General features: G+C 35.3%; 2 protein-coding genes across 6 annotated transcripts; one reads left to right on the top strand and one right to left on the bottom strand.

Annotated features, from left to right (window-relative positions):
- The first annotated feature begins 350 nt into the window (after positions 1-350).
- On the top strand, positions 351-15532 carry LOC123533926 (zinc finger protein 91-like). Of its 5 annotated transcripts, none has more exons than XM_045315907.2 (4): positions 351-485; positions 6933-7000; positions 7713-8218; positions 8579-15532. In XM_045315907.2, exons 3-4 carry the CDS (start codon positions 7867-7869, stop codon positions 11041-11043), a joined length of 2817 nt encoding a protein of 938 aa, XP_045171842.2. In that variant the 5' UTR covers positions 351-485; positions 6933-7000; positions 7713-7866; the 3' UTR covers positions 11044-15532. The 5 variants fall into 5 exon arrangements, with proteins under 5 accessions (XP_045171842.2, XP_045171841.2, XP_045171846.2 ...); XM_045315906.2 differs by having other exon boundaries at positions 351-545; XM_045315911.2 differs by lacking the exon at positions 6933-7000.
- Positions 15533-48289: 32757 nt separating this feature from the next.
- Positions 48290-59100, bottom strand: LOC123535140 (uncharacterized). Its single transcript, XM_045317687.2, has 3 exons — positions 58539-59100; positions 50062-50280; positions 48290-49376 (listed from the first exon to the last, which is right to left on the bottom strand). The coding sequence occupies exons 1-3, from the start codon at positions 58861-58863 to the stop codon at positions 49150-49152; spliced, it is 771 nt and encodes a 256-aa protein (XP_045173622.2). The 5' UTR covers positions 58864-59100; the 3' UTR covers positions 48290-49149.
- Positions 59101-72089: the final 12989 nt, after the last annotated feature.

Genomic DNA, 72089 nt, shown 5'->3' with positions numbered 1-72089 from the left:
TTTGTTAACATTCCAGAACACTACTCTTTCCATTTACTTAGGGTATGCACAGAATCTTCCGATTCGTCGAAGGAATATGCCAGTGTGTTCCTAACATGAAGGCATAAGAATTTTATGTCGAAAAATAGACACTGAAAATTGTGAAAAGGGGTAATTTAAATTATTGTAATGAAACATAGATTCTACCTTTCATTTCACACTTAAAAAATAACAACGCTTGTTACTTTTGTTTTTCTATAGAAGAGATATGCGTAGTTGTTTGGGGTTGACATATTAGGATTGGTGAACCCGGAAGGAGAGCAGATTTAGTGGTTTTCAACCTGGATGATAAGGTACGGTATACCATACGGCCGTTAGATGAAACCATTTTTCACAAATTCAATTTTAATTGGCACTAATGGACAGAGAAATCAGTTGTGTTTTAACCAGATGTCTTTATCTATTTCTATGATATGTTTAAATGATATGTTTTTATTCCATTTAAGGTACAATTGCTATCTACGAACGTATTTATCTTCAATGCAGTTGTGTATTCGGACAAACAGGTTCGGATATTAGCCTTGTTCTGGGCTTTCTCTGGGGGGGGGGGGGGGGGGGGGTTTGGGGAAAGGAAGTGTCTAGGGGTACGGATCCGTACCTCTAGAATCTGATTCTAGAGGTACGGATCCGTACCTCTAGACAAGCCTGTTAGGGGTTTTCTAGGGGTACGGACTTCCGTTTTTCTAGAGATTAAGGGTCATTTACATTTCAAATTTTGTTTAAAATGGAAGAACAAATAACATTTCATCAGAAATCACCTTAAACTTGGATCTAAATGGTTTACAGATAACAACGCTTATCCGATTTGTTACATTTTCTTTCGGAACGTAAATAACCGAGGAACACCAAATAAATCACGAGGATTCGAACTGGCAGAAAAAATATAAAGATTAAACAAAATAATGTTAAATAAATTATGTTGGGAAAAATATTTTAAATTGATAATTAACCATTAGTGTATTTATGTTTTCCACACATTTGGTAGCTATGACGAGATACATGGGACATTTTCACAAACAGTTTCTTTTCGCTTAATTGATTACTAAGCAATCAGTTCCGTGCCGATTGTCATTATACCTTGTTAAATAACAACATAAATTGGTGCATATTATCATGCCAAATTTATTTATTTATTTTTGCTGAATTTCAAATAGAATTCATTTAAGGAATAGATTCATTCATTAATCTAGCTTTTATCAACAGTTTATTTGACAACAATCTAATCGATAGGAACTGTGTGTATTCATTTGGAGTTCCTCGGTTATTTAGGTTTTGAAAGAGAAGGTAAACAATCAGGTGAACGCTGGTATCTGTAAACCAATTAGATCCAAGTTTTAAGTGAAGACTGGTAAAGACTTATTTGTTATTTTATTTTCAACAAAATTTAAGATGTAAATAACTATAAATCTCTAGAAAAGGGAGGTCCGTACCCCTAGAAAACCCCTAACAGGCTTGTCTAGAGGTACGGATCCGTACCTCTAGAATCAGATTCCTTGGGGAAAAGGCCCCTGATTAAATTGAAATTTGGTACATGCAGAGAGCATTAAAAATAAATAGATTGGCATCTTGAAAGGCATATTGTCGTTTGAAAAATAGACTCCAAGATTCCGCCAGTTTTATACTTTAGTAAGCGTCACAATTGATCAAGTCGGCAAACGCTTTGAAATAAGATAACAGGAGATGACGCGAGATTATCTCCAGTTTCCATTCTGTGTATTTTATAGTTCTTTGGTACATGGTAAATTGTGAAAATTGGGAAAAAAGTATTGACAAGTCAAATAAATTGTGAATTTTTAACATTTAAAATAGATAGATCTGCATGTACGGTGTAGCGCCCCCCCGGTATTTAAGGTATCAAGGCAAAACGTCCCCTAGTCAAAACACCCCCCATTTTGGTCAAAACGTCCCCCATTCAGTTTAGAATTTGGTCAAAACACCCTCCTAATATTTTTTTCTATTATTCTTAATTCTTTTTAATTAATTCATATATTTTATTATCTTTTCAGTTTGAAACTTATGGATTATGTACTGATAATACACAAAATTGATTTATTAGCACCTAAAATAATGCAATCAACACCAATCAACTATATATGGTTGCGCTTTAATTGAGCTGTGGGTGTGGGCTTAATATTAGTAGGTGTCATAAACCCATTAATCACCAGTAATAAGGTGTGAACATTTGTGAAGGGAAAATCTTTTCTTCTATACAATCAAAATTTGTACAGAATGAACAAAACACTGATCAGAGTTATAACTTTATTTATAAAACATTAATAAAACTAGTGTTATTTCTAGAGTTCTAAAAGGGCAGGGTGCTGACTAAAAGGGGCAGGGTGCTTTCCGAAAGGGGCAGGGTTCTCTTTTAGACGTGAAAGTTACCATAGCAGTAGTTGAATTTCTAGATGCCTATAGTTAATATGTATTCCATTTATGTTTATTGCACGCTTAAAAGAAATGTCACAGAATAAAGTGGTAAATCTTCCCAAAACCAGTAACACAGTTTACAAGATATTTTACTTACTTTATAGTTTAGTTTAAACCATTCAAGCCTTTCTCTTAAAAACTGTCATCAAGAATGTCAACTTGTTCATATGAAATAGTGGAGGGACGTACAGTATAAGCTTAATCTCGAAACAAAGATCATGTTGTAAACAACATAGTAAAAGGCCTGTTTCAGGTCACATTGTAAACTAATAATTATCAAAAGTCGTGTTGTATTGATCAGGTCTTTCATCAATATTTCATTAACAGAAAAGCGCTATTACAGTCAGGTTAAATTTTACTAAAACGCATATCCAAAATATACTATCCGGATACTGGTACACTTTTGGAATGTTGTCTGAAAGTAGCTTTACATGACCCACTAGGGTAAACCAAAGATAGTTCCTCAATTTTTGATGTTTTTCATCATAAGAAATACACCGACTGTCAGCTTTTTTGAAGGAAATATGGAAAAATTGCATACGACATCGGGAGTAATAAGACTCGTGAACGGACATTGTAAACTTTCTTTTACTTTCGATATTCATTAAAATTTGTGCATTTTCTAGTTGAAATTACAGTAGAATCAAACTGCATTGATATATACTTGTTATTATACTAAACAACGGTCCAGGCTAGTTTAAATTTTGCGCACAAAAATCTAGGGCACTTTTCACGTGCTCGGTAATCAGCTGACCACTTACGAACGCCTTTTTGACATTACACAGGATCCATACTCTTAATCAATTAATTTTAACGCTTCATTGATTCTCATTACCTGTGTACACTCGCCGTGACGTAATTTGCTGATCAAAAAATCGTCGAGGCATGTCAACAGGGAAATTGGCGGGATTTAACAAAAGATCAAAGGCAAGAGGGCACATTTTAAGGGCAGCATGGCGGCAGTAAAAAAGGGCCGGGCGAGGCGCCCCGCTGCGTCGCTCTAGAAATAACACTATAAAACATCAGAACAGTCACAACTGCATATTTACTAAGTAAAAATAACATCACACTATTCATTCACTGTTCTTCACCAAGAAGTCAAATTCACAATATCATATATTATTATTATTATACCAGATTTGTTGAGCGCCTTTTTCATATGAAATATACGGTCAAGGGCGCTTTACAATTAAACATGTGACATATCGCAGATATGTAGGAAAATCACAAAACATGGCATATGCAATCATAAAACTGAAACTGAATAATTTGCTGTACCAGTGTTCGTAGGTAACTGTAGTCTTAGTGAACCATTCTGGGATCATAAGTCTCGTTTTGGTTGGTATACATTCAATAAATGTTCATGTATTTATGTGTTTTTAATATTCATGGAATTTGATCAGAATGTTTGTCTTGATGAAATCTAGGCCAAGTTCAAATATGGGTCATCTGTGGTCAAAAACTAGGTCACTTGGTCAAATCAAAGAAAAACTTTGTGTGCAATCAGGGCTGCATTTTTAACTGGATATTCGTAAAGTTTGATCAGAATGTCTTGATGAAATCTTGATAAGTTTGAATATGGTTCATCTGGGGTCACAAACTAGGACACATGGTCAAAGAAAAACTTTGTGTATGCAATAGGAGCTGGAATTTTCCCTGAATATTCGTGGAATTTGATCAGAATGTTTGTCTTGATGAAATCTAGCTCAAGTTCGAATATGTACATTGTATCATCTGTTGTCAAAAACTAGATCACTCGGTCAAATCAAAGAAAAACTGTATGTGTGCAATCAGGGCTGCATTTTTCACTGGATCTTCGTGAAATTTGATTGGAATGTTTGTCTCGGTGAAATCTATGTCATTTCTGAATATAGGTCATCTGGGGTCAAAAACTAGGTCACTCGGTCAAATCGAATAAAAACTGTGTTGCAATAGAGGCTGCAATTTTCATTGGATATTCGTGAAAATTGGTTAGAATGATCTTCTTGATGAAATCTAATGGGTCATCTTGTGTCAAAAACTAGGTCACCTTGTCAAATCAAAGAAAAACCTTGTATATGCAACAGGAGCTGCATTTTTCACTGGATATTCGTTGAATTTGATCAGATTGTTTGTCTTGATCAAATCTAGGTCAAGTTTGAATATTATCAGTCATCTGGGGTCAAAATCTAGGTTACTCGGTCAAATCAAAGAAAAACTTTGTGTGTGCGCAATAGGTGCTGCAGTTTTCACTGGATATTCATGAAATCCAGCGCTTTTGAACGTTTATTTTATAGATGAAAAGAGCGCTATAAAAATCTGATAAATAATAATAATAATAATAATAAATTTAATCAGGATAATTGCCACAATGAAATGTAGGTGAAGTTCGATTATGGGTCAACTTGGGTCAAAAACTAGGTCACTAGGTCAAATCAAAGAAAAACCTTGTGTATGCAATAGGGGCTGCATTTTACACCAGATATTCATGAAATTTGATCAGATTGTTTGTCTTGATGAAATCTAGGTCAAGTTTGAACATTGGTAATCTGGGTTTAAAAACTAAATTACCCAGTCAAATCAAACCTCAGGTGAGTGACCTAGGACCATTTGGTCCTTTTTGAGAATTTTACTAAAAAGATATTCTGGCAGAATCACAAACCAGGTCAAACCATAACGCTAAAATGGTACAATTTCTTCTTTATCAGGGATATAAATTAGCAGGGGCCCAGTAGCCCGTGGTCCCTAGATTTTGGGCTGGGCCCCTAAATTATTGGAGAAAATGCCCATATCCCTTATGTTTTAAACATTTATTTTTGACAGTCTGGGCTCCTAAATAAAAATAGCTAGTTTATATCCCTGTTTATCTGTATGAATCATGAAGAGAAAATTTTTCAATATTTGAAATCTGATTCAGGTATGAATGTTGATCACCAAGGTGTAATAACTAGATCACTTTATCTACTCATAGAATAAATACTATCTAGAAATCACATTTTTCACTTGTCTTCAATGAAACTTGGGTCTTATTGCTTATCTTTATATAAAATTCAGATTACATGTAAGTTTAAAACTATAACTGAACTAGAACCTTCAAACTTCATAGGATGGTAGGGCTTATGGAGTGGACGGCTGCTATTGTTTTTGGGGTCACTCCATTAAAGGTCAAGGTCACAGGGGCCTGAACATGGAAACCATTTCCGATCAATAACTTGAGAACCACTTGACCCAGAATGTTGAAACTTCATAGGATGATTGGTCATGCAGAGTAGATGACCCCTATTGTTTTTGGGGTCACTTTGTTAAAGGTCAATGTCACAGGGGCCGGAAGATGGAAAACCATTTCCGATCAATAACATGAGAACCACTTGACCCAGAATGTTGAAACTTCATAAGATGATTGGACATGCAGAGTAGATGACCCCTATTGATTTTGGGGTCACTCTATTAAAGGTCAAGGTCACAGCGGACAGAATATGGAAATCCATTTTCGGTCAATAATTTGAGAACTCTTTGACCTAGAACCTTCAAACTTCATGGGGTGATAGGACTTACAGAGTAGATGACCCTTATTGATTTTGGGATCACTCTGTCAAAGGTCAAGGTCACTGGGACTTGAACATGGAAAGTCATTTCTCATCAATAACTTGAGAATCACTTGACCAAGAATGTTGAAACTTCATAGGATGATTGGACATGCAGAGTAGTTGATACCCATTGTTTTTGGGGTCACTCTGTCAAAGGTCAAGGTCACAGGAGCTTGAACATGGAAAACCATTTCCCATCAATAACTTGAGAACCACTTGAACCAGAATGTTGAAACTTCATAGAATGCTTGGACATGCAGAGTAGATGACCCCTATTGATTTTGGGGTCACTCTATTAAAGGTCAAGGTCACAGCAGACAGAACATGGAAATCCAATTCCGGTCAATAGCTTGAGAACTATTTGACCTAGAACCTTCAAACTTCATAGGGTGATAGGACTTACAGAGTAGATTACCCTTTATGTCTTTGGGGTCACTTCGTGGAAGGTCAAGGCCACAGAGGGCTGAATGTAGAAAACTCCTTCCAATCAATAACTTGAGAACAACTTGACCCAGAATGTTGAAACTTACAAGGATGATTAGACATGCATGGTAGATGAACACTACTGATTTTGGGGTCACTTGATCAAAGGTCAAGGTCACAGGGGCCTGAACATTGAAAACTGTTTCCAGTTCATAACTTGAGAACCACCAGACCCAAAATGTTGAAACTTAGTGGTATGATTGGACATGCCAAGGAGATGATCCCTATTGCAGCCAACCATCAGTGTCTCTTTGACTTTCGCTCTTGTCACCTATTGACTTCTTGCCTATACGACTATGCACTGGGGGAGACAATGCGCGTTTTTACAAAAGCATCTTCTAGTTGATTTAGTTTCCCATTTGACATTTTGGTCTAAAATTTTTCAGTCAATATCTCTGCATATACATTATTTTGCAGAATGATACCACATGGATACAATGAATCATTATAGAAAATGTAGGACAGTCATTTTTGAGTTGTCAAAGGTAAGGATAAAAACAACCATAGTAAAAGATGATGCAAATATTTTGTGTGCTTATATTCCATGTAGTTGTAATTTGCACACTCCAGAGTCCCATGAATGCATTAATGTTAGAAGTCCATGAGTAACAGAACTCGTACAGTGCATCAACAAATCAAAAATTGTAACAAACAGACCTTTACATTTTGTTTGAGCATATGATGGAAAATTGGCAAATCTACAACCATGAAATTTTTTATTAAAATCTACTTGGAACTTTTTCTATACCCGAAAATGACATACAAAGTGCAGTTTTCCTATAGAAGGCCAGTGTTAAAATTGACTGGAGAACCAATATTTTCCAGTCAGAATAACAAAAAATATCAGTCAAGAACACAACCCTATCTTTTGTTATTGGCTGCATGAATTTTCTTTTGATAACAATGATGCTTTGAAAAAATGTGGTTTAATAAAATTCTGCGTTGTATGTTTCAAACTAGTAGAACCACCTTATACTGAAATAAATTGAAATATTTCTGATTTTAAACTAAAGGACAAAAAATTGTTACATTGGAAGCAATGACTTGTTAGCAGTTGGAGAGCTTGACCATGCATCTGTGATGCTTACTGTAAGACAAGTGTGTACTATTGTGACAACTTGGTCCTCTTGTTAATACTGCTTATTTATAAGAGTTTGTTATTGAAATGTTAGTTGTGTTGTTTTTTTAATATTGCAGGAACAGTGTCAAGAAGTTGAGCCAAAGGACTGCCATCATGGATGCTTTTAACTATTTCTGAAGCTAAGAAGCATGTCCTGAATAGAACAACAACTGTGATGGTGGTGGTAACATTTAAGACAGCCCCCAAAGTAAGATAGATATTGATGTAACAATGGCTTGTCTTAATACTGAACCTATCTTTGATCAGCAGGAAGAAAGCAAGGATGCAGAAGATGAACATGATGAAACGATAGGAGAAAAGCCATGTGTTATTGGGGACAATAGACATAACAAAAAAGGCAGTGACGATGGTATTAAAGAAAACCCAGTTCATATGGACTCTGTATATGCATCTGATGATGAAGTATTTACATGCAAAGAATGTGGGGAAGAGTTTGAGGTCGAGTCGAAACTGCAGGCCCATGTGATGCTTCATAGCGAGGATAAGGTTTATAAATGCCAATTTTGTAACAAATTGTTCAGCAAGAGTTCAAACTTGACGTCACATCTTAGGATACATACAGGTAGGTTTTATATACATGTATGTTTGTCATGTAGACCTCTTTTGTCAAATGATTTGGTAATGTTTGCAACTATTTATTTAGGACAAAACTTATAACGAAAAACCAACCAATTCATCCAATATTTGATAACATATTTATGTAGCAAAATGTATTTGTTTAAATTAATCAGTTGCATTGAACAACAGTTTTTAATATAAAAATCTTGCCAACTGCAGGTCTTCAGACTAACCATAAAAGATTGGTCAGTGACACAGATGTTTTGTATAGTCTGTAAAAGTTACTTATGGAAAGTTGTCCTTTACAAAGCTGTAATAGTCTGTAGTAGTAATAACTCAAAATGTTTTACATTTACCCTTGCAGGAGAGAGGCCATTCCATTGTAAGATATGTTCAAAAACTTTTGCATGGATGCATAGTGTTCGTATCCATGTTCCAAGAGTACACAAAGTTGAAAAAGAATTAATAGAAAGCTTCATTGGAAATGATTATGTTTCAGAAGATTGTTGTGGAGATAGCAGCCAAACTGAATTTAATGAAGTAAATAATGGAGAGAATATTGATGTAGCTGTAAGTGTAGGAGATGAAAAGAAAAGAATTGAAGGAGATGCTCTGCTAGATGCAGAAAACAGCAATGAAAAACAGGATCATGTTGAATACAAAGATATGGAAAATTATCTCATTAAAACACAAATTTCCAAATCCAAATCTGAGTCGAATGGTTCAGATGATAACCTCAGATTCCTTGAAAAAAGAAAGGTAACATATATTTGTAAACATTGCTCTAAGGAAGTGAGTCAAAAATCAAACATGATTGATCATGTGAGATCACATTTAGGTGTGAAACGTTTTAAATGTAGGCTGTGTGGAAAAGATCTTTCAAGAAAACAAAACATTGTACATCATTTGAAATATGTCCATTTTGTTGATAATTCCTCAGTTAATGATATGATCATTTTGAATGATGAAGCCATTACACCAAAATCAAAAGTTACTGAAAAGGGTTTGGATATCGCTAAAGCAGAAAACATGGATATAGGTGTTGTTAGAATTGAAAAAGATGATGAATTGGATGAAAAGAAAAATGACAGCCAACAAAATTCTGACAAATATTTAAGTAATGAAGATGAAAATGGCCTAAAGGCTGTATCGGTTAAAAATGAGGAATGTGCTGAAGGTAAACTTTGTGATAGTACTGTTGAGGATGATGTTGATAATGATGTTGAAGAACTTACATATGAAGTTCTTGAAGGTGACACCCCTGCTGAGAAAAGGTATTTATGCAAAATATGTGGATTCACTTGTGATAGACGGTATTATATGACAAATCAACACGTTATGAAACATACGGGTGCAAAACGGTACAGATGTGTTATATGTTGCAAAGCATACACTAGGAAATATGTATTCAGAAGGCATGTATTGAAAGAACATAACATTAGAGATGAAGAACTGGATTCAATTTTTGATGCATCAGAAATTGATAAAAAGAAAAGGCAGCCTACTGGGACCAGTTCTGTATCAGACCCAAAAGGCGAGAGTCCGCCAGATCTAGCAGAAACAAACTGTGAAACTGAAAATGGTGTAAATTTTGACAAAATATCTTTAGATGTCATAAAAAAGAACTTTGATAAACACCAAGACTTTGAAAATGATGATAAAGCTTTTAATGGTGATCCTGATGAAAGGGAAGAAATAAATGGAGAGTATCCAAAGACAGAACTGAAATTTTCATTTAGTACAATTCGAGTAGATAACCCTAATAAATTTATGTATAAATGTAACATATGTGGCTTTGTTTGTACAAGAAAATACTACATGGTAAATATGCACTATTTGAAACATACTGGTGGTAAACCTTATATGTGTATTGTTTGTTGTAAGTTATACAGTAGAAGATATGTTTTGAGAAAACATCTTGTCAAAGAACATGGCATTAAAGGTGAAGAGCTAGAGGAATTGTTGAAAACAACTGGAAAGAGGCTTAACCCTGAAGATGGCCTTCAAGAAGCTATTCCACATTCAAATATTGAAGCAGACATCTCCCCTGGTAGCGACTCGTACTTCAAATTGAAGAAGGGAGAATCAAGCGGTATAGGTTCTGATGTAGCATTACAAGGCTCAGGTGTAGATGGGGGAAAGTCATCAAAAGAAATTCCAGAAGCATTCTTGGAATCTAGGGAAAAGCGTTTACCTAGACATGTAGATAAAGAGGAAAACAGCAGTGAAATAGAAAATATAAATCTCAATCCTGATCGTGAAGATGCAGTAATGACAGATCCTAATAGGACTAGTCATACAACTAGTAGCGAAACAGATTTTACAGAAAACAGAAAAGAGTCGGACAATGAGTTTGAAATGTTTATGCAAGATGGCGATAATGGTAAGTGCATTTCCCAAAGAAATACCAAAACAAGTAAACGACAACTTATTGATAAAGCTGAAGAGGAATTAATTGATACAGCAAATAGAAGTCAAAGCAAAAGGGCAAGAAAGTATGAGCATCCATTCGACCATGTTATGAGATCTTTAATGGACTCGAAAACATTGACATGTTTGAAGTGTAATAAACAGTGTTCAAAGAAGAGCAATCTGAAACAACATATTAGAATTCTTCACTTTAATCTGAAGGAATATATATGTCAAGAGTGTAATAAAACCTTTAATACAAAATACAACTTGAAAGTGCACATGAAGCAGCATTTACAGCCAGAGGATCGAGACTCAATGAGTCATGAATGCTACATTTGCAAGAAAGCATTTACAACCAGATCATATTTAAAAGTACATTTGACGAGGTACCATAGTGACAAATTTGAAAATATTTAGCAGATTATACCGCAAGATGAAGACTTGATGAAAATGCTGTGGAAATTCCTTTTTGATCATGAAAACCATAAAACAGAGGCAAACAATTTGACTAGTTTCATGGAAGTAGATAAAGATACTGTCAGAGTTAATATTTTCAGAAGTAGGGATGTAAAGTTACGTTTTCGAGTAAATAATACGTTGTGGTTTATTTGAAAAAAAAAGTTATTTTGATTGGTTCAGGTTTGCTTGCAAATATTTAGGCCACTGTAATTTTTTTGTAAGTTCTAGAAAACCATTTTATACATGTATTTTTATGATATGAATTTTTTTTTACATTTTTTAGAGAGAGAGTTTTAATCTTTTATATTTAATGTTACAAGTTAGAACACAATAGCAGACATGAAATTTAAGCTTATGATTCAAGCATTGTGATTTGTGCTCAGTTTATATAAACATTGAGCTTTTAGTTTTACCAAAGTCTCCCTAAATTTTGTGGCCAGGTGAATTTTAACCTAGATACAATCAGGATCATTATGTCTCCCCCAGGAGACATATTGTTTTTGCCCTGTCCGTACGTCCGTACGTCACACCTCATTTCCGAGCAATAACTAGAGAACCATTTGACCTAGAACCTTCAAACTTCATAGGGTTGTAGGGCTGCTGGAGTAGACGACCCCTATTGTTATTGGGGTCACTCAGTCCAAGGTCAAGGTCACAGGGGCCTGAACATTGAAAACCATTTCCGATCAATAACTAGAGAACCACTTGACCCAGAATGTTGAAACTTCATAGATGATTGGCTTTGAAAAGTAGATGACCCCTATTGATTTTGGGGTCACTCCGTCAAAGGTCAAGGTCACAGGGGCCTGAACATTGAAAACCATTTCCGATCAATAACTAGAGAACCACTTGACCCAGAATGTTGAAACTTCATAGGATGATTGGCCGTGAAGAGTAGATGACCCCTATTGATTTTGGGGTCACTCCGTCAAAGGTCAAGGTCACAGGGGCCTGAACATTGAAAACCATTTCCGATCAATAACTAGAGAACCACTTGACCCAGAATGTTGAAACTTCATAGGATGATTGGCCGTGAAGAGTAGATGACCCCTATTGATTTTGGGGTCACTCCGTCAAAGGTCAAGGTCACAGGGGCCTGAACATTGAAAACCATTTCCGATCAATAACTAGAGAACCACTTGACCCAGAATGTTGAAACTTCATAGGATGATTGGCCATGAAGAGTAGATGACCCCTATTGATTTTGGGGTCACTCCGTCAAAGGTCAAGGTCACAGGGGCCTGAACATTGAAAACCATTTCCGATCAATAACTAGAGAACCACTTGACCCAGAATGTTGAAACTTCATAGGATGATTGGCCATGAAGAGTAGATGACCCCTATTGATTTTGGGGTCACTCCGTCAAAGGTCAAGGTCACAGGGGCCTGAACATTGAAAACCATTTCCGATCAATAACTAGAGAACCACTTGACCCAGAATGTTGAAACTTCATAGGATGATTGTACATGCAAAGTAGATGACCCCTATCAATTTTGGGGTCACTCCATTAAAGGTCAAGGTCACAGGGGCCTGAACATTGAAAACCATTTCCGGTCAGTAACTTGAGAACCGCTTGACCCAGAATGTTGAAACTTAATAGGATGATTGGTCATGCAGAGTAGATGACCCCTAACGATTTTAGGGTCACTCTGTTAAAGGTCAAGGCCACAGGGGCCTGAACATGGAAAACCATTTCCAATCAATATCTTGAGAATCTCTAGACCCAGAATGTTGGAAACTTCATAGGATGATTGTTCATGCAGAGTAAATAACCCCTATTGTTTTTGGGGTCACTCCGTTAAAGGTCAAGGTCACAGAGGCCTGAACATTGATAACCATTTCCCATCAATAACTTGAGAACCACTTGACCCAGAATGTTGAAACTTCATAGGATGATTGAACATGCAGAGTAGATGACCCCTATTGATTTTGGGGTCAGTCTATTAAAGGTCAAGGTCACAGTGGCCTGTTCATGTAAAATCATTTTTTGGAAATAACTTGAGAACCACTTGACCAACAATGTTGAAACTTAATAGGATGATTGGACATGCAGAGTAGATGACCCCTATTTATTTTGAGGTCACTTGATCAAACGTCAAGGTCACAGGAGCCTGAACAGTGACTTGAGAACCACTAGGCCAAGAGTGTTGAAATTTAGCGGGATGACTGGACATGCCAAGTAGAGGATCCCTATTGCAGCCAACCATCAGTGTCTCTTTGACTTTTCGCTCCTGACCCCTATTGACTTCTTGCCTATAGGATTTTGCATTGGGGGAGACATGCGCTTTTTTACAAAAGCATTTTCTAGTTTACACTATTTTTACACACTTACAGAAGTTTAATTTAATAGGTAGTATATTTGTTAGATTTATGAAGTTTTTTTCTTGCATTATAAGTATAAATGTATTTGTTAAAATAGTTTTAGGAGATACTAAACTACATGATACTGTTGTATATATGCAAAATGAATTGTGTAACAGCAACTGCATTTACACATTTAATTTCTCATGATTTATCATTTATAAAAGTTATAGATGTCTTTTAGTGTAATTATTTTAAATGTCACATATTATAAACTGAATTGATTGTCAAACTATATTTTGTATTATAATTTGATGAAATATCTTAAATATTTTGTTTTTATGTCCCCTTTTCCAAATTGCATGACATTCTTTGACCCACCGTTTTATTTCAGCTATGAAGTTTATGGAGAGCTTTTAAAGTTTTGATGCACTTTCTGTATGAAACTGTCATTATTTCAAGGATTAGTTTCAAACTTTGAATTTAAATTTCTCATCATCACTCGCTTCATGCGACACAAGGGTCTTGCTCTAGCACCAATATTTCATGAAGTTTCAAACTTTGAATTTAAATTTCTCATCATCACTCGCTTCATACGACACAAGGGTCTTGCTCTAGCACCAATATTTCATGAATTATTTCACCTTTTCACTTTATTTCTGGCTAAAGTTATATTGCACTTTCAATCAATCTCTTTTATAACTAAATGGATGCGATTCAAACTGCAAATAATTGTTCCCTTTTATCACTCACATTATAAAACAAAAGTGCCATAACTCTTTTAACCTTACATCACGAATTGTGCCCCCTTTTTACCCCTGTTTGAAGAACGGGACGTATTATGGGAACGCCCCAGGCGGGCGGGCAGGCGGGCGGCGTCCACAGACTTTGTCCGGAGCATATCTTCTTCATGCATGAAGGGATTTTGATGAAACTTGGCACAGTTGTTCACCATCATGAGACAGAGTGTCATGCGCAAGAACCAGGTCCCTAGGTCTAAGGTCAAGGTCACACTTAGAGATCAAAGGTCAAACTCAAGAATGACTTTGTCCGGGGCATATCTTCTTCATGCATGGAGGGATTTTGATGTAACTTGACACAATTGTTCACCATCATGAGACGGAGTGTCATGCGCAAGAACCAGGTCCCTGGGTCTAAGGTCAAGGTCACAGAGGTCAAAGGATACAAGAATGAAAACTTTGTCTGGAGCATTTCTTCTTCATGCATGGAAGGATTTTGATATAACTTGGCACAAATGTTCACCACCACGAGATGGAGTGTCTTGCGCAAGAACCAGGTCCCTAGATCTAAGGTCAAGGTCACACTTAGAGGCCAAAAGTCAGATACAAGAATGACTTTCTCAGAAGCATTTCTTCTTCATGCATAGAGGGATTTTGATGTAACTTGGCACAATTGTACACCATCATGAGTCGAAGTGTCATGCGCAGGTCCCTTCTTTAGAATTACTTCCCTTTGTTGTTACTATAAATAGCTTATATTGCAACTTTTTCATTACTAGCCGTAGGGAAAAATCGAGACCACTTTTCTGTAGTATAACATGCATATTACATCCAATGTTGAGGTGTATTTTGACCTACGGTATCTCTACAGGGTAAGGATTCTTGTGTGGACTTACAAATTTTTTTTGGATTTTTTTTTTATTCTTTTTCTTTTTTTTTGTTAACTTCCCTTAGTTGTTACTATAAATAACCTATACTGTAACTTTTTTATAATTGACCGTAGGAAAAAACCAAGATCACTTTTCTGTGGTACAACATAGATGTTACTTTCAAATTTTAGGTGTATTTTAAGGTATCTCTACTTGGTAAGGTGTTTTTTTGTGGTCATAGAAAAACAAAAAAATTACAATAATTACTAAACAACCACAAAGTTAAGATTCCATTTGCAAACACAGCTGCTATTTGCTAATTTGCTGCGACGGGCATATATTGTGACATTCTTGCACTCTTGTTACTTAGAAATTCTTGTTAATTTTGTTTCTTTTTAACTAGTATGTCTTTGTTGTTTTTTAGCTTTTCTGATTTTTGAGAAAAAATCTACGAGGTATTGTCGTCACTTGATCATCTACGTAATTTTTTGTTAAGATCCACTTTTTCTAAAAAATTATAAGAACTACAGCTTTGACTCTTTGTACACTTGTTTATCATCATTAGGTGATTAAGTAGGACAAGAACAATAACTCAGATATGCATTTTGTCAGAAATAAGACCCTTTTTATACTTTTTGAAATTTTTTGTTTAGGTACACCTTTTCTCAAAAACTATAAGAGCTACAGCTTTGAAACTTTGCACACTTGCTTATCAGGCCTTTTTTGTACTTAAAAAATCAGTATTTCTTGGTTGTTGTTTGTTTAAGCTCTCTTCTTGAATACTTACTAGAGCTTTGAGTAAGAGGGCCAAGAACTATAACTCTTTTTCCTATATATTGTCCAGCACTTGCAGACGACTGCAGGTGATGCTCTTGTTGACGGATTAGTTTCGGACTTGAGATAGTTGTTCGACATTATCACCCACAGTACATAACACAAGAGACATTACTCTGGCATCCATATATTTTTAGCTAGACTATACGAAGTATAAGGAGAGCTATCCTACTCGCCCCGGTGTCGGCGTCTTTCCGCGTCCCCACCTTGGTTAAAGTTTTGGTGCACTTTCTCTTTTTTCAACTTATCTCTGTAATTACTTGATGGATTTGATTCAAACCTGAAATACTTATTCCTCATCATCATCCACATCATCTGACATAAGGGCCATAACTCTGGCACCAATATTTCATGAATTATCCCCCCTTTTCACTTAGAGTTTCAGGTTAAAGTTTTGATGCACTTTCACTCTATCTCTGTTTTTACTAAATGGATTTGATTCAGACTTAAAATAGTTGTTCAACATCATCACCCATATCATATGACACAAGGTGCATAACTCTGGCACCATTTTTTCATGAATTATTCCGCCTTTTTACTTAGAATTTCAGGTTAAAGTTTTGGTGCACTTTCACTCTACCTCTGTTATTACTGAATGGATTTGATTCAAACTTAAAATAGTTGTTCAGCATCATCACCCACATCATATGACACAAGATGCATAACTCTGGAGCAATTTTTCATGAATTATTCCCCTTTTTACTTAAAATTTCAGGTTAAAGTTTTATGCATTTTCACTCTATCTCTGTTATTACTGAATGGATCTGATTCAAACTTAAAAAATTGTTCAACATCATTACCCTTATCATATGACACAAGGTGCATAACTCTGGGACCAATATTTTATGAATTATTTCCCCTTTTTACTTAGAATTTTAGGTTAAAGTTTTGATGCACTTTCACTCTGTCTCTGTTATTACTGAATGGATTTGATTCAAACTTACAATAGTTGTTCAACATCATCACCCACACCATATGACGCAAGGTGCATAACTCTGGCACCAATTTTTCATTAATCATTCCCCCTTTTTACTTAGAATTTTAGGTTAAAGTTTTGATGCACTTTCACTCTGTCTCTGTTATTACTGAATGGATTTGATTCAAACTTAAAATAGTTGTTCCACATCATCACCCACACTATATGACACAAGCTGCATAACTCTTGCACCAGTATTTAATGAATTATGCCCCTTTTTGCTTAGGATATACTTATATAGTGTTTTGATACATTTTATCTTTACCTCTCTTATTACTTTAAGTTGATATTTTCGACATAGAGTCAGGATATTGTGCAATATCTTCATCCACAATCCATCCATCACTATCCAGCATCGAAATAGTCGAGCGCCCTGTCTCCTGTGACAGCTCTTGTTTATGATTTATGTCTGCTATTTATTTACTGGCTAAAACTGACAGCCATAAGAGTCACCCTGATAACATCTCATCAGCTGTCACAAGACTTAACGAATATGTTAAGTTTATGTAACGTTTCTGTGTATTTATTAATTCTTTGCTCTATCTCTGTTATTATTAAATAGATTTCATTCAAATAAATCTTCTTCGGGGCCTCCATGGCCGAGTGGTTAAGGTCGCTGACTTTAATCACTTGCCCCTCATCAATGTGGGTTTGAGCCTCACTCGGGGCGTTGAATTCCTCATGTGAGGAAGCCATCCAGCTGGCTTACGGAAGGTCGGTGGTTCTACCCAGGTGCCCGCTCGTGATGAAATAATGCACGGAGGGGCACCTGGGGTCTTCCTCCACCATCAAAGCTGGAAAGCCGCCATATGACCTAAAATGTGTCGGTGCGACGTTAAACCCAGCCGAATAAATCTTCACCCACATCTTATGACACAAATATCTATAACAGTGGCATCATTTATTTCATGAATTACGCCTATTTACGTTAACTTTGGGTAAAGTTTTGATGCACTTTCGCTCTACCTCTGTTATAACTGAATGGATTTGATTCAAGTATAAAACAGTTCCTCCTCATCTTACGACACAAGGTCATAACTCTTGACACATATATTACTTGAATTATGCCCCCTTTTTACTTAAATTTTAGCTAATTTTGACTCACTTATGCTTCATCTCAGTTCTTTCTGACTGGCTTGGATTCAAATTTAAAATGGTTGTTCCACATCACCACCCACATCATATGACACAATTAAGGTATATAAATCTAGCTCAAATGTTTCATGAATTATGCCCCCTTTTTAGCTCACCTGAGCCGAAGGCTATTAGGATAGATGATTGTCCGTACGTCCGTCCACATTTTAAAGCAATGTTATTCAAACTTGGTCACAATGTTTTTGGTCACAAGACCTCGGATGAGTTCGATTATGGGCTAGATCGGATCAGTATGTCCAGAGTTATGTGCCCTTGATTGACAAAATTTGCTATGTTTCACTTTGTTGATACTCTAGCGTCTTCATTTCTTCACCAGTCCTAATCATATTTTTGTAGAATGTGTATGACTTCAAGATCTTGGATGAGTTTGATTATGAGCAAAATCGGGCCGGTAGGGCAAGAGTTATATGTCTTTGATTTACAAAAATTACTACATTTTACATTGTTTACACTCTAGCACCTTTATTTTTTCACCAATCCAAAACATATTTACATAGTATATGTATTGCCATAACATCTTGGATAAGTTCAATTTTGAACAAAATCAGACAAAACCAGAGTTATGGGCTCTTGATTTTGCAAAAATCCCTATATTTTACCTTGTTACTCTAGAGGCCACAGTTGTGACTCAATCATTATGAAACTTGATCAGAATATTTTTCTTGATAATCGCTAAATCCAATTTGAAAATTGATCATGTGGGGTCAAAACTAGGTAAGTAGGCCAGATCGAAGGAAAAGCTTGTGAACTCTCTAGAGGCCTCGGTTGTGACTCGATCTTTATGAAACTTGGTCAGAATGTTTGCCTTGATGATTACTAGGTCAAGTTGGAAATTGGGTCATGTTGGTTTAAAAACTAGGTCAGTAGGCCAGATAGAAAGTTTGTCTCGATGATCTCTAGGTCAAGTTGGAATCTAGATAATGTGGGTTCAAAAACTGGGCCACCCGGTCAAATCAAAGGAAAAGCTTTTGAACACTAGAGGCCACAGATGTGACTTAATCTATATGAAACTTGGTCAGAATGTTTTTCTTGATGATGTCTAGGTCAGGTTTGAAACTGGGTCATGTTTGGTCAAAAACTAGATCACTTGGCTAGATCAAAGGAAAGTCTTGTTAACACTCTAGAGTCCACAGTTTAAGTTTGAAACTCATGAGAATTGGTCAGAATGTTTGTCTTGATGACCTCTGGGTCAAGTTAGAAGCTGGGTCATGTGGGGTCAAAAACTAGATCACCCGGTCAAATCAAAGAAAAAGCTTGTTAACACTCCAGACACCACAATGTCATATTGCTTTGAAACATTGTAGGATGGTTCAAAAATAATTTTACATCCCAGTGAGTCTTGGCACCCTAGTGACTTTGAAGAAACCAGCCTTTGAAAATCCACAAAAATGACAATTTTTTGAAAAAATGATACAGATATAGCTTTGAAACCTTGGAAGATGGTTTTAAAACTCATTCTGCACCTATTTCATGAGTCAAAGCTCCTGCGGGCGATACACTTTCTGGCAATGGCCTTGTTTTCCAAATAATTTATCCAGGTTCATTTTTTTCAGCTCAAATGATTCTTTTTTTTTTTTTTTTCAGAAAATGATATTTTAATTATTTTTTTCAGACTGTAATTTGACGCAGCTAACTACACACATATGTATATATAAAGTAGAATGCTGCTACTTGAAGTTTGTATTTTTAGTTCCTAATTTAAGCCCTTTTTACCCCAGTTCACTAAATGCAGATGCTGAATGATACCAGGAATGTAAAAACAGTAATGTACGTATTTAAAAACTGGGCACATGATCTAAGTGTCACTGTAAAGTATTGCTTAGCCTTCTTGTGTATGATACTCCATTAATGTTACATGTAAGTTCATTGTGCTCAATCTCCGGAACACTCTCCCATAAAAAGATCAATGCTAAACATCAAAGTCGCCGAACACAAGTCGATTTAGAATCAAAGGATTTACCTCTTTTCTTTAAAACCCACTAAAATCAGAATGAAAAAAGAGTCAGTTTTCTGGCCTGAAAGCTAGGTGAAAATATGAACCAACTGATATAATAAAGTACTACTTTATAGTGTTTAGAACAGAGATAGTCCAGGTTATGATCGGTACTAGAAAACGTCCAGTCTGTCTGCTCATCAGATGATCAGTAAATTGTTATTTGAAGAATTTACATTTCATCGTAACAATTGAACAGCATGACAGTTGTAAATCGTTCTTCAGCTCTTAAAATGCAGGCACAAAAGCTGTATTAATTTATTATTTAATGATCTTGTTTCTTCCACTTGTACTTAACATTTGTTTTAAGTTTTAAGTGTCTTTATGGCTGTCTCTAAGAGACAGCTAAGTATATATAACAGGCGCATCAGAAGTAACAATTTTCTTCCAACAACTATTACACCTTTGGTGACAGACCTGAGATTTTTCAGGACGGGTCCTGATTTCCTCGTATTATAACTCTTTTGGAAAAGGAAATTACAGGCTTTAGGAGGTAGATTTTCAGGGTTTTGGTTTTTGACAGAATGTTTTCATTTAAGCAGTGTTAAGCTTAAGAACCTTGCGTTTTTGTCACTTTGCTGTCATAGTTTTAGAAATAACATTGTTTACAATTCCGAGGGTAACCTAGTTACCACAGCTCTTGCTGCTGTAGGTCGTTTTTTTGAAATTTTTCTGCATGAAACCGACACTATTTGTATTGCGCCAAACACATGCACATATTTCATACTGGGCCCAAAGTTTATACAAGTTCTTCTCATGAAGCAGTCAACAGATCTTCATCAAACTGGGCGAATGTAGCATTCATATAAAGTTCTCTGTTCAATTTCTTAAAATGGGGATGGGCGTGGTCGGGAGCACTTGGTCCATTTAAGGGGACACTAGGGCTAAAAGATCTTTCAATTCCTTTTCTTCTTTGACCTGCTTTACGGATTATTATTATTAATCTAGATCTGTAGCATCCTTTTCAGGCCATGTCTCAATTGGTTTAAAATGGGGGCACTTGACCTGTTTTATGTTGTTGCTTTTTTGCAGAAAACAGTTGTTGCCATTTATAATTCAGTATGTCATACATATATTCAAGGTCAAATAGTTTTGATAGGTGAGCGAATTAGGGCCACTGTAGTCACATTGCTACGTTTTATGATTTCTTATTGCACGCATGCTATCTCCTGCCCAAAAGTAATATCATGACATGGGGTACAAAATCACTTGACACTGTATTGGGAGTTAAAACACGAATAACAGGAAAGTTTGCTATCAGCTTTGCTCCTTCAGAAGAGGCGAATTTCTTGAAAAAAAATCCAATTCACAATTTCTGCACGCGATTTTACGAGTGCAGAATTACTCAAACGAATAACAAGTGCATATTTCTCGATGCAGTGCTAGCATTTTTTAAATTTGTTTTTATATTACATACTCCTATTGATACTATATAAATGATGAACATTTCTGGTTTAGTCGCATTAAAATTAATGGCAACTTTAACGCGACGATACACATTAAAATGACCTCGGACTGAACGTTAATATGCTCGATGGGAAACGAATACAGCAATGTTATCCGAAACCAATACAATGAGTTGTCCACACGAAAGTTTACGCCGTGTCAGATAAGAAAGCTCTTTAACCCGCTTTCAACTGGGGATAAAAAACACCGTACCCGCCAAACAGTATATTATTCCATGTACGTTAACCTGTTTTTCTCCCGAAAACACGAATAGCTGACAAAAGGGCTTGAGTAGTGCTACACTGATGTCCGTGTATGCATGCGTGCATGAGTTCGAGTGCGTGTCCGCTCTATTACTTAATTGTGTATTGTTGGTTTTTGGAAAAAACAAGAACAAAAAACAGCTTGGCACATATTACAACCATAACAAGACTACGTTTCGCTTTCAAATTCCAGACTCAAAGGTCAAGGTCACATTTAGAGGTCAAATATTTAAGGTAATTTTTCTTGCCCGTTCTTGTAATGTGAACTATGAAAACAGAATTGCATTGATTCAGTTCCCTTATGGTTCATAACAAATCTGCATTTTTATGCCCCCGAAGGGAGGCATATAGTTTTTGAACCGTCTGTCTGTCTGTCGGTCTGTCAGTCTGTCGGTCTGTCCGCAATTTTCGTGTCCAGTCCATATCTTTGTCATCGATGGATGGATTTTCAAATAACTTGGCATGAATGTGTACCACAGTAAGACGACGTGCAGTGCACAAGACTCAGGTCCGTAGCTCAAAGGTCAAGGTCACACTTAGACGTTAAAGGATAGTGCATTGATGGGCGTGTCCCGTCCATATCTTTGTCATCGATGGATGGATTTTCAAATAACTTGGCATGAATGTGTACCACAGTAAGACGACGTGCAGTGCGCAAGACCCAGGTCCATAGCTCAAAGGTCAAGGTCACACTTAGACGTTAAAGGATAGTGCATTGATGGGCATGTCCGGTCCATATCTTTGTCATCGATGGATGGATTTTCAAATAACTTGGCATGAATGTGTACCACAGTAAGATGACGTGCAGTGCGCAAGACTCAGGTCCATAGCTCAAAGGTCAAGGTCACACTTAGACGTTAAAGGATAGTGCATTGATGGGCGTGTCCAGTCCATATCTTTGTCATCGATGGATGGATTTTCAAATAACTTGGCATGAATGTGTACCACAATAAGACGACGTGTCACACGCAAGACCCAGGTCCGTAGCTCAAAGGTCAAGGTCACACTTAGACGTTAAAGATCATTTTTCATGATAGTGCATTGATGGGCATGTCCGGTCCATATCTTTGTCATTCATGCATGGATTTTAAAATAACTATGCATGAATGTGTGACACAGTAAGACGATGTGTCGCGCGCAAGACCCAGGTCCGTAGGTCAAAGGTCCTAAACTCTTACGTCGGCCATAACTATTCATTCAAAGTGCCATCGGGGGCATGTGTCATCCTACGGAGACAGCTCTTGTTTAAAATTATTTTTCGCGAAGAAGCACTTAAATATATGCTTTATAAAGGAGAGTGCCGCACATTATCACAGATCCACATTATGTAAGGTCTGAAACAATGCTAATATTAAAAAACTGCATTAAAATTACATGCAAGGAATGTAGCATTTTTTTTTACTTACAGCAATTAGTTTGTCATTTAAAGTATGAGGTAAAGAGGTATATAAAGAAGATGAATTATATGTATTGACTCAAGAAACATTATGATTTAATTAGTAAATTCCACCCACGTGTAATTAATTATTAAGCCTCCCTACGAAGGAGTATATTGTTTTGCAGATGTCGGTCATTCTGTCAGTCCGTATTGGTTTCAGGATGATAACTCAAGAACGCTTGGGCCTAGGCTCATGAAAGTTGATAAGGAGGTTAGACATGACCAACAAATGACCCATATTGATTTTGAGATTAGTAGGCCAAAGGTCAAGGTCACAGTGATCCGGAACAGTTGAACGATTTCCGGATAATAACTCAAGAACACTTAGGCCTAGGAGCATATAATTTGATAGGGAGGTTTGTCATGATCAGCAGATGGCTCCTATTGATTTTGAGGTCAGTAGGTCAAAGGTCAAGGTCACAGTGACCTGGAATAGTTAAACGATTTTCGGATTATAACTGAAACACGCTTGGGGTTAGGATCATGAAAGTTGATAGGGAGGTTGAACACGACCAGCAGATGTCCCCTATGGATATTTAGGTAAGTAGGTTAAAGGTCAAGGTCACACTGATTCGGAACAATTAACAGTTTCCAGACAATAACTCTAGAATGCTTGGACCTGTGATCACAATAGGTGACAGGGAGGTTGGTCATGACCAGCAGATGACCCCTATTGGTTTTGACGTCAGTCGGTCAAAGGTCAAGGTCACAGTGACCAGGAATAGTTAAACCGTTTCCAGACAATAACTTTCGAATGCTTGGGCATATGATCACAAAAGTTCATAGGGAGGCTGATCATGACCAGCAGATGACTCATATTGATTTTAAGGTCAGTAGGTCAAAGGTCAAGAAGTCACAATGACTCGAAACAATTAAACCATTTCCGGTCGATAATTTGCGAAGGCTTGGGCTTAGGATCCCGAAACTTAATAGGAACATGACCATAAGATGACCACTATTGATTTTGAGCTCAATATTAGTAGGCCAAATATCAAGGTCACAGTGACTCGGAATAGGTAAATGGTTTCAGGATGATAACTTAAAAAAGCTTGGGTCTAGGATCATGAACATTGATAAGGAGGCTGGTCTTGACCAGCAGATAACCCCTTTTGAGTTTGAGGTCAGTAGGTCAAAGGTCAAGGTCACAGTGAAAAGGAATATTGAAAAGGTCAAAGTTCAAGGTCACAGTGACCCGGAATACTTAAACGGTTTCCGGATAATTTGAGGTCAGTACGTCAAAGGTCAATGTCATACTGATCCGGAACAGTGAAACAGTTTCCAGACGATAATTTGAGAACACTTAGGCCAAGGATCTCGAAACTTTATAGGGAGGTTGACATGATCAGTAGATGACCCTTATTGAATTTTCACAGGGACTTGGAACAGTTAAACGTTTTCCGGATGATAACTCGAGAATGCTTGGGCTTACAATCATGAAAATTGATAGGGAGGTTGACCAAGACTATCAGATGAACCTTATTGATTTTAGGTCAGTAGTTCAAAGGTTAAGGTCACAGTGACCTGGAATAGTTAAACCGTTTCCAGACAATAAATTTAGAATGCTTGCGCCTAGGATTGCAAAAGTTGATAGAGAGGGTGGTCATGGCCAGCAGATGACCCCTACTGATATCGAGGTCAGTAGGTCAAAGGTAAGAGGTCACAGTTCAACCGTTTTCGGACGTTAACTTGCGAACGCTTTAGCCTAGGATCCCGAAACTTAATAGGAACTTGATGAGCAGATGATGCCTATTGATTCTGAAGTCAGTAGGTCAAAGGTCAAGGTGAAAGTGACTCGGAATAGTTAAACGGTTCCTTTAGGAAAACTCAAAAGCATTTGGTTCTAGGACCATGAACATTACACTGATAAGGAGATTAATCATGACCTTGACCTTTGACCTACTGACCTCAAAATCAATAAGAGTGATCTGCTAGTCATGACCAACATCTGTATCAATTTTTGTAATCTTAAGCCCAAGCATTCTGAAGTTATTGTCCAGAATCGCAGAATAGTAGAACATGTTTTGCGACATAACTAAAGAATGCTAAACGTTTGATACGGAGGTCACTTATGACTGGTAAATGACCCATAATTTATGTTTTAAGGGAAGTAACCAAGTGACCAAATAATTTCTGTTGCTTGTGCAGTTACTGAATGAATCATGGGGGTGAGGCATTTCGTATTTAACGAACTCTTGTTCTCGTAGTGATATTTTAAGGACGAATGCATTATGACATGTACTGCTGTTTTGTAGCAAAGACACGGTAAACATTCGATAGAACATTTGTAGCTTCACAACTTTCAGCGCTAGACGCTATCGCCGCAAGGGTCCAAGTTTGAATCCCAGCAAATATTTCTCTAGTGCAGACCGGCGCATAGCACGTGACTGGTGCTAAGTGCATGATACCAACAAGAGCTTATGTCGGAAAATGTTGGCATAAAATGTAGCCAGCAATATTTCAATAATGATAAGTACGCTGTATGGGACGCAGGTTGGATTAAAGTTATCAATCCTTGTTTTTTTTTTAGTTTCAATCTTTGTGGGTATCTTGTGTACATATTCGAGGATCTCTGTGGCCAAGTAACTAAGGGCTTATGTGGCCGTGTGTTTTAGGCCACTGGCTTTAAAACCCTGCGCTTGAAACCTTACTTGTCATGTACAATACTTTCATGTGATTGGTGTAAAGTTCTTTCATGTGAGGAAGTCACCCAGCTGGCGTACGGAAGATCCGTGGTTGATTCTACCCATGTGCCAACAATAACACCCGGAATGGCACCTTGGGTCTTCATCCACAATCAATAGCTTGTTACGCCACAAACTCCCTGCAGGTTGCATAGATTAATAAAGTCAGCAGTTTTGTTTAACACACACACGTTTATTTACAAGATGTACTACATTAAGAATTGATCTAGGTATAAATACACTTAAACAACTTTCTTCCACGTCAAAATTTAAACTGATCAGGTCGGATATCCGCGCACTTCACCGCATCGCGTTGCGTAGAAGCGGAGGTGAAAGCAAACGCCTAGCGCTGCATGTTCACTAGTGACATTTTGGGCAAAATAACAGATGCAATTTATGATTTGCAACGTTGTAAGATATTGCAAAAGCCACTTAGAGAAAGAAACCTTTCGTACTTTAGGTTCGAGACGTGATTGATAGATCTTCGGAACAAATAGATCTGTACATGCTGCAAGGTAACTGCAAAATATGTTTTTATTTGTGACAGGCTTGAACAAAATTATAATTCTATAAATGAGCTGCTTTAATGTTAATAAAGTGTTTGTGTTTCTCCGTTCTAACGTATTTCCACTGTTCTCGTTATTTTTTGAAGCCTGACGTTATAAATATATTTCAAAATGCCAGGTTAGTGTATATGTCATACCGACCTGATCAGTTTTAAGCCGTTACACTATCGGCGTGAAGTTGGCAGTACAGCAGTAGCAGCAGTTAACTGCTGTAACTGCTGGCAGTAGGAGCAGTTAACTGCTGCTACTGCCAGCAGTAGGAGCCAGCAGTTACAACAGTTAAATTGCTTGTACTACCACAAGTGAAGTGCTGCTACTGCCATGAGTTAATGTTCGGTTTTAAAGTTAGCGATGCTTTATCCTTTTTATAAAGGAACGGTCTATAGTTTGGATAGTGTTTGCAAATGCAATATAGCAGTAAAGATTTATTTTGTATAATAATTAATTTTAGCAACAAAAAGATGAACCGCCTAAATAGCTGTGATAGTATTGTAGGTATAAGCATTGCTTAAATATCAATCAGTATTTTAATCAATATAAATTTTCATCTTTAACACAGTGTTATGTAAAGCCACAACAGATCAAACAAAGTTATATGGAAGTCTAATGCGTATTATAATACTTTTTTTACAAGTAAGTACAAAATATTTTATATAATGCACTATGGATGTGATGCATGCATGTGCAAATCAAATTATTTATAATTTTATGAAATTCTTGGCTAGAAAAAATTATACTGTGGACTCAGACGAATTAGCTGGCGAAACTTACCAATAATGAAAATTGTGCATGGTATTTTGCGTTAAGATGAAAAGAAAAATAGAAAACATATAAGTGAAAGAATGAATAAATTTTATCGCACATAAAAGGTTAATAAAAAGTGAATTGACAGAGTACAGAGTCCCAACCGCTTACGTGACAATACTCTACGCTTTATTTAGACAGGAAGTGAATATACATTTGTAATAAAACACGGCAGATTTACATAATCGAGAGACGAGCCTATAAATTGAACTCTCAAATATCAAATCAGTTTATAGTATAGTGTATTTAACTCTGAGTTTGGCCTTTACTATGATGTAATAACCTCCCCAGATTGTTTGTTAAGAAACTGAAAGTAGAAAATCCCGCGATTTTCTAAATGGCAAAGGATGGTTTCGAATTTGGCCCGGGTACGTTTTCTGAATAAAATCAGTACATGTATTTTATAGGCATATATATTCAAATAGTTATTTTTAATGATAACTGAAGTAAAAATACAAACAACAGTTTGAGGGAAGTTGTTATGTGCTAAAATCGAATTTCCCAGCTCCCAACTAAAAATAGAACGGCGAGAAAGATCAGGCAAACCAAAAAAGGACAATTATCCATCAATGTATTCATCCATGTACATTGTATAGATTAACATCATGACTGTTAAATAAGACAAAAGTTTGGGGGTCCCCAGCTCCGCCCCAGACCTTGACTTTTGGATCGGACCGGGTGGCCGTTGTAGAGGGGGTCGTCCCCCACCTGGCACGGGTGGCCGCCATTCGGGGAAAACTCTTGTTTGGGAGGAACCCGGGGTGAGGTGTGAGGCGGGGGTGGCGTAAAATGCTTGCAGCAGTTAATAGGAGGACGCTACGGGACATTGACTTTGGGACGGGACCGGGTGGCCGTTGTAGAGGGTGACGGTGTATGGGGGGCCAGCATAGCGGCTACCCCGGGAAAACTCTTGTTTACTCGTGAGCGGGTCTCAAAGTTGGTCCGAGGCCGTTTTTGGAAATGTTCACTTTTTTCAGTTTGGGCACCCCCAGCTCCGCCCCAGACCTTGACTTTTGGATCGGACCGGGTGGCCGTTGTAGAGGGGGTCGTCCCCCACCCGGCACGGGTGGCCGCCATTCGGGGAAAACTCTTGTTTGGGAGGAACCCGGGGTGAGGTGTGAGGCGGGGGTGGCGTAAAATGCTTGCAGCAGTTAATAGGAGGACGCTACGGGACCTTGACTTTGGGACGGGACCGGGTGGCCGTTGTAGAGGGTGACGGTGTATGGGGGGCCAGCATAGCGGCTACCCCGGGAAAACTCTTGTTTACTCGTGAGCGGGTCTCAAAGTTGGTCCGAGGCCGTTTTTTGGAAATGTTCACTTTTTTCAGTTTGGGCACCCCCAGCTCCGCCCCAGACCTTGACTTTTGGATCGGACCGGGTGGCCGTTGTAGAGGGGGTCGTCCCCCACCCGGCACGGGTGGCCGCCATTCGGGGAAAACTCTTGTTTGGGAGGAACCCGGGGTGAGGTGTGAGGCGGGGGTGGCGTAAAATGCTTGCAGCAGTTAATAGGAGGACGCTACGGGACCTTGACTTTGGGACGGGACCGGGTGGCCGTTGTAGAGGGTGACGGTGTATGGGGGGCCAGCATAGCGGCTACCCCGGGAAAACTCTTGTTTACTCGTGAGCGGGTCTCAAAGTTGGTCCGAGGCCGTTTTTGGAAATGTTCACTTTTTTGGCCGCCATTCGGGGAAAACTCTTGTTTGGGAGGGACCCGGGGAGAGGTGGGGCGGTGTTTCCAAGGATGGCTCTTGTTTTTTTGGAACTCGGGGCTGAAATCCGCTTGAGTGGTTTTCTTTCAGCAGTAAATACACCAGAAATATAGTCGAAACTGGTAAGTTGCTCTCGTTGGCTGTAACAGGAGCCTTGTTTTTTGCTGGTATACTGGTCTCATAAACCATTTGACTTCTGCCAGTAACACATAGAAAACTAAAAAAATGCTTTCATTGGTCATTTCACTGCTGGGAGTGACATGCTGTCATTACGGTGTACCGTTTGGACAATCGTGACATTTTACTGAATCCTAAACCGCGATGTACGATGTTACGATGACGAAAACGCGATGGTGCGATGACACGATGATGAAACAACGATGGTTAGATGGCGAAAACGCGATAACACGATGATGAAATCGCGATGATGCGATGATACGATGATGAATTGTCGATGTAATATCGCGTTTTCATCATCGTACCATCGCGTTTTCACCATCGTATCATCGCGTTTTCACCATCGTATCATCATACCATCGCGTTTTCATCATCGTACCATTGCGTTTTCACCATCGTGCCTTCGAGTTTTTATCATCGTACCATCGCATTATCACCATCGTACCATCGTATTTTCACCATCGTACGTACCATTGCATTCCGGTGGTCATGCGCAGTGGTACAGTTTATACGTCAGTAATATACAGGCTTAATACAATCTCATTTTCACATTGCACTATATACCTTCTACATCCTAACAAGAATAAGCTGAGTTTGAATAATATCATGTGACTATTACACCCAGCTTTTTATTTACTTTCATGCATACATAAAATACAAAGGACGTAGCCTTGAAGGTTTTACACAATTTTAATGAACTGAGCACTGAACATTTTGCAAAACATATTGCAAAACAGCACAATCTAAATGGTAAATTTCTTCTCACAAAATACATTGAGATACATTCATCTATTGTTGACAAAAAGTACAAGTGCACGGGACTAAGCATTTCCAGCCGGAAGGCGATGGTACGATGGTGAAAACGCGATGGTACGATGGTGAAACCACGATGGTACGATATGGTGAAACCAGGATGGTACGATGATGATAACGCGATGGAACGATGGTGAAAAAAGCATTTCCAGCCGGAAGGCGATGGTACGATGGTGAAAACGCGATGGTACGACGGTGAAACCACAATGGCACGATGGTACGATGATGACAACGCGATGGCACGATGGTGCGATGGTGAAAACGCGATGGTACGATGATGAAAACGCGATAATCATGTTGAACAATTCTTCTCTTTGGCGATCTTATCAGTACATCTACGGCACATATTCTGATAAGCCACCAGACAGCGCAACTGATAAATCCTATTCCTAAACTTACATTGATTTATATAGGAAAATTATACATTTACCATAGAAAGTGTCATAAATTACACGTTTCTATTTATTCTATTATACCATCCCTGATATTTCCTTAAGGTTTCGATGGAGGCCTTGAGAAACAAAAATCAAACAACACCAAATCATGGAAAGAAAGAGTTGTTTGACATGAAAATTGAACAGCATGTAAAACATGTATATTACTTTACGAAACAAGTGTCAGTATACTGATATAAACATTGAATTCCAGAAAAGGGCTGCCTAAAGGGGCTCCACTTCCGGACAGTTAAACGCCTTTAAAAACTCACCATTTTCAAAGAACAGTTACACATGTGCGTTTTGATGCATTTGCAATAGCGTGCGAGTGGTGAAATTTCGCATAACAAGGTGGAACACAGTTTTCAGCAATTGTTTATCTTTATTTATTTACAAATGGCATTCATTTTCAAAGGGAGACAACTGTTCCCGATTATTTTAAGTACAAATGACATTCATTTTCAAAGGGAAACAACTTTTTCCGATTATTTTAAGTAATCTTTGAGAAAAAGTTGTCTCCCTTTGAAAATGAATGCCATTTGTAAAGAAAAAAAGATAAACAATTGCTGAAAACTATGTTCCACCTTGTTACGTGAAATTTCACCACTCGCACGCTATTGCAAATGCATCAAAACAAACATGTGTAACAGTTCTTTGAAAATGGTGAGTTTTTAAAGGCGTTTAACTGTCCGGAAGTGGAGCCCCTTTAGGTAGCCCTTTTCCGGAATTCAATGTTTATATCAGTATACTGACACTTGTTTCGTAAAGTAATATACATGTTTTACATGCTGTTCAATTTTCATGTCAAACAACTCTTTCTTTCTATGATTTGGTGTTGTTTGATTTTTGTTTCTCAAGGCCTCCATCGAAACCTTAAAAAACAATTCAATACCTTTACGATGGTATATTTTTCTTCAAAATAAGTCAATATTTGGTTGCTTCTAAATTCGTTTGAAAAAAGTCTCTCAAATTCAATATACTCCCTATATATATTTGGCAGAATTACACGATAACCCTTTTTTTACTGATTATTTTTGATGGAAATATTAAAGTTAAATTTCCATCCCTGATATATTTGGAAAGTTCTCTTCATGCACATTCTAGACATATATTTTATTATAAAATAAGTTATTTTTTTCTTGCTTCTAAATTAGTTTAAAAACAGAGTTTCAACGCTTTCTGTATATTGACAAAAACGTGCTAAGTTTTACGATAAGATAGTGCCGTATCGGAATAGAAATACATGATTGTATAATTATTTAACAGAGTTTAGCATGATTTTTAGGTGCGTTCCGTCTGACAAATGTTCTTTTAAAAGTTTTTTTTTCTTTTTAAAGTTTTCATGGCATTTTCCTTTGAAAATACTGAGATATATTTTTAAAAATTCGAAAATAAAAGTGAAAGCAGCTCTACTGGTTGGGAACCATTTTCCGGACAGGACCAGTTTCCGGACACGTGTAATATCCGCTTTATTTCGTTGTTATTCATGGAATTGTTTCCTCTAGATAATTTAGATGTTTAGTCTTTATGTCTACAACAAACCACTATTTTATAAGGCTATGTAATGTTAGGGTTTTTGATGATAACTCACCTGCGTTTACAAAACAACTTTCTGTCTTAACGGGGCATGAAGATAGCATTGCGCATGCGCAGTAGTTCATACATGCCGAGGTATCAAGTGGGGAAGAAATATTCAAACTACATAATGATTGTCTGCTGATAACATGTTCTACTTTTAATTTCACGCTAAAAGTTACGTAAGATGCAGGGCTGTCGATTTTTGCACTAATTTTATTCTATATCTATTGGAATTAGCAAGAATTCGTATAAGACGAAATTCGAGTTTTTTATAGTCAACCTCGGTTTGCTTTCATAGCTGCTATTGAAAGTCGGGTTATGTTTCATGTGTAATTTTGAAGAGTTGAATGATAAAGAAATGTGTAGAAATAGTTTAATTACTTATTTTGATATCAAATTAACAACAAAACACCGTCAAAATATTTGTCCGGAAACTGGTTTACCTGACGGGAAAAATAACTCATTTTAGTGACCCCATTTGAGGGCCCATGGAACCCATATTTTACGTCACAACGCGATGCTGATTACAACATCGGATGTGGAAGGAGCTGAAGTATGTTCAGTATGGGCTTCATTTGTGTCAAATATCTTTTTAGGGAATAATGGAGCCGAAATATGAAAATGTGTCCGGAAAATGGTTCCCAACCAGTATAGTTGCATTACAGTAATAACCAAAATAATAATACAATATATTTATTATGACTTATTTTGACAAAATTACTGGGTGTTTAAACTTTATTTAATTAATTTATTTATTTAATTTAAATTTAAAGTGTCATTTTGGTCAGGTAGCATCCTGTTTCTTGTATACATGTATATCATCGTGGCACGGGACAGCGTATTGTATTGACAAAATATTAGCATTATAAATTTTATGGTCATATGCGTTAAATCAGTATACGCAGAAATTAAATTATGTTAATTATATTTTAAAGGGACACGTATGTTGCAATCCGAATCACGGCATGTATGAATGAAAGGTATAACATCGTGACACGTCCCGATGTATGACATAAGTATTTGAATTTAAACGCGTGATTTATGTCAAAGTAGCGGATTGTATCAGTGGATTAGAATTAAAAGAAAATTGACAAGATATTAGCTGTGATTTGTAGGGTTTTTTTTATACGCACCTTGTAAAGTGTTCCAATAATTAAATGGAATAACCAATTGTAAAAAAATCTCGCAAAGAAAGAGTTGAAATGATCCTACAATATTCGAAATCTAAATGGCTATAATTTTTGACAATGTAGTACTAAACTTAAATGCCTTTCAAAGAATTAATATGAGATTACAAAATTTCTAGTGCGTGCCGTTTTACGCCAAAAAGATGTTTATCTCTTAATTAGATGTAATTAACAGTGGACAGATGCACATGTGTTTCATAATGAATGGAGAATCGACAACTAATAATTACCACCTGTGTTCATTTGGGCCAACATTTTAGGTTTTATTATTTTTTTTCTTCATGTTTTACCCTTTATTAAAAATAATCAGTAACAAAGAAAGAAAATATTTCTCAAATAAAACTATATAATATAATTACGTATTGTCCGTAAGTATTGACCTGGCACTCAGTAATATTCCGTATGTTTTCGTAAATTAATTTTCGGTGTCCGAACCTAAACAACGATATAACTATTGAAATGCCAATTATATACTATCATGTATCATGTGCAGATATCGCTGTGCGGACAAAGCGTTTTGCCACTAACCGCTGGGTTGTGTGTTCGAGTCATCTCTCTGACATTTTTTGTTTTAAATCTTCAGGACCGGGCAAACATTCATAAGTTAATATAACTATAAATACAAATACAAGCACAAGGAATTATATTTTATATTTCATCGTAAAAAGCATTAAAAACGGCAAATTCTAATGTGTGTCCATAACATAAAGTTTGTCAGTAATTAAGTTTTAAAGCAATTTGAAAAAGAAAATGAAAAATCCGCCAGTGAAATGACCACGGAAGAACTTAAAACAAGACTGAAATCACTAGGAATCACTACAAAAGTTACTCCGCAAAGCTACTGATGCTGACTGATAAGTGTGTGTTAAGATGATGCAAAGATAAGGACTCTGAAAATAAGGGGAATGGTGTTGGAGATGATTGATATATTATAAACAGATGTGCAGATATTGTATATAATGTACCTAATTCAATATTATCAAATTTCATAAGAACTCTATGTTTTATCATAGCTGCATACGTACATTTAAAACAGAGTATAGCCATTCATCCATACATCATATACATGTATACTTTGATTTGTTTGAATACTAATACATGATATTATTGAAAGATGTGCAATGAAATTATTGAATAGATTTGGTAAACTTGATAGATCAGTCTGAAGAATACATCAATTATTCAAAAAAAATCTGATTTCTGGTCTGATAATAAATACTATCACAAAACATACCACTATCTTGTACTGAAATGTTTTCCTCTCGTACAGTTTAAATACTTTTGTTCGATTAAAATTTCAGATCAGAACTCTATAAATCTATAAAACGAATAAATTTCTAATGAAACACTTGCGTATTAGGTGCGAAAAAGTATCCATTGTTTCGTGCAAAGCACAGAAAAGAAATTGCTAAAATATTTTGTTTAAAGAAAAATATCAGTCACAACATTCACATTCCGAATAAAGAATGCTATTGATTTATATTAATTGAATGTATATAGGCAATCAAGCATGTAAGAGACGATGTCTTGCTACTTGATAATTTGTTTGAGATTAGAGTTATCAAAGCGCTAAGGGGAGAAAACGCTAACAGCGAAATTGACTTAATCGTAGTATTTGCACACTTCATTCCCCTGACAAGAGAGGAAAATTTCTCAGTATGACATCGACATTTCACCATCGTACCATAGCACCATCGCGATTTCATCATCATGTCATCGCGTTTTCAACATCGTACCATCGTTGTTTCATCATCGTGCCATCGCGCCATCGCGTTTTCGTCATCGTATCATCGTGCATCGCGGTTTAGAATTATATAAAAAGTCACGATTGTCCTAACGGAACACCGTATCTCATAGACCATTCTGCTGGCAGAAACATAAATGAGACGGGAGAGACTTGTAAACCATTTAACTGCAGGTATTTCATAGTTTATAGGAGAATTTAAGGGTAAATGGGACAATTTCCTATAGGGCAAAAACTTTTCCTACGGGCAGTATTTCTTTAAACTTTGTATACTTACTGAGAATCAAGTTTACAACGAAAATATGTATTAAAATCATAGGTACCCAGGCTTGATCCTGAATTTTCTGCCCTTGAAAGTCGGTTTCAAGGGCAGAAAATTCTTGATAGAAATAGATTAAGAACGCTTCAATGATCTTTAAACGATACGGACAAATGTATAAGCGGGAAGGGTAGGTTTTACGGCCTATTACACATCTGAAGGAAACTTGTAAAACTGATTTTAATAACACAATTTAACTGCTGGCAGTATTATATGTAGGACACTGACAAAATAAATACCTTATGTCATTCTCATCATCTGGTAATACAGCTTTGTTAACTGTTATAATTGCTGGCAGTAGTTGCAGTTAACTGGTGTTAGTAAACACGATCAATTGCTGTAACTAGTGGTAGTTAACTGCGACAGGCAATAAACTGCTGTAACTGCTGGCAGTAGTAGCAGTTAACTGCTGTAACTGCTGGCAGTAGCAGCAGTTAACTGCTCCTACTGCCAGCAGTTACAGCAGTTAACTGCTCCTACTGCTGCTACTGCTGTACTGTCAACTTCACGCCGATCGTTATACTTGACATTAACATAGCCATTCCATCTATTCCAAATCTTTCATTCTTCTTGACCCTCCAAGACGCTCTGTAAAACATGTTCCTTCTTCCCACAAGTCCAAATCTAGGTCTTTTAATCTAATCTCATGTACACTCCTGAACTCCTCACTCTGTGACTATTTGATAAACGACATTGTGTCTGAAATCATAAGCTAGCCCTCCACCTCTGATTCATGTGGGGAAGTTGGCAGTTAGTTGCAGAGAACAGGTTTGTACTGGTACAGAATCCAGGAACACTGGTTAGGTTAACTGCCCGCCGTTAAATGACTGAAATACTGTTGAAAAACGGCGTTAAACCCAAAACAAACAAACACTCTCTCACTGTGCACCCCCTCTCTTATTCATTTTCCAACTCACTACTTCCTTCTAAACATTTTTGTAGAGTATTTATACCTTTTCCAAGACCTATAGCGCAATGATATATTTGCAAAAGTTTTCAAAAACTCCATAGCACTTTCAACAAGAGGGTCATGATGACCTTGGATCGCTCACCTGAATTATTTGAGCTACATGGACAAGTGTAAGACATTAGGTCACTTTGAAGAAAGTAAAATATAAGTTAGAAATTTACAATATAAACCATATAGGGAAAATAAGCCCCGCCCCTGGCAGCTATGATTTTTTTGCCAAATTAAAACGGCTGAAGCAATTTAGTAAGAGTCATTTCTACAAAATATTTTTGAAATCCGGCTAACATTTTCTGACAAGAAGATTTTTAAAGATTTTCCTGTCGGTTGCCGCGGCAATCATAGTTTTGCATGGATTTGAATAGTTTGGGCAATTTTCTTAGTGGGGGGCACCCAAGGATTATTTCTGCGAAGTTTAGTGTAAATCTGCCCAGTGGTGTTAAAGAAGAAGATTTTTGAAATTTACGATATTATTAAAGCATATAGGGAAGATAAGCCCCCAACCATGTTTTTTTACCGAAACTGAACGGCTTGAGCAATTTTAGTACAGGGACACCGAGAGATCATTTCTACTAAATATTTTTTAAATCCGGCTAACAGCTTCTGACCATGAAATTTTTTTAAAGATTTTCCTTTCGGTTGCCATAGCAACCAAAGTTCTGCATGGATTTCAATTCTTTGGGCACTTTTAAAAGGGGCCACCCAAGGATCCTTCATGTGAATTTTTGTGTAACTCTGCCCAGTGGTTTTGGAGAAGAAGATTTTTTAAAAGAAATTGTTGACACATGACAGACGACGGACATGGAGCGATCACAAAAGCTCACCTTGAGCTTTTAGCTCAGGTGAGATAAAAACATGTTAACCAAAACAATCATTAAGTTCACATATAACCGTAAACAACAAATGTAGAAGCAATGCGTATTTTTGTAATTAAATGACTAGTACTAAAATAAACAATATAATGAATAAGTAAGGTCAAATCTAATAGATATAGATAAAACTGAGATATCCGCAATATTGTACCAGACCAGTTTATGATTTATTATGTTAAAAAAATGTACTTTGAATTTGTTTGTCCTCCAGATTTAAAATTTACAGCCAGTTTTTAATCCTGATAATAATATTTGTAATGCGATGTTTAACTTTAACAGTTTTCAGCAAGCATAAAGTACAAAGTACAAAGTCAACACAAAGTTGTATTTTCCTCTAAAATATCCATACAGTTGAAATGAATTAAATGCGAGAGAAGTTCTTGAATGTGATTACTTAAAGTAATCATATATAATTCATTAATTTATTTTAATAAAGTTTCCTTCGAGAGCAACACACAGTTGAAATAAAATAAAGAGAGACAATTATTTTTCAGTATTTCGCAAAGTTTTTGCACACAACTTAAGCAAAAGATCACTTATTAGAAGCATACCTTGTTCTATGTATTGTTTTACAAAAAAAAAGTGATCTTTATATACTTAACTTTAGAAACACTCAATGTGGTGTCTGTGTCGAACTATAATAAATAAGTGATTAACATTCTTTCTACCGACAAAATTTTCCCATCAAAGGTGAAATTATCTATAATAAGATTGCAACCAGCCAGTTTGTTAACATTTACATTTAGTATTCTATGCCGATTGAAAAAAAAATATCACAAAGAAAATGCCAACATATGCATGATGACAAAAACAATGGAAATAGTATATGAGAATGATTCATATATCAATTAAATGTGTAACATTTTTCACTTGACATCTGGTTAAGGCGAGATCATCCAGCTAAAATTTAATAACATAAGAATTCATGTTCACAAAGAAATATAGAAAATCCTTAACCATATACTCAAGAATTGTTGTGCTGAAATATAATAATGCTGCAATAACTTTTATTTCATAGTAATATTAAACAAGGTCAATACGGAAAAACTTAATGGATGAAACATACCGCAGATACTAAATTTGCTATAAAAGTAAAATGAACGATGATCAAAATAACTAAACAAAATAATTAATATTTCTAATAAATATTTGAATTTTCTTATTAAAAAATAACAGATTGTTTATAAAACATTTTTTGCAGTGTAAATAAGCAATGATTTGACATGCGCGCTATCATTGTGTTACATCACTATCCTAATCAATCGAGAATATTCATAGTAATGAAGATTCCAAAATGTTTCTAACGTTAGATTATATCTATAGATTATTTTGATAAATATAATATGGAGTATCAAAAGTTAACTTTTTACCTTGAGATACTTTAATGATGGTTTGGTTGTTTTCAAGTGTGATATAATGCTTTTATTTTCCTCTATTGTAGAAACACATTACATATTGATAATTCAAATTTGCATTTTATACTTTACTTATGCCCTGATATTCAAAGATACCGCATATCCGACAATATTGATAACCAAGCGAAAAATATATCCTGTTACGTGTTAATCTATCTCTACATGTTTACGATAAATTAAAAAAAAATTCAAACAAATTTAAAATACAGACATGACAAAATGTTTAGCACGATTTTATGGTGTTTTTATTTTTAATTACGTTTTTATCTCATTTCATCACTCAAATCTCCTTTGTTATCTTTTCGAGTTTAACAGTATTATTATTGGCTGTTTCATTTTCATAGAACTATCAAAAATGAGGATTCGCGTCTATATAAAATCTATATCTATGCACATCACATCTAAGAAATAATTAAAATGTGTCTGTAGCACACAGGGTGTGTCCCACTGGTACATTTGTCACAAATGAGTTGCAAAAATCTCAAGACGAATTCCAAGTGTGCAAGTACACATCATGATATAGACTCGTACAATGTTTCATGAATTTACATCAAATACCTTTTGAGCTAGACACGTCATTAGGTGAAAATGTGCAATTTAAATATTTCAGGTGCCAGAACTTAAGAAATAGGGGGTGGAGCCAGACGAAAAATAGGAGTTCGTGATAAGGACTCATGCAAGGTTTCATAAATTTATATGAAATACTTTTTGAGCTAGGCGCGTCGCAAAGTGACAATGTGCATTTTTGACTATTTTAGGGGCCATAACTCTAAAAATAGGGGGCGGAGCCAGACGAAAAATAGAAGGTGCGCAAGTTCATATCGTGATAAAAACTCATGCAAGGTTTCATCAATTTATATCAAACACTCTTGAGCTAGACGCGTCACAAACTTTTTTTCGGACGGACTGACACATGCACTCGTAGTGGGGGCACAAAAACACTTCTATAAAATAAAAAAAAACGTCTATAAGAAGAACACGTCTATGAAATAAAAACGCACGACGTCTATTGATTAAACCATAAACATTCCAAAGATATAATCATACAACTTTATCACGTTTGCACTTCCTGTGGTAATTTGCCGTTATTGTTCAAGCTAATATAATGTTATATATGTGTGCTTATATATATATATAAGCTTTACGTTACATTTCTTTCAATAATTCCGAAAACTTAAAATCAGCTTTTCTATTAGTTGTTATGACTGTTCAGAATCTCTGCACACCTCTGGTAACTATTCAGAATATTATCTTCAACTATACCCGCATTTCTTATGACTTGCCTTGAAAACGTTAGCATATAAAATTAACTTTTAAAGGTGGTTTATCACATTTTGTTCAAATAAAAGATTTGTTCTAAACTAAACCAACTTATCATTTACACTTATTTGTTTTCACCGAGGTCCTAATACACGTCAGCTTTTCACTGGAAACTTTGATTTTCCTATCCTGGTTGCTCAACTGAGATAGCTTATTTAGCATAAGTATAAATTCAATAAACACATTTTTGCCTAAAATGATATGAATATAAGCACTACTGTATTAAAGTTGTCAAAGATTTGCATTCACAAGTACATATTTTGCCAAAATGCATTAGAAAATGCAAGTTTATAAAATTAATATTACCTCCCTTTGTCTATCTAGGTTGCGCAACCGAAATAGATTGATAATTATATTAATTTCGAAGCCTCACCTGTTTTAAAACTTTTCTTATGTTTCAGGTAGTTGATTTACCCCAATATTTATCAAATGCTAATGTAAATCTAGAAATTATACAGAAATCAAAAGAAATAATTCACTTTTTAAACAATTTTGTATTACAGGGAGATATCTACAAAATTTCATAAAATGTAATAAATTATACATTTTCAATAGGGATCTAACTCTTTACAATGGATCTTTTTGTCTCAAACAGAATATGTGAAAACTAAAATATGTCAGATATTGTTGCTCAAATGTGATTGACCATCTTAAAAATAAAGTAACGCATCTTTTCATTTTTCCCGAAAAGAAAATAATGTCTAATGATTTTTTACCACTCCTGCTTCTAATTATGCACGAGATACTAAAAATACATCTTACGGTACTTGTACAGCCATCCCCAATAATTCATGACTCCAAGAACAAAAATCCTCTACATTTATTTTTACAACAATTGCATTTCTGGCAAATAATTCCCTATAGTTCATCATTACAAGTGCAATTTTGTAACCCAGGAATTAGGCAGGTGTTCATCTATTTATTCATAAATACTAGTACGAACACTTTGAGATATTTCAAGACTAGATGTCGCACTGTAACGTATGTCAAAGAAAAATTACGGTCATTTTAAATAATCTGGTAGACGAAACGGTTGTGGACTTTTCTCTCTTTGAAAATCTAGCGTTTACAAATGAAATCCCACAAGGCTATTTCAGTACTGATTTTTTTCTTAAATATGCAATTGTTCTAAAGCAAGAGAAGTCTTGTTGTAACAGTTTATTACAAATGTTGACGTCCTCTACCTAAAGTTAAGGGTTAAAATACCCCACCTACTCAAATTTAATACAATTAACAAAATAACTGGATTTTGTGACAAAAGATATCACCGAACGATTCTGTTAAAATTCATAATTATATAACTTTTCGTGACTGATCGTAGTATTTGAAATCAAATTAGATTAAAGACTGCGTGCATACAAATGTAATGACATATATCAGCTACACGCTGTTTCTCTATACAATGAACCAATTAATGTTCCAAAGCATATATCCCAGTCACCAATATCTTTCTTTTATCTTAGGTACTAATATAAGTTGATCTGTATAGGTTTTATTTTTATTGCGTAAATCTACCCTAGAACGTAACCTACGTTAAGTACTGTTACCACTCAAGTGTTCCAACTGGGATACCTAACAACATAGAAAACTTGCCAACGGTGGCATTTGTGTACTTAAATTGAATAAATAATGCTTAATTGAAAAGTATTTTTGTTGCATTAAACCATGTTGCTATTATGAATAATAGGACTTCCTTTTAACAGCACATATTAGCATTTGTTCATGATTTAAACAAAATTGATATATGTCTAATATTTAAGTGGATTTAGTACAATACGTACGATACCAGGATATGTTCAACTTTCAGCAAAAGGGGCATTTAAAAATAAAGCAAAAGTTACCTAGGTTTAATGGTAATTTTCAGTTACATCTCTCATTTATTAACCATTTTAACTATTGTATAAATCATGCGCCTTGTCATTGCAAAGCGCTCAGTAATTTTCTTCAGCATTGCAAAGTAAAAATTGAAACTTCCGTGTCGAACCTTATGTTACTTAGATCATGATGATAAATTAACTGAAAACTGACATGAGTTCTATCATTGGGAAGTCGCGATATGACCGATTTGGATACTTGTATTTCTTTATACATTAGGCGAATTACCATATTTTTCTAGTTGCATAAAATGATTACAATTACCACCATAGAAAAACACAAAAAAGTACCATTATTCTGTGGCGGGTCTTTAAGACATTATTACAATTAACAATATAAAACCAAGTAGAGATAGACCCTAACATTTTCAAAGATAGAAATGCATATAAATTCTAAGTCCTTCAAATGATATAAATGTGAAATTTATGAGAGTTTTGTTTATATCAATAACAGAAGTTTTAATGTCCGCGAAGAATGACAACTCTTGCCTTAGGCAGATATATCTATTAGTTTACTTCCCTTACAATTACACACTTGAGTGGAAAATGAAACTGGTTTAAACACAATATCATACATTTTTGCACAAGAAGATTTCAAGATTTTCAAGATTTCAAGATTTTATTTACAATAAATGCATAAGTCCCACTATAGCGGGAAACATCAGCAGTATGATATCATATATTTATATACATAATACATAATGGAAACGGCTATATATTACATTTACAGACAATATATAAAGTGCATATAAATTCGTACAAACGTATTTCAAACTTGAAACATATAAATGTATCATCTTAAGTATGTACAACATTTTACAGTGACAAAAACATGCTTACAATTTCACACTGGTCTAAGTAAAAAGGTTATCAAAGTTCTAAAGAAGAAAAAAAAAGTCTTATTTGAAGTGTTGCATAATCTTGTCACAGAAAATACTTAGTTTTTCAAGTTTCTTCATATTATTAGATGTTAACAAATTAATAAATTTAAACATACTTGGTCTATACATACAGTAATTATCTATATACTTTTTCCTTTCGGTTTCAAATGTTGGACAAACAAAAATATAATGAAATTCATCTCCTATATCTCTACAATAAATACATTTTCGGTCATGTGCCGGTATATTTTGCCATCGCCCCAGTTCAATCGGAAGCCGATGATTTCTTGTTAAAAATAGACACAACTTTTTAGATGAATAAAGAGGTAGTTTATCTACGTATGGACTTCTTGAGAAGTTACTCTTAATATATTTGTAGACATTTGAATCTGACGTATTGCTGATTTCGGATCTCCAGTTTTGTAAATACATATCTTTTAGCTTTTGGTACGTTGCTTTTATAAGCCATTTACTACTGTTGAAACTTTGTATATACCAGATTCCAGAGAAACCAGTCTCAAATAGACACTGCTTTACATTTTCTATCCATAGTGACTTCACTATATTTTTAGATTGTAATTCCCTTAAAACAATATAACTTTTGATGAAAGTTTTGTTGTGTCCTCATTATTTATATTATCAATAAGTCTGGCCCAGTAAGCTATAACTCTACTTTTAATATCAATTTTGAGTGGTAAAACACCTGTTTCTCCATATACCATGTATGACGGAGTAGACTTTTTCATGTTAAAGATATATTTATAAAATTTAAGCTGGACTTTCCCTAAAACATCAACATTTCCAAATCCCCAAATTTCACTTCCGTACAATAAAATTGGTTTAATTGTCTTTTCAAATAGTTCATTTTGTAGATCAAATGGTAGAGCCAACGACTTGATCTTTCTTAGTAATGCAAACATTGCTTTATTTGCTTGTTCGGCAATATTTATTTTTGATTTATAAAATGAACCACTCTTATTAAAATATATACCTAGATATTTGTATTCATTTACAATTTCCAAAACATTTTCTCCAATTGAGAATGATCTGTTACATTTTGAACGGCCTTTACTGAAAACAATGACTTTAGTTTTGTTTACATTTATGCTTAACTTCCAATAATCGCAGTATTCTTTGAATTTGTTTAAGGCTTTTTGAAGATCCTCTTCACTTTCACCGAAAATTACTGTGTCATCAGCGTAAAGTAGAATAAAAAGTTTTAAATAAACATGTGCTCCTTCGATATCTATATCTTTAGAAACTCCATTTACATCACTATTTTGTAAAAAACTTTCAAGATCATTCAAGAAAATTGAAAATAAAAAAGGTGACAAATTTTCCCCTTGACGCAAATCGACAAGGCAATCAAAAAAAGGTGTACATCCATCAGAGGTTATTACTCTTGACTTGATGTTATTATAAAGACTTTGTATAACATCAAAACATTTCCCATTTATGTTCTCTTGTCTCAATTTTTGCCAGAGTCCGACTCTCCACACAGAATCAAAAGCTTGTTTGAAATCAACGAAACAACAAAACAATTTTTTCCTGTTTGACTGTACGATATCAATTAGTCCTTTAAGGATAAAAATGTTATCAATGGTTGAATATTTCTTGCGAAAGCCTGCTTGCGTTTCATGTATCAAGTTCGAACTATCTGCAAATTTCTTTAGTCTATGATTAATTATACATGTAAAAAGTTTCCCGAGACAACTCAAAAGTGATATTGGGCGATAATTTTCAGGTAATTTTGGATTTCCCTTATTCTTATATATTGGTTTTATATGGCCTATAGTCCAGCTTTCTGGAATAACCCCTTTATCTAAAACAATATTAAACAATTTCTTGTAAATATTTAACATCGGACCAATGGAGTATTTAATTTGTTCATTTAAAATTTCATCTACCCCTGGGGACTTATTCCTTTTGAGAGTTTTTACAGCATCTAAAATTTCTTTTTCGGTTATTATACCATTGATTTCCTCATTTATTGTATCATTTATATTCACGTGATTTTCGTCTTCATTACTTTCACCGTCTTCGGCCATATTTTCATTCAAATTTTTGAAATAATTATAAAATTCGTGAAGAGGGGCTGTGTTATCTTGTTTAGCGGTTTTTCCATTTATAATCTGCCAATATCGTTTTGGGTCAGCATATTTTAATTTCCGTAACTTTTCAATCCTGCTTGCATTAAAACTATTGTTCGCCTTCCTTAACGTATTTTTGTATTGCTTACTCACAGACTTTAATAATTCTTTAAAATATGGAGTTTTATATTTATTATAAGTTTTCCTAGTTCTATGATATTTATCTCTCGCGACTTTACACGACCTATCAAACCATGGAAAAATGTTCTTGACATTCCCCGTATTTTCTTTTTTCTGCGTGATTAAACCAAAAGTACTTTTTGAGCATTCGTTAAACAATGTTGAAATATTCGATATGATTTCGTCTAATTCGTTTTGTATTACAGTATTATTTGCAACCATTTGGTCAAGCTTCATTTCAATTTCGGAAATTTTTAAAATATCAAGATTTTCAACAAATAGCTCTGACTTTTTACAATCCCACAACCTTGTTTTTGGCGCTAAAGGTTCACATCTTACAGCTGTGCTGCATGCACTACCCGACTTAGTTTTAATTGTAGCGTCTAACGCACAATGTACATCAGAAAACAAACTACAAAACTCATGAACTTTAAAGTCAATGATGTTTTTAAAAACGTAAGATGATGACAAAAAATAATCTACTGTACTTGAATTCTTACAAGTTAATTTTGGATTTAAAATATCGTCTCCAATTCTACCGTTCCATAGAAACATATTATTATTTTTACACAAGTCAATCAATTGATTTCCGTAATAGTTAACAATAGTATCAGCACTGTTTCTTTTCAAAGGTATATCATATAAACAGAAATTTTCCATAACACAACTATTCTCGTTTTGTAGATCTTGTAAATCATACAAATCCGACATAAATGGGTCAACATTAATATAATCTGCAAGCTTACCACAACGTGCATTATAATCTCCAAACAACAGATAATGTTTGCTATTTAAGAAATATCTAAACATTTCGTTTTGAATCTCAAAAAATGGATCATTATTCACAAATTTAGAGCCCGCGGGCGGTATATATACAATTCCACATTTCAAATCTTCGTCATTTGAATTATTATCCGAGCCGTATAATTCCTTAGATATAGTAAAACATTTTACTAGACTACATTCATTTTTGCCATCAACTCTGATATATTGAGCTATATTATCTTTAATTAAAAGTGCTATACCGCCTGATCGGTAATTTGTTAGCTTCTTTCTATTATACATATAAACAATGAAGCCAGGTACACAAATTGTATCAGTATCGTCTGTCTTGGTTTCCTGTAACCCTATGATATCATAATTGCTAATAAAAGAAACAAATTCAGGGCATCTTAACTTTGAGATAATTCCACAAACATTCAATGACAAAATTTTTAAATTGTTTTTAGCAAACACTCTGTCATGATTTCGGCAGTTAAAACTGTCTGTGTTATCATAACCGTTTCCCAATACCCGCTAATCCCTTTCACGGCTGACCTGTTGATCACCCTCCGCATTTGCACGTGGAGAACGGGATACATGATCATTATTACTTTCAATTGAGATGTATTGCGGGGGCGTAGGTATTGTGATTTGAGGCGATGGTTGGAGTTCAACACTTTGTTGATATGATGGAGACTTTTCTCGACTGTAATTGTCATTATTTAATAAAGATTGCGAATACTGAGAGTTAATTGTTTCTTGTGTTAGCTGACTAGCCAACAGTGTTTCATCCTCGCATTCGCTATCAATAATGTGTTGCTTCTTGAAGGTCGAGTCCTGCTCGAGAGGGGACGTGGCCTTCTTCTTCCCTGCATGTGTTTTGTAAGACGGTAACTCCCGTAGTGGCGTATTTACTTCCAGACCATCGAATCTGTTTTCCAAAGATATTTGAAACGATTTTTTGTTATTATTGTTCGATGCGCTCCTTATGCCATTTGTATCATACATTCTATTCTGGTTCGTTTCCCAATTGTTTGTATTTCTAAAATTAGAATTTCTGTATATTTTTGGTCTAGCACCATTGGCGTCTATGTTGTTTTTCTGTTGTTCGTACTGCATGGTTTCTGGATTATATAAGTTGTCATTTATGTATAGTTTGTCTCTGATCAGTCTAACTTTGTTGAATTTGTTTTGTCGAGCTCTTTTTGCAACTTCGTAAAGCATTTTACGTTTACTTTCTATTTCAGGCGGAAACTGTTCAGATATGCCAAATTTGGTGCCTGATAATTTTTCAGGTGCTGTCATCCTCACAAGTTCTCTGTCTTTGAAGAATGTGAATTTCACAGATATAGGTCGGGGTCGAATATTTCTACTATTAAAGCGGCCGAGGCGATGAGCACGGTCCATTGGTATCTCTTTTTTAATTCCCATTTCAGTTTCGATAAAGGTTTGAACTTTTTCTTCGCAATTTTCTTTTTCTCCCTCTTCGTAAAACTTTTCAGACTCTGGTAGACCAAAAAATAGCAGATTTTCTTTCATGCTCCGCCATTTAACATCTGTAACATTTTCATCTGACTTTTTAATATGCTTCTCAATTTCTTCTTGGCTCTGTACTAAATCATTTAATCGTGTTTCTAAGTGCCTTATTCTTTTGTCTGTGTGATTGTTGTTTAATGATATGTCATCATACATATTGCTGTATAATTGAACGGTTTCATCATAATCAGTTACTTTTGTTTGTAGAACTTTTATCTTGTTTTCAATATCATACACCTTTGTGTTTGTAATTGTGATGTTTTGTTTCAAACTTGCAACTTCCGACAAAAGACATTCCATTTTCTTTAACTTTTCATTTTGCGCAGACATAGTATTTTCAACTACTTGCCAGGCCTTTGTGTGATTATCAAGTACTGTTTGAATACTGTTAACTTGCTGGCATAAAGTTATTGCCCACGGCGGGATACCATTATCTGCCCCTGTACCGTTGTATGACTGTGTAAGCATGTGACGGTTTGAATTAAATTGCATCGAGCCTTGGTTAATTTGACCGTTATACTGTATCGGAGTTATGTGGGGCATAAACGTTTGTCCTTGTTCTTGATCTGACTGATAAATGTTTACGTTATGAATACCCTGTTGAACATCTCCCTGGTTCACAAAATTTGTATTTGTACCGTATAAGACTTCCCGAGATTGCCCTAGCATATCAGGTGTATTTGTTGTATTTAATGCCAATATTCTGTCTGCATCTTGTAGGCTTTGAACAGTGTTTTCCCCTACCTTTTGTGCTCCATTTTGTACTTTCCCTTGTTGTATACCATTCATATTTATGTGTCCAGTGCCTTTGTTTTGTCCTTTGTTTCTATTTCTTGTCGGCATTACGTTTACTTTACTGACGTTGAATTTGATGTTTCAATGCCATAACCAAACTGCATTTATTTTAGTTTACAAATTCATACAAAAAAGTGTATTCAAAAGCGTTGTAAGCTATATAAACTATACCAATTAACAGGATTTCACAAGTCTGTTTCCATTGTTCTGCACTATTCAATGTTTTGAGACGAAATGCACGTAAATTTCAGCTTTTCTCCTTCACAATTTTAACTGTTGAAAATTCTTAAGCATTTAATAATATTCCTCTCAGTTTTACATCACTTTTAAACTTTTAATCTATCCAATTTTTCAATTTTTCACAGAGAGTAAAAATTTTCACGTTTAGCCGCCATTATGTCACGTGAGGGAAAACATTTAGGATATACACATATGTGTTTGATTTATCCTTCACAAACTGCTGAATATGTTTTTGTCAGTTTAGTTATGTTAAAAATTAACCATTAACAAGTAGGTAATAAAATGAAATACCAGCAAGTGTTTTATAGTGAAGATAATACAGTTTTGCTTGTATTAAAATGTCACAATAGAACAGGTTTTGTAATACAGTACAGGTGTGATTAGTAAAGGTGCAATTATATTGATCTCTATTTCCTATGCCTACATCAAGGTATAAATAATGAAGAATATTAAGTCATTAGAATTTTAGAGAAACGTGCCTCCAATCAGATGTCAATTTGTTTCGAAATTTATCTAGTCATTTTCATTTAAAGATATCTATCCAGCCTAATCCAATAATACCTCCTTACTACATGTTAATGGATTTACTGGTTGATTGATAAGAGACAAAACCAGTGAACAATTCTGAGGCTCTGCATGGCAGTTGTTACAGATTTTATTTCATGTAAAGTACTTTTTTTAAAATTCTGAATCAATATTAATACACCCTTTTACACTAAAAACAATGACGGTCAGACTAATGTAGTGGATATTCAGTTTTTGCTATTAAAGCTGTAGATTCTCTATACAGTACGTAATATCACTTCGGTCGTATATTTATCTTAAATTGCTGGTACAACAGTCTTCAAACTTATAAGTATTTAATTATCATGCTTTTCTAGTAGAGAGATGGCTAGATGTCTTTGCGATTCATAAAGGTTTAGTACTTATTTATAGAAACATTATTTAGCATCATCTGTCAAACATACAGAAAATAATGCAAATATGACTTGTATACTTTAAATTATACTCGTATCAGCTTAAATGATATCGATAAATGGTTCTATATTTGATTTTGGTAACTAATTGTTAAAATATTCATTTGGAGACATGTCTCTCAAGATCACTACGGGGTTTGAACAATGACTTCACACAACACCATTTTCTCCGCCATCCCGTGTTTGATTTTCAAGAACTTTCCGTAAATTGTGCTCTCACAGTTAATTGTAAGGTGGAAGGGTGCTTTGTCAATCGCCGATCCGTAGTATGTCCCACAGAGTGTTCCATTGTCATTAGTGACGTCATCACGGCTCTTCGATACAGTGACAGTGAAATTGTTGTTGCGGAAATAGACTGAAATACAATATATAGAGGATATTTCGCCTGAGTGAAAATATCAGAATTGTCTCCCTTATCGGTGAAGATATATTTCGACATTTTTAGTGTTTGTTTCAACTAGGATAGTGTGTCCGTACAGGTTTCCTTGCAAATTCAATATTGTTCCTACTGGATTCCTCGTTTTGTTTTAAACACTATAACATTTTCCTCATAAAAAGCATTTTCTAACTTGACAGTCTTACGTAGATCAAAAGATTAGACACAACACAATACATGAAGTTTTATAATAAATAAATCATATTCCAAGTAGAAAAACAACTTTCAAACTTAATATCCAGATAACAGATGCCGCTAAATGTTGTTCTGTGAATTTATTGAAATATTAGAGTGAACTATTACGGTGAACTGTTACAGTAATCTATACCTGGTAAATACAATTTAAATTATACCTGGTGAATTCATAGTTCAGTATACCTGTGATACCCTGTGAATTCATAGTTAGTACCTGGTGAATTCATAGTTGAATATATCTGGTGGTACCTGATGAATTCACAGTGAAATATACCTGGTGATACCCTGTGAATTCGCAGTGAAATGTAACTGGTGATACTGAGAAAATATCAAATATACCACCGAATATGTTGTATAGGCCTATCGTTTGAATAAGATGTATTTTTTTTTACAAATATAAGTTTCTTACAGCAACAGGACGTCCGAAAGTAGATTTCGACCCCCTTCACGGGGCCGGGTGTACCAAATTCTACTGCCCAGTAAGAGAAATTATTGTATGTGTGGGCAATCGATGAAGGATTATCACAATCACTAATACCATCAATAGCATGGTCAGCGGTAAACGAAATGTCTTTATTGACATATGTAGAGGACTGCCAGGCTGATGCTCCCTCTAACAGGTCTATATCTACAATATAATTGGTCATTGAAATGAAACAAATATATAACACAATTATTTTCGTCTTTTGTTTAGCGTATTGTTTATATTTCCCTGAAAATTCTAAATTAATTTCCGTTTAGTTTCTCTTGCAAACTATTGTTATCAAGCCACGATAAATATATATTCCCCAATATTATACAGTCCATGGAATATGTCCGGGGAAAGCAAAAATACTGCAAAATTTCTTTCCTTCTCAAACAAAGGTATTAATTAGGTTTTTACTGAGGGCATATGATTGCCTGCAATTAGTTTGATTATAAAGTCAGCACCACTGAAATACAACTACAAATAAAAAAATCCAATAGTTTATTTACGTCTTATCATTATAATAAAATCTTATTAAAATACATGTGCCATTCTTAACAGAATAACAAGAGCCGGGTAAGCATAGTTTACTTTAATTAATATCAAACAAGAGGGTCATGATGACCCTATATCGCTCACCTGTTAAACTTGGCCTTGGAATCATCAAGATAAATATTCTGACCAAGTTTCAAGAAATAGGGTCATAAATGTGGCCTCTACAGAATTAACAAGCTTTTCCTTTGATTTGAGTGTTGACCTAGTTTTTGAACTCACATGACCAAGTTTCGAACTTGGCCTAGGAATCTTCAAGATAAACAAGTTACCAAGTTTCATGAAGATAGGGTCATAAATATGTTCTCTAATAGTGTTAACCAGCTTTTCATTTAATTTGGTTGGGTGACCTGGTTTTTGACCCCACATGACCCAGTTTCAAACTTGGCCTAAAGATGATTAAGATAAACATTCTGACCAAGTTTCACGAAGATAGGATCATAAATATTTGTCGTAGATAAAACGAAACAAAATTGCACCCCTACGAAACCTTTTTGAAAAATTAAAAGAGAACAATTTAAATTGTTAAAGTGTCGTGTTTAGTTTTGCTTTTTGCAAAATGTTAGATAGATGATAGAATAACACAGATGATATAAAAAACCCATAAACTTCTTACTTATTACAATTCACAGACCATCATTTTAAAAGATATTTCTTGTTAGAAGTAAAATGGCATCATAAAAGTCACGAGCAAAAGCAGTGAGCTTCTTTCTATACATATATTAGCGTTGACATGATTTAACAAACCAATGTCAAAATGTGCAATATCGTTATCAAAATTCAAGAGAAGAAGTCGAGAGATTATACATAAACGGAAACTTAATTTGGCAACGTAGTGTAATTTACTTTTAGCTTCCTCTGTTTCTAGTTATTGTTCTTTATAATAATTCATTTTTGTTTGCAATGTTCCTAACCAGTAGGAAGTCTTGTGTTCCTCTGCAATACTTCTCTCGTTTGTACCCCTTACAACTTGCACATTGTCAGCAGTTTCATTGTCCTTTGGACAGTTTTCCAAACATGTGATTGCTTCTCGGTATATTAATATGATCTTTTTTTCTACAAAAAAAAACCATTTATTTATATGCAAGTCTATATTAAAGTCAATGACTCAACTTGGTTTTAGGAGTTGATTTTGGAACCATGACGGGGCCAAGCATAAAGATACAAACGCAGCATAAACGGTTTAAATTTACCAATGTGTTTGCCACAGACGGTTACAAGACGGTGTCCGATTGTGTTCCTTTCCTTGTTCATTTTGTCTCAGTTGTCTTTAAGTTTTACTTCGTCTACATTTTGTCAGATTCCAAAGTAAGAATTACGTTCTGCTTGTCTCACTAATTGTGTTATCCCCAATGAAGCAAACACTATGTGTTTTTTTTTCATCATCTATAGTCCGTTATATCCTAACGCTACCTTTCTCAAGTTAATTAACATGATTCCTCTCAACAGTACCCTATGCTCGCCTTAGTTTGTAACTGAAAACCCATAATATTTCAGATTTTGCAAACAGGTTTTCCACACAGTTATTTAGTGTTTTGTGGTAGCATGCCTTTCTGCACTTTCAGTACTTTGATTCATCAACGTTTTAGCCATTGCTGTTCTTGTTTTAACCTACATTATTATTATATGAGCCATTAAACGCAGTATTGGTTCGTTCTCTATACAGACTGGTCTATAATTGCTGCATCTATATTTACAAATGCCTCGTTCCGAAACTGTTACTCCTTCAATCTACAACCGAGACATAAACCCCCCCCCCCCCCCCAAAAAAAAAAAAAAAAAAAAAACAACAAAAAAAAAACAACAAAAAACAAAACAGAATCGTCTTCCCAACTGAGACTATAGGACAAAATACATTTCTACACAAAAAATGTATTTTCTTTTTCTTTCTTGTGTGCTGATGCAACGATTGATGTATCTAATTAATGTATCCGATCCACAAATAAGCAAGTTCTATATAACTGTGTTATTAAAACATATCAAATATTGATGCCTGGTAAGCTCAACGGTCATGCTTCAAGTATCACAGAAGAAGCATATATACTGGGTCGAATCAGTTTTAATGAATAATAATAACAACTGAATATCAAAATATTTCGATATAAGTTGCAAGAATGAAATAATTGAAATAATGAAGTTATTGTGTGTATAAAAACGACATTTAATTTGAATTATTTACGAATGTGCATATCTGTATCTAAACACATTATACATAAATAAAATCCGTTTTTCAAAGACACCTGTACCAAAAATGTTTGTGTGGTCTAGATCGAGTTGATAGGATTATACAAACTGTCGAACTGATAGACTCATTTTCAACCGTCACAACCGTTACAAAGGAGAGAGTTTCAAATAACTTAGTTTGTACTCAATCATTCATGCTTTAATTATGTAGCGTTTCATGTTGTAAATGCATATATATGAATAAAATATTGTTTAAACTAACCGTTACAAAAAGTATAAAACCGAAATATTTATCAACATCAAGCCGAGACTTCACTCGGAATCGAACAGTAATAATGTACATGACCGTTTTTTTTTGGTCAGTTTTACGGAGTCTGAAAAAGCTGAACAAGTGTGTGGTCAGAATTTTACCAGTCGGTATTGATAAAATTTTATAAACTTACAGATGTACGTGTCCGATTCCAATTTCATTCAGCAGAGATTATGAAAATTATTATGTAAAATATGCCTATTTTTACTTTTTGTACGTTGAAGTTAAACGAGGCTGTTTTTTTTTTTCGTTTAAGGAAACTGTCGTCATGTGGCAATATTATACTTTATCACATGTTTGACGTCGCGGGGGTGTAATAAAGCCATCAAATAAAAATAATAATACACTAGTGTAATAAAGCTTTGACGTCGACGTCATTTATAGTATAGGAGACATTGGTCAAATTGACTTGTTTATATAGTAAAAGAAAGTAGATTTTTTAATGTTTCGACAGGAAAGGTTAACATGTGATAAAAGAATGTTACATTTGTGACTTTCCACTTTGAATTTATTAAACTCGTTGAAAAAAATTGATATGAAAAGGCAGTCATGTAATTCCTCTATAAATTGTTTTTCTATTGTACCTGCGATTGAATTCAAATTAATTACTGATTGTGTGTACAAATCATAGTTAGTTAGACAATTGTGTGTTGTCAGCTAATATAAATTATGAATTCTTAAATGCAATTTTCCATGCTGTAGAATTAAGTTACATCTGTCCAGATTTGCTTTGCACGACAATGAACAAAACAAAACTCATCACAAATTAATAAATGAGAAACGAAACCTTAAACGTCCCATTGTTCTTCAATGGTAATTATTTATATGTAGCTTTACGGTTGAAAGGGTTTTTAGCTTTACGGTTTTTCAAGTAGTTATTTATGCGTTGTAAATAATAAATAATAAACTAAAAATATGTCAGTTGTTCCCGAATGTACGAAAGGTGTGCGATTTTCTTTATCTCATGGTCACAGGATACTGGGTCGTGGTAATGCGATAATTAATTCGGTACTACACGATAGTGTATCATCCACACAAGCCTCGTTCCAACCAGTTAGTATCTCGAGACTACGCGATAATTAACTCGTGGCCACGCGATAGTATCTAGTTCCCACGACTTACTTAACTCGTAATTATCATCCAGTTTAGTTTATTTGATGTGTAAAATACGCAAAGGGCCATAACTGAACTCAAGTCCATAACTGAAATGGTATATAATCAGGCACTGCCTAAATCGGGAATCGATCTGCCTTCAACTCATCCGAATTGAATTTGAAAATGAATGTTGCTGAACAATGTGTATTTAAGTCATTTTCCTTAAGAAAGTGTGTAACATTAAAGGTAGCAGGGTACACTTCGAATTTTGGATGTCTGTAAATTAAGGTGAGAGATAATGATTGTTAATTCTTTAGAAAATTTATACAGCCGACACATGTAAAACTCTGATGTCAGTTGTAAAACTAACTGCTGGTAGCTTTGTATGAACCAATGAGGCACCAATTCAAATCACGGAAGGGATCTGTGCTTGTTGATTGATACTCAGGAACATTTTCGCTATTTTGTGAAAAACGAGCTGGATGGACCCCCATTACGTTGATATCCTGAAGTTCAGTAAGGACTATTAAATTGAGAAATGCAATAAAATTGGGCATTGTTCTTGCAGCGGGATCATTGCAGGCTGTTCAAAAAGTGCAAAATTGATGATTTTGGCACGCTATTTTTCATGGATGGTGTAAAACTTTCGTTTTGATAACTTTCTTTATTCTTGTATGAGAATCCTGATCTTGCCATTAATTAAAAGCACAAAACATGCACGCAATTTTAAAATGGCCACTCTGATTCTGCTCATAAGGGAAGTGCAATATTGCGACTCGCTACATGTAAGACTGTCCGTGCCAAAAATTTTCGAATCTAAGTGTACCCTGCTACCAAAGTATGAAAGCTACTACATTGTATTTGTATTACGATGCAAATTTCCCCCTATTTCTGCCGTTACGGCGATATTTTGTTCCTCTTGATAGGCCCTGCCACTATACCCGAAGAAATAAAACTAAGAGGGTCATTGGCTCAGCTGTGTAAAAGGCTTCAAGTGTGATTGTTTAACGTAATGGTACATTAAAGATTTACATGTCACACTCAGGGGCGTGGCAATTTCTGAACCTAGGGCAATAGCTTGAAAAATTAAAGTAGAGAGTCGAACCTTTATATCACATGTCAAATATCAAGGCTCTAGCTTTATGGCTTCAGAGAAGAAGATTTTATATAAGCTTATAACATATATCTATCACACCCAGGGACGTGGCCATTTTTGAACATAGGGTAATACTTTGATCAATCATGGTAGCGTATCAAACCCTGATATCAAATGCCAAATATCAAGGTTTTAGGTATTATGGCTTCGGAGAAGATTTTTAAAGTCTCAAGGCTTACATATAAGCCAATAGTATATGCAGTCAATTCACGCTCGGGAGCTTAGCCATTTTTCTACCTAGGGCAATAATTTGAACTATTTTAATAGAGGGTCAAACCCTGATATCGTATGTCATTCAAAGTCTCTTATATATTAGCTTATAGTATATATACGTATCTCACACTAAGGGGCGTCGACATTTCTGACCCTAGGGCAATAATTTGAACAGTTACGGTAGAGTCAAACTCTGATATCACAAGCAAAATATCAAGGCCCTAGCTATAATGGCTTCAGAGAAGAAGATTTTCAAAGTTTCTTATATATAAGCATGTAGTATATACGGCGTCGGCATTTCTGACCCTATTTGAACAATTACGGTATTGAGTCAAACGCTAATATCAAGGCTCAAGCTTTTATCGCTTCAGAGAAGAAGATTGTTGAAAACCTATTTTTAACCATAGTGACCCAAACGTTAAATGAGCCGGAACCATTTGAATAACTTTGAAAGAGGGCCACCCAAATTTTTATCAAAACCCATTCAATGGTTTTGGAGGAGTTGTCGTTTTAAGAAATTGTTGACGACCGACGCACGCACACATGTATGCACGACGGACACAACGTGATCACAATAGCTCACCATGAGCACTGGGTGGTCAGGTGAGCTAAAAATCGGGCCGGGAGTTTCATACAAGAAAATCTTTTTACGTTTCCACTATATACATATAGGGAAAGAAGACCATGCCCCCTGGCGGCCATGTTTTTTTCGATGAATCAAAATAATTAGTAGAAGGTCACGGGACCATTTGTGTAAAATTATTTAAAAATCGGCTAGCAGTTTCACACGAGAAGAGTTTTAAAATTTCAACTATATACATACAGGGAAAAGTGACCACGCCCTCTGGCGGCCATGTTTTTTGACGAATCTAAATAATTTGAACACTCTTTGTAAAGGGTCACAAAAGCACCATTCGTGTAAAATTATTTTAAAATCGGGCCAGCAGTTTCAACAAGATTTTTTTAATTTCCACTTCATACATATAGGGAAAAGCGACCTTGTCCCCTTTTTGACGAATCGGTATAAATTGAACAATCTTGGTAGAGGGTGACATAATGACCATTTGTGTGAAAGTATTTCAGAATCGGACCATCGGTTAAGGAGGAGATTTTGTTTGAAGATTTTTCTATTTTTAGCTCTGGCGACCCCTATGTGCAATATAGCGCGTGCTCGAGCTTGTAGAGAAGACCACGGTGCCAAACCTTATCAAAAGCCTTGCTTATATAAACATATAACCCTTACTTCAAGTCCTTTATCGAGAGCATTGCAAAATGTATTGTAGAGATAGGCCAATTGATTCACAGTGGAGTCGCCTGGCATGAAACCAGGCTGACAACAAGTAAAGAAATTAGTGTCATGGAAGAAACTGAACAGTTGTATAAATATGATTTTTTTGAAGAGTTTCTCAATAGTATCAAGAATATTAAGAAGTGAAATGGCGCGATAGTTGATTGGTTTTCTTAAATATGGCGCCCACATTCGACTGTTTCCATAGTGTGGGCATTGCAGTTGAGCTCAAAGAGGCATTGAAGAGATCGCAAAGGGGGATGGAAAGCTGATCACATGCTTTAACAAGAACTAGGTTGCCAATGCCATCAGGACCAGACATTTTGGCTACATTTAAGCACTTGATAGCATCGATAACTTCAGAGGGATGTATTACAAGTGAGTCCGGAATCTGTTCGGGCTCTTCAATTGGAATAACTGGTAGCTGACTGTTTGAGTCATCGATTTGGGATTGTTGGGCAAAGAAATCGTTCAAAACGTTGGCCTTTTCCTGGTCGTCCAAAACTTCTCGCCTGTGACTGGGTCGAGAAGAGGTTGTATTGATGAGGGCATAGAAGGGGATATGAAAGATTTAAGAATGCAAAGTGACATTCTATTTGATCAAATTTGAAAGGGCTATTTCTTGATGCTTAAACGGCGCTAAATAGATGCTTACACGGCGCTAAATAAAGTATACATTTTTTTTTACTATGGTCCTGCCTGATATTCATTGAGTTGATTTTCATTTGAATAACACTCGGGTGATATTCGTTTGTTTAACAGCTGCCGGGTAGGCCTAATGTTCATTTCAATAATACCCGTGCCGGAAAACGTTCCAATTATTTGATCATTGGACAGAGTAGACAATACTATACAATAAAGTTTTAATTAAAAGTCGGTTCATATATAAAGAGAAAAGATTGTGAAGTGCGGCAGTACGATGGCGAAGCGCGAAGGTATGATACTGACACTACGATGGTGAAGCGCGACAGTACGATGGTGAAGCGCGATAGTGAAAAGTCGACACTAAGATGTTGAAAAGTCGAACAACGAAACCACGATGGTGAAACGTCGAAAGTACGGAAATAATTTCGACTTTTCACCATAGAAGTTTCGTTATTTCGACTTTTCTACATCGTAGTTTCGCGTTTTCATCCTCATGGTTCCAAGTTTTCACCTTCGTAGTTTTGTTATTTTGACTTTTAAACATCGTAGTATCGTTTCTCCATTGTTTCAAAATAAAAAAACCGCGATGGCCCTAACGAGACACCGTACATTTACCATTTTTTGAACAAATGTTTTTACCATAATGTGAGCGAGTAACTTAAATTAATGCAGTTTATTTATCAATTTGTATTTTGCGACGTTTTCAAAGTTTGTTGAGGTATCAAAATAAATCAAACGATGCGAATGCATAATTATGTTTTTCTGTAATTTTGGTAGCCTTTTAACAAGTTTGTTTCTTAATCTGTATAGAATTTCTAAAATGTTAATTCAGTAATTTAAAAGATACTGGTATAACACTTAAATATTGCGTTACAATATGTGTATATTCCAATTAATCCCGTTTCGTCTGACAAGACAAAGAGAGAGAGAGAGAGAGAGAGAGAGAGAGAGAGAGAGAGAGAGAGAGAAACACTTACCAAAGTTTCTCCGGAAGAATATTTTCCAGCCGACACTAGCTTCGCCCGATCTTGTATTATCGGTAGGATAATAATCAGTTAGCAAGCATTTAGCATTGTCTTTATGGAAATTTACCGAAAGACACCCAAACGTGCTATCACAGAGGGAAACACAAGCCACAAGGGAGCTTGTATCAAAACTTAAAATTGAATTTCCGTGAATTTCATTTTCTGAGTATAACTCATATTTTACGAAGCTGGTTGCTATCCCATATACAGCCGCAAAAAGATGAAAATAAACGTAAGAGAAAATAACCATTTCTATGGCTTTACTTTTAGAAACCATGTCTTCACTTTTTAGAGACCAGTAATAGTTTCAGCCCGTAAAAATCAATTTAAAGCCTCATTCTGAATCAGCCTCAGTTTGAATACAGTTTAATTGCATTTCGTGTGCAAAGAGGGTCGTTATGTAGAAATATTTACATTCGCCCTATTCTTTTCCATTGAAAATTATGACGTTCATTTTGTATGAGCAGCAAAAAGAAAGGCGCCAAAGCTACAACAACGCTGCTTAGTGATAACGGGCCGCTGTTTTGACGACGTCCGCGTATAGTCAGGGAGAACGTTATCTAGATGACGTCACAGTTGTTCCGTCTGTTGAACAGAATGGCCGGGAAGCTGATTTTAATGTTGAATGCAACAAAACGGTGTGCAATTTATAATATAACCTTGTTTACAAATGAAAAGTTCATGCGAAATGAACGACAGAATAGGATCGGCAAATGGAACATGACTTGGATTTGCTATTCATGGATTTGCTAATCCTATTCTGTCGTTCATGTGTGAACATTTCATTTTAACGGTCGAACCCTTTATATATATATATAATCTTTATGCAATATTTCTTTAACCGACTTTGTCACAAATGAAAAAAAAAACGTGATGGAACTGAAACAAAAAATCATAGAATACCGTTTGGATGTTCTTCAAATCGAGCAGCCGGGCCGCCTGCACACGTTATTGCAATGATGTTAATAAAAGAAAGTACTGAACTTATTTAAAAGTCCTCGCAGGATCGACGACTGATATAAATTATATTCAGTTACATAATATAAACTAAACAATAGGACGTTGCTAAAACAGATGAAATATTCGAAAGTATCGCATTAACAAAACCGTGATTTACGAATTGTGTACAATGATGAGAAACAATTTGTAACTTTTATATTTGAAATTATATTATAACTAGAGCTGCTTTTGAGAAAAGCGCATATCTCCGACAACTGCCTAATCATCCGAATAGTAAAAAAAGTACACTTATTAAGGAGTAAGTTTTGGTTCAGAAAAGTACACTTCAGGGCTAAGTTTTGGTTCAGTAATTCAAGGGCCACTCAGTTCAGTAAGTTTTGGTTTAGTGATTCAAGGGTTCAGTAATTTTTGTGTTTAGTGAGTCAAGCGCCACTCGGGACAGTAATTCAAGGGCCATAATACCGAAGTGCCTGGGCCGATTTGGCTAGTTATCGAACTTAGCCGAGGACTTATTGGCAAACACATTTTGTTCAAGTTTGGTGAAGATCGGATAAGAAATGTTCGACTTAGAGTGCGAACAAGGTTTGTGACAGACGGCAGACGGACGGACACACACACACACACGCACACAGACAGACAGGAGCAAATCAATATGTCTCCCACCACAGTGGTGTGGGAGACATAATTATGCTAAACTTGCCGGGCTTTTTGTAATATGTTTTGATGATTGCCTAATAATCTGCAACGATATACTTATTGGTAATGTGGTGATTTCCCAGTGTTTAATAATAGAGAAAGTCCCCATGTGCTGCTCCGTGCATTATTACAGACATGGTCGGGCACCAGGTGGAACCACAATCCAGGATGGCTTACACAAAAGATTTTTACAGCGCTGCACCGCGAGGAGGTTTCGAATCCAGAACAGTAAGGAGCAAGTGATCCACTCAGCCAATTTAACCACCCGGTCACAGAGGCCCCATCACACGCAATAATTCTCTGTCAATTAAATATATACTTTTATGGCGAAAGGTAATAAATCTCTTGAAAACATATATATTTACACCTTAAAACATATATATTTACACCTTAAAACATATAAATTGTATGTGCGGTTAGATGGTCATTGTTCTAGTGGTAACTTGAATTACGTCAAAATCAGTTACACAGAGTCGGATATTCCTATTCGCCGCCAAAACTATTAATTTTCTTGCATACCACACACCTCAAACAATAAGATAAAAATTGAAAATCAAAGTACTGAAAGTACAGAAAGGCTGGCTACCACAAAACACTAACTAACTGTATGGGAAACCTGTTTGCAAAATCTGAAATATTATGTTTTTTTTCGTATCAAACTAAGGCGAACATAGGGTACTGTTGAGAGGAATCATCTTAATTAATTAGCATATTACAGACTATATATGATCCCTTATCGGAAAATCGGATCTATGCATTACAGCAGTGGTCTTCAGGGGAGGGCCCCCGCTAATGTTATTATAACTTCCGGCCCAACCCTTTTTGTATATTTACATCGATGTATGTATGTTTGTTGTATGTGTGTGTATTGAATTTGTATATATATACAATAAAGTATGACTTAACTAAACTAAATTAAACTAAGCAGTGGTCTGGAAGACACTTCTATACATAAAAGACTTTAATTGACCGGCTAATCACACCCTTATCATGTGATACGCAGACCGTATTCAGCTCTCTCTGTAAATTGATATTCTTGGTATCTCATGAGCAGGTTTTTATTATATTTATTAAACTTATTTATCATTTTTAGATATATCAATATTCTTGCTAAATATACTGAGCAAAACGTAGCTTTAAAACTGTAAACAGCGTCATTTATAGGAAAAACGCTTTGTCTGACATTTACTCAGCGTTGCACAATCAGCAGAGTGAAAAAATAGACAAGCTCGTCTAATCAGTCAGAGTGTTGCATAATTTTTCATTTTGATAAGTTATCTGATGATGCGTTATCAAAAAATCTTATTTGCAAACTTAAGTCAAGTGGCATGGGATAGATCAGGTCACGAATTCGTTCTTAGACGGCGTACGCCGAAAAAAAATAATTTAGGGACCTTTATAATATCAGAGAAAATATAAAAGTAACAAACACAGCATCTATACTTCGATATGACATCCCCAAAACTATGTATAAACATTAACCAGGTTGAAAAGACTTGCAATTATTTATCAATTTCTATAAACATATACATATACTTAGCACAGAAAGGTAGAAGAAACGTACGTGCGGTACGGCTTTTATTATGAGTCGCGTATAGCCTAAAATAGAACACGGAAAAAACCTAAATAATCTCAGGAAGAAATCTAACAATAGATCATGCATGCTTCGGTATCTTCACTATTTATTTCGATATTTCTATTTTAGATTATTGTTCCTTCTCTTGAGAAGGAATATTATAGCTTGGTAGAGCTATTGATATCGAAAGCTGTTGTCATTACAAGCTGGCCAGTCAAACTCCGTGACCTTAGAAATAACCTCTGACGTTAAAACTATTCCTAATTGAGGCGACTCTCTGACTGAACGCGTCCATGTATTACATATTACTAAACCCAAGGATGGTTGACTGATACATTTATTTCCTCCATTCTTGAAGAACATAACATATGTACAAACAGACATATATCAGCAAATTTACATGTAAACAACTAAATATTATCGTTACCTTCAAATGCATGGTTAATATATGAAAACAAACCCCACTACGACCCTCTAATTATGTGCAACAAATTCACGCATCGGATCATAACGGATTGACCGGGTCAATGTCTTATTGCCGTATTTACTCAACTGAAAGTGGTAACAGATTTAATTTGTTGTTGGATTTAACAATTTATGTTAAATAATAACTAGGGTAAATACCTACTTGACATTTTTTGGCAGTATAAAACAGACATTGCAACCAAAATTTTACAAGATGATCATTATATAGATGTGCCCTAGAAGGAACTTTTGCTATGCTTTAACTTGTATATGTAAAGTGGTTGGAAAAACTTTAATTAAGAACTTAACGCATTTTTGGGCTTAAAATAGACTATTCCAAAATCTACAAATGAAACTTGTTTGCATGCATAATGTAACAGTCTAGTATACGAAGGTGAGTGAACAAGCCGAATGACGTTACGCCAGCTTAATGAATAAACGCGTAGTAAGTTTGAATATGTAAATAGCAACGCCTTTATAGAGATATGTTTTTACTTTCAGATATATTTCCTTTAAGCAGTCTTTGTGACATTCGATTTGTGGTAATAATAGTCTAGCGAACAAAAGTTCGCCAGCCTAAAAACGGCTTATTCATAATCATTTATAGCATGATGGCGCCCTGTTCTGCTGTCTATAAATTGAGGAGAAAAAAATACACCTTGTTTACACTGCAGAATGTATTACTTACCAAGAAGAAATATATATTCTCAAGGTATAGGTTATTGTCTTACAGTAAAACCTGTATTAAACAGCCATTTAAGGAAGCGAGACAATCGGGCTGCATAAGGCATGTGATTGTTAAAAACAAGTTGATATTAGAACAAAAGGTCAATATGGGAAGATGACTGACTGCTTCAAGAAAGTGCGTGCTGAATACAGGTGACCGCTAAGACAGGTTCAACTGTATAATCATTAAGTGCCCGTTTAAGGGAGGGGCTCACTATCACTGGAAACTACCAAAACTCCGTGTTTCTGCAAGCAGAAACTTAGATCCCATTGGTCAGCTATTGTTACGTAAATAGAGGGAACACTTAAAAGACAAGCGCGTCTAGGCTCTCACTTCTGATATGTATCTTTTAGGTATTTGCGAATATGGTTTACATCCGTCTAAAACAAAACAATAACTTAAAAGTCCTTATAGGGGAGGGCCCCCGATAATGCAATGCTTCCATTTAAAGGTGGTTAATCAAATTTTGATTAAGGAATTGACTTGTTCGAAAGTTTAACAAATGACCAATCACACTTATTTTTGTTCACCGAGTGCTTACTGAGTGACTGAAAATTATTTAGTCATGTCGATTCAGTGTTGATCTTTATCATCAGAACAATGAGTTTTAGCTATGATATTATGTAAATATATTAAACTTCGGTTGTCAATTCCTGGCGACGCCATTTTGTTTAGTGGACACATCGCGCGGAGCTTGCTGACATGTGTTTATGTAAAGAAGAAAGAGCCCGCGGGAATTTTGGAAAATATTTAAAAAGAAACCAGGTAGCCCAAATGGTGAAAATATAAGCATCGATGAATTCTATGAACACTTCAAAAATTTGTCCAGTAATACAACTGTGAATGAAAATGCGGAGTGTAACGAGTTTTTATCGCAGTTTAATAGTGAAGACCATGGAAGTTCGTTTGTTGAACTTGATCAACCAATCACGAGGGAGGAAATATTCTCAGCAACTAAGCGGTTAGGTTGTAATAAGTCTTGTTCACTTGATAATGTTTTATATGAATATTTTAAAGAAAGCATCAATATAACTGTACACTCTATTGAATTATTGTTTAATCATATTTTGAATACAAAGGTATATCCACGTAGCTGGTCGACAGGATTAATTATTCCCTTGTACAAAAAGGCGATTCTGCGGACCCAAATAATTATAGAGGAATTACACTGACAAGCTGTTTTGCTAAATTATTCACTGTCATTATAAATGAGCAACTGAAACGCTGGGCCGAGAAAACGGATAATTTGACTGATGCACAGTTCGGGTTTAAACAGAACTATGGTACTGTCGATCCTATTTTTATATTGAATGCTTTAATTGAAAAGCAAATCAGAAATAAAAACAAGTTGATGTGTTGCTTTGTGGATTATAAAAAAGCTTATGATTTTATAGACAGAAATTGTTTATGGTACAAATTGATAAAGTCGGGTATAGATGGGAAATTGTTGTCGATTATACGCTCTATGTACGATGATGTGAAACTTTGTGTAAGGCATATAAATAGCTTATCAGATTTTTTCAGTTGTGAAATTGGTCTCTTTCAAGGGGAAATAACTTCGCCTATAATGTTTTCCTTGTTTTTGAATGATATTGAATTGTATTTACAAGAAGATTTGAATGGCGGTATAACGCTTGATCAAATATCTATTTATCTGTTGTTATTTGCTGATGATGCTGTCTTGTTTTCCGAAACAAAAGAAGGGTTACAAAATGCTCTTGACAACCTAGAAACATATTGTAAAAAATGGAATCTCACGGTTAATATTGACAAAACAAAAATAGTTGTTTTCAGAAAAGGTGGAAAACTAAATAGAGAATTCAAATGGACATATGATGGTAAAGATATTGAAATAGTTCAGAACTTTAATTATTTGGGTATTGTTTTTCAAGTGGTGGTTCGTTTATACCAGCAACAAATACACTTAGTGGTAAAGGCCTAAGGTTCATAATTCATTGTTCAACATTACAAAAGAGTTAGATGCCAACGTAGAAATAATGTTAAATCTTTTTGATGCTTATGTTTTATCAATTTTAAATTATAGCTGTGAAGTATGGGGCTTTGCTAAAGCAGAAAATATTGAACGTGTGCATAAAAAATTTTGTAAATGGTTACTGAATGTTAAATTGTCTACGAACACATTGTCATTGTACTCAGAACTAGGTAGATTTCCACTGTATATTGAAAGGTATGTAAGGATAGCTAAATACTGGTTAAAATTACATGGAAATAAGAGTCAAAACTGTATTTTGTCATCGATTGTACAAAGTCAAAGAAATGATATTATAAGTAACCAAGCTGTTGTAAACTGGACTTCCAAAGTTCGGGATATGTTACAAAATGCAGGTTTCCTAGATGTATGGTTGTTTCCAGAATCAGTTATCATAAATCAGTTCATTCCATTGTTTAGATTACGACTTCGTGATATTTATATTACACAGTGGCGTGCTGGTATGGAACTATGTTCATCGCTACAAATTTATAGAGAATTGAAAAGTTGTTACGAAAAATCGAAATATTTTAGTGTATTAGAAAATGTTAAACATCGAAATATGTTAGCCAAAATAAGGTTGAGTTCTCATAAGCTATTTATTGAAACAGGAAGACACAGAGGTATATGTAGAAGCCAAAGAATATGCACATTATGCAATATGGGTGACATAGAGGATGAATTTCATTTTATATTGATATGTCCGTTGTATAATGATTTGAGAAGTATGTTTATTTCAAGGTACTTTACTACTAATCCTAGTGTTCATAAATTTATACAATTGTTAAACGAAGATAAAAAATCAGTACTGCAAAAGTTAGCACTATTTTGTATTAGAGCCTTTGAAAGACGCGACAATGAATTAGATTAACGTTTCTTTATTACTATATGACTTTGTTATATTGTGTTATTGACATGCTAAGGTCCCTTTATTTCTATTATTATTATCATGTATTCGCTCTCTCTCTCAACGCATACATTGTTATTTACATGTATAAAACATGTTGTTATGACGATGAGTATTGTGCTCAAGTCTAAATAAACCATATGTTCTGTTCTGTCTGTTCTGGCATTCTTTCTTTCTTTACGAAATATATAGCGGAAATGAATATGTAATTTTCAAAGGTGGTGGTGGTTTATGAGAATATACGACAAATGTGATAGTTCGGCTGTTTAAATCCAAGCTTACAATTTGGCTATGTAGACCCAGTTCTTTTTCTCTTTGTGATTCTGGCAATCAATGAATTTACTCTTTATGCGGAAGAGAGAAGGATTTTATTACGAGTTTTATAATATATATAAAGCACACAATGTTTACTGTGAAACATCAACTGAATTATTCATAATCGGCTTGCTGGTTAAACAATAAATCAATTATTTTGAAATAACAGCCTTATAATCCATTCAGTCAGTCGGGTTTGTGCGGACTTGTTGCAAAGTATTGACGATTTATTTTTTCTAGGACTCCTTAACAACGCTTATGAAACAGTCACATCTGGTTGCATGCACAATTTCAGACTATTAAAATGCACTGAGTAATGTAATTATAGGCTGTTACCAAGACCACAGTTGTTGCTCAAATCATTTTCTAGCCCCAGACAAAATTATAGGATATGAATGTTTCTTACCAATAGCTGGAGATAATGTTTGGACCTATGGTCATAAAGTAGCAAAGCATAATGTCCATGATAAGCAAATGTTCCCAACTGCTTTTTGAGTGTCACAGTGGCAATGAAAGCTTTTCACGGTAAAGGAAGAACTAACATATAGCAAAATTAGACCCGTCGTGAAATTCAAATAAAATTGGCCAAGTAAATCGGCTGCCAAGACTATATGGTGTACTGGGTCGAACGTCTGTTTTGCGTGGGCGTAGTACATTTCAAAATATACGTACACGCAAAATTATATACATCTACCTGTTTATCTTAATACGTGCACGCATAAATATGTGTGTGCGTGTGTGCGTGCGCGCGCGCGTGTGTGTGCGCGTGCGTGCGTGTGTGCGTGCGTGTGCGTGTGTGTGAGTGTGTGTTCGGGTTTAACGACTTTTTCAACAATTTTTCAGTCATATAAACGACGGGGTCTACTTGTAGCAGTGAGCAGAATGCCCAACTTTATAATGCTGCCTCACTGGAATACCACGCCGTAGACACGTGACATGATACCCCACCCAGTCACATTATACTGACACAAGGCTGACCAGTCCTAGCCCTATCCTCTTAATGCTGAGCGCCAAGCGAGGAAGCTACTAGTACCATTTTTAACGTATTTGGTATGACGCGGCCAGGGATCGAACCCACACTCAAAGCTTTCGCTCTACCACTAGGTTACCGAGGCGGTTTCATAAATATGTAGATGCACGCTTATAGGTATGTGCGCGTGTATATATACGTGTTCTTGTAAATACGCGTGCGTGTATAAATTTGCGCATGCACGTCAAAATATGCATGCGCGCAAATATATACGAGCAGCCAGAACTACGCGTGCACGCGTAAAATTATAAAATAGTGTACTTCTTATTCAGAAGGTATCGCTTGTTTGCAATAGTTCGGCGAAGGGGAAATAACCCAACCATTTTTGTTTAGTCATCGAATGATTAATCTCCCATTTTGATTAGTATGTTATCTATAATTTAAACTGTTTAAAGTGGTGCTTATTGTTTTTTTTTTAAAGATATGCAGATCGTGGATTTAATATGAAAAATCAGGTATAACATGTTGATTATTTTCCAACTGTTGCTGTAAAAGCCCCACATTTTAGCAGTATTAGATTTAGATCTATTCTTCCTGTTTCTGTTGTTTTTTTTTAATTCACTGTTTTCTTTTTTTTAATCTATTCATTATGATACCGGTTTACATTTAGACGGAACAAGTCTAGTTGGTCTGCTATTTGTAGTATTGCCTATGTATATTTACATGGGCAATGATGTAAATGTATACAGAGCAGTAATAGGATCCTTTTACAATATTGTATTCAGAGGAAACAAAAACATGAATGTTTATATATGAGTCTACCAATACATACATTTATTTAGAGTATTGATAGTGTTTATTTACTTGATTGTTGGTTTATTCAAATTTTTTTCTTATAGTCTCAAGAACTAATTGCAGCTTCATCCCAAGTTTAGATATGTCAGAACAAAAAAGTTATTGTTTATTAGATCATATATTTATTTCCAAAGCTATCTTTGATAGCACAAGATTTTTATTAATTGTTATCTATCTCCTTCTACTTTCAGGTGATGTTAAACTAAACCCAGGGCTTGATAACAACCAAAATCAATGCCTATCCATTTGCATCAAAATATAAGAAGTATTAGGCATAAATTAGACTTTGTTAAAGACTTTTCACTAGATTTTGATGTCTTATGTTTCACTGAGACTCATTTAAGTAATATTATTACAGATCAATCGTTGACTATATATTAAAAAATCAATATGAAATATACAGAATAGATAATGCTGCACATTTAGTTGGCTATATTGCCTATGTTTCATCAAAATTAATATTTGTTAAGTTGAATTACTTGAAAATTATCTGCCCGAGTCACTATGGATAGCAGTTAAAGATAGGAGTACTCAATACTTAATAGGGACAGTTTATCATGCAGAATTTTGGAACAAATTAGAATTATGTTTAGAAAAGGCATTTGAAATATCGACAAAAATATACTGTTAGGAGACATAAATGAAGACCAATTAAACGATAGTAATCGTAAATTTAAGGATGTATTGATGACAAGTAATATGTAGAACATCATTAAAGAACCTACTCACTTCTCAAACTCTACGTCTACACTTATTGATCCAAAAGCACCCTCGAGAGAAATTATAAGTTGCAAGTCAGGTGTACATCCAACTATTAATGATATTAGTGATTATTTTGGAACATATGTCTATATTGAAATCTTCAGCACCGTATAAACGTAGTATTTTGAATTATACGCGCGCAATACTGACTGGTCCTTTTTATTACTAGGTTCCTCACATACTGCCAGTTTAACGTTTACTTCGACTTTTTATAGCATGCCAAACAATGTTTACCTACATCTTTTGTAACAATTCGACCAAAGGATCGGCCCTGGTATGACAGTGAAATACGTCATTATTCGCGAAAGAGAGACAGGCAAAAATCAAAATCTATTCGCACTAAACTTGATTTTTAAAAAAACTTTGCAACAAAGTAAATAACATAAAGAAACATGCAAAGGAATTATTTGTCAACAATTAAGAATCAAACATTTGTGATCTCACTGCAAATACCCCGAGGCAATATTGGAAAATGGTAAAAATGTTGATAAAAAATAATAATAATAAATGTGAAAGCATATCGCCGTTAAAACGTGAAAATGTTAATAATAATTCTGCTTTTTCAGATTTAGAAATAACAAATTGCTTTAATGATTATTTTGTTTCAATATCAAATATTGATGATTCAGAATCAACCCTTCCTCCTATCGTAAGGAAAACCAATAATTTGATAGAAAAATATTATTATAACCGAAGTAGAAATATACCTGATATTCTACAGTTTCTAAACACAAATAAAGCCAACTGTCCAGATGAAATAAGTGATAAAATGTTAAAGAAAACCGCAAAACAGAGTGTAAACCTTTATGTCTTTTATTCAGTAGATCCCACAATGAAGGTATATATCTAGACAAATAGAAGTCTGCTAATGTAATGCCACTTTTCAGAAAAGGGGATAGAAACTTCCCATCGAATTACAGACCTATTTCTTTGATAAGCTGCGTGGTAAAGTGATGGAACGTTTTGTATATAAACATATATATAATTACTTACACTTTAATAACATAATCCAGTTACTGGAACAGACCCATGTGATTTATTGCTTTTTATTGGCTGCATGCTGGTTAACTGGCCATCACTTCAATTACCATGCAATTGGAGCCACCTAGAGTAAGAGTAGTTTCAACTCTCTCTCCGGGTCTGTTCCAGTAACTGAATCTATAATAATCAATCAGGATTCTTAGCGGGCAGATCAAGGGTATACCAACTTATAGACATGTACAACCGAGTAACGTATGGACCAGATAATAAAATTCCGACATGCATATTCTTCTGTGATACCAGTATATCAAAAGCATTCGATAGGGTGTGGCACAAAGTTTTTTTTACTTAGAATTAAACAGTATGGTATTAAAGGAAACTTATGGCTCTGGTTATCTGATTATTTAACATTTAGAAACCAAAAAGTTTTTATCCATTCTAGTTTCTCGCGATCAAAGTTTATAAAAGCTGGCGTTCCGCAAGGCTCAATGTTAGGCCCTTTACTTTTTCAATCTATATAAATGATATCGCAGAAAATCTTTTAAGTGTTACGAGACTTCTGCTGACGATAGCTCCCTTGCAGTTACTTTAAGCAACATCGAATATATTGAAACTACGTTAAATAACGATCTAAGGCAGATTAATGAGTGGGCAAAACAGTGGTTAGTTCAGTTCAATCCCCAAAAAACTGAAGTTATGTTGTTTTCATTAGGGTCCTTCAGAAAACCAGAATTATATTTAGATGACATAAAATTTGATTACGCCCAACATCATTTTTACAGGATTGCAAATGGCACGAACGCATAAATAAAATTTCTGCATTAGCTTCTAAGGTACTTGGCTCAATGAGGGCACTTATATTCAAATTGAAAAGAGTTTCATTAAACCAAATATATTTGTCATACATGAGACCTGTTTTAGAATATGCATCTGTCGTTTGGGATGGCTGCACAGATGCACAGAATTTGAAAAGCTTTCACTAGAAACACTTCGGTATGAAGCTGCAAAATTAGTTACAGGTTTAACCAAATTAAACTTCTTGAAATAGGATGGGTGTCACTCTCTGACAGGAGAAAAAATCAAAAACTAAAAATGGTCTATTACTAGATTACTTGAATAGAAGTTGTCCAAATATTGTCACAAAAAAAAATGTACCCAGCAATCTACGTAATAGAAATCCATCTTTAATTTCCATATGGAACAATTTTGAACTTGAAATTCGGAATTCAGCATCACTAAGTATTTTCAAAAGTAGATTAAAGAAAAAAATTCAACCACCGCCGGTTCCTTCTTATTATCTTGTGAGGGAAAGACGTAATTCAGTATATCATGCAAATAAGAAACAATTGCAGTAACTTAAACAATGACCTTTTACTAAATCAGCTTCGTGAAAATTCAACATGTCACTGTGGAGCCGTATGTGAAGATGCTGAGCATTTTTTTTCAATGTCCACCTTTTAATGAACAACGCACAAATCTATTTAGATTGACCGATTGACTCGACATTTTCATCCTTTGAACTTGGACTGTTTGTTATTAGGAAAACATGTGCTATTACCAGAAGAAAATGAAGAACTATTTACCGAAGTTCAAAATTATATAAAACATACCAATCGTTTTGAACAGTGATTTGCATGTGTATCATTAATAGTCCTTAATTACATCCCTCGTGACCCTAAATCTTATTCTTTATCCTTGTGGAAACTGGCCTCAACTTCTTCAATCTCTTCAAGCTATTTTCTTCTTTTCTTATTAGGTCTTAAAACAACCAAAACATAAATGTTGCTCACTTACATTGTATTTTGCTGCTTTAGATATTTGTCAGCCGATCAACTTTATATGTTTTTGTTAGGGGAGGGTATTCATTAAAGTTGGAAGAACCCTTTTTGCTTTATTTCTTTATGCTGTGTATATGTTTTGTTATTGTAAATATGTAAAGAGCAAATAAAATATGATTAAACTAATAATTAAGCGTGCGCGTTTAAAAGTATACACGTTGACATATTATATTTAAGCGTGCACGCATATTTTTATACGTGCACGTATATTTTGAAATGTGCGCACACCCAAAGCAGACTATCGATCCAAATGGTATATCATAGTTCTTGGTCTACTCCGTTACTTGCCGCTGGTGTTAAACATGACCTTTTCTTCTTCTTTCATCTTTTATAATAATGGCAAACGTACAGGGATGAAACATTATGGCCATGCGTGTTGGGGGCGGGGGGTGGGGGTGGGGGTTAAACCAGCTTTTCCAGGCTACTCAATCCAACTAGTACTCACTGGCAGTTGGTGATAA

Source organism: Mercenaria mercenaria, chromosome 12 (genome assembly GCF_021730395.1).
Source record: "Mercenaria mercenaria strain notata chromosome 12, MADL_Memer_1, whole genome shotgun sequence".
Classification (NCBI taxonomy): domain Eukaryota; kingdom Metazoa; phylum Mollusca; class Bivalvia; order Venerida; family Veneridae; genus Mercenaria; species Mercenaria mercenaria.
The sequence above is the reverse complement of the archived record's forward strand: the minus strand, read 5'-3'. Positions and strand labels throughout refer to the sequence as shown.

Coding starts and splice junctions, on each gene's coding strand:
- LOC123535140 (XM_045317687.2), bottom strand. CDS start 58,863: ATGGTTTCTAAAAGTAAAGCCATAGAAATGGTTATTTTCTCTTACGTT. Junction 50,281..58,538: donor ATTCTTCCGGAGAAACTTTG/GTAAGTGTTTCT, acceptor ATTATATTGTAG/ATATAGACCTGTTAGAGGGA. Junction 49,377..50,061: donor CTTTCGGACGTCCTGTTGCT/GTAAGAAACTTA, acceptor ATTGTATTTCAG/TCTATTTCCGCAACAACAAT.
- LOC123533926 (XM_045315911.2), top strand. CDS start 7,867: ATGGCTTGTCTTAATACTGAACCTATCTTTGATCAGCAGGAAGAAAGC. Junction 8,219..8,578: donor ACATCTTAGGATACATACAG/GTAGGTTTTATA, acceptor TTACCCTTGCAG/GAGAGAGGCCATTCCATTGT.